The sequence below is a fragment of the Nicotiana tomentosiformis genome, chromosome 12 (assembly GCF_000390325.3).
Source record: "Nicotiana tomentosiformis chromosome 12, ASM39032v3, whole genome shotgun sequence".
NCBI lineage: Eukaryota > Viridiplantae > Streptophyta > Magnoliopsida > Solanales > Solanaceae > Nicotiana > Nicotiana tomentosiformis.
Genome location: NC_090823.1, coordinates 2,292,876 through 2,364,534, shown reverse-complemented (window position 1 = coordinate 2,364,534; position 71,659 = coordinate 2,292,876). Strand labels below are relative to the sequence as shown.

General features: G+C 38.4%; 5 protein-coding genes across 8 annotated transcripts; 1 reads left to right on the top strand and 4 right to left on the bottom strand.

The window, feature by feature from the left end:
* Positions 1–9,470: 9,470 nt before the first annotated feature.
* LOC138903658 (uncharacterized) lies at positions 9,471–9,938 on the bottom strand. The gene has a single exon (XM_070192098.1). The coding sequence runs from the start codon at positions 9,936–9,938 to the stop codon at positions 9,471–9,473; it is 468 nt and encodes a 155-aa protein (XP_070048199.1).
* A 15,129-nt stretch (positions 9,939–25,067) lies between these two features.
* On the bottom strand, positions 25,068–27,327 carry LOC104085240 (uncharacterized). Its single transcript, XM_009589234.2, has 2 exons — positions 26,334–27,327; positions 25,068–25,992 (listed from the first exon to the last, which is right to left on the bottom strand). The coding sequence occupies exons 1-2, from the start codon at positions 26,589–26,591 to the stop codon at positions 25,780–25,782; spliced, it is 471 nt and encodes a 156-aa protein (XP_009587529.1). The 5' UTR covers positions 26,592–27,327; the 3' UTR covers positions 25,068–25,779.
* A 6,511-nt stretch (positions 27,328–33,838) lies between these two features.
* On the bottom strand, positions 33,839–44,897 carry LOC104105686 (E4 SUMO-protein ligase PIAL2-like). 3 transcript variants are annotated; one of them, XM_009614053.4, is made up of 14 exons: positions 44,227–44,897; positions 41,508–41,573; positions 39,588–39,653; positions 39,403–39,485; positions 37,117–37,168; positions 36,948–37,019; positions 36,638–36,705; positions 36,477–36,525; positions 36,302–36,386; positions 36,118–36,219; positions 35,849–35,900; positions 34,546–34,597; positions 34,046–34,157; positions 33,839–33,975 (listed from the first exon to the last, which is right to left on the bottom strand). In XM_009614053.4, exons 2-13 carry the CDS (start codon positions 41,544–41,546, stop codon positions 34,095–34,097), a joined length of 783 nt encoding a protein of 260 aa, XP_009612348.1. In that variant the 5' UTR covers positions 41,547–41,573; positions 44,227–44,897; the 3' UTR covers positions 33,839–33,975; positions 34,046–34,094. The 3 variants fall into 3 exon arrangements, with proteins under 3 accessions (XP_009612348.1, XP_070048076.1, XP_070048077.1); XM_070191975.1 differs by lacking the exons at positions 39,403–39,485; positions 39,588–39,653 and adding an exon at positions 37,270–37,341 and having other exon boundaries at positions 37,117–37,194; XM_070191976.1 differs by lacking the exons at positions 33,839–33,975; positions 34,046–34,157; positions 34,546–34,597 and adding an exon at positions 35,163–35,495.
* Positions 44,898–45,004: 107 nt separating this feature from the next.
* On the bottom strand, positions 45,005–56,091 carry LOC104105687 (E4 SUMO-protein ligase PIAL2-like). Of its 2 annotated transcripts, none has more exons than XM_009614054.4 (16): positions 55,846–56,091; positions 54,306–54,378; positions 52,479–52,544; positions 51,352–51,417; positions 51,165–51,247; positions 50,292–50,343; positions 50,124–50,195; positions 49,814–49,881; positions 49,652–49,700; positions 49,472–49,556; positions 49,289–49,390; positions 48,935–48,986; positions 47,738–47,789; positions 47,162–47,278; positions 46,193–47,092; positions 45,005–45,862 (listed from the first exon to the last, which is right to left on the bottom strand). In XM_009614054.4, the coding sequence occupies exons 1-16, from the start codon at positions 56,046–56,048 to the stop codon at positions 45,218–45,220; spliced, it is 2,685 nt and encodes an 894-aa protein (XP_009612349.1). In that variant the 5' UTR covers positions 56,049–56,091; the 3' UTR covers positions 45,005–45,217. The 2 variants fall into 2 exon arrangements, with proteins under 2 accessions (XP_009612349.1, XP_009612350.1); XM_009614055.4 differs by having other exon boundaries at positions 46,205–47,092.
* A 4,679-nt stretch (positions 56,092–60,770) lies between these two features.
* Positions 60,771–61,487, top strand: LOC117279092 (late embryogenesis abundant protein At1g64065-like). The gene has a single exon (XM_033658538.1). It carries the CDS (start codon positions 60,771–60,773, stop codon positions 61,485–61,487), a length of 717 nt encoding a protein of 238 aa, XP_033514429.1.
* The last annotated feature ends 10,172 nt before the right edge of the window (positions 61,488–71,659 follow it).

The following is a 71,659-nucleotide window of genomic DNA, read 5'->3' as shown; positions in this document are numbered from 1 at the left end:
GAATTTCAGTTTTATGGCTCTAGAATGCCAAAAATGACAAATGGTCATGGTGAAGCGTTGACTATTATTCCTTAGGTCATTTTTGATGGGTTGACAACATTTTAGGCGAACCGGGTCCGATCACCCGGGCCCATGTAGAAGGCGTGGGTTATAGCACACGAAAATCTAGAAATCGGGCGGAATTTTAATTTTATGACCCTAAAAAGCAAAAAAATGAGTAACGGCCATGGTGACGCAATGACTATTGTTCCTTAGGTTGTTTTTGATGGGCTGACAAAATTTTAAACACTGCGGGTCTGGTCTCCTGGGCCCATGATGAAGGCGTGGGCTATAGCACATGAAAATCTGAGAATCGGGCAGAAGTCCTGTTTTACGGCCCTAAAACGCCAAAAACGTGTAACGGTCATAGGGAGATGGTGACTAATGTTCCTTAGGTCATTTTTGGGGGGCCGAAAATATCTTAGGCGATCCGAGTCCGGTCGCCCGGGCCCATGCAGAAGGCGTGGGCTATAGTACACAAAAATCTGGGAATCGGGCGGAATTTCAGTTTTATGGCCCTAAAACGCTGAAACACGAGTAACAGTCATGTCGCGCCGGTGACTATTATTCCTTAAGTCATTTTTTATGGGCCAAAATTTTTTTAGGAGATCCGGGTCCGGTCGCCCGGGCCCAAGTAGAAGGCGTGGCCTATAGCTCTCGAAGATTTGAGAATCGGGCGAAATTCCAGTTTTATGGCCCTAAAACACCAAGAAACAAGAAACGGCCTTGGCGAGGCTGTGACTATTGTTCCTTAGGTCATTTTTTATGGGCCGACAAAATTTTAGCCGATCCGGGTCTGGTCGCCTATGCCCATGCAGAAAGCATGGGCTATAGCATACAAAAATTTGAGAATCAGGCGAAATTTTAGTTTTATGGCCAATGTCAAAAAACAAGTAACGGTTTTGGCGAGGCAATGACTATTATTTCTTACGTAATTTTTGATGGGCCAGCAAAAGTTTAGGTGATCCGTGTCCGGTCGCCTGGGCCCATTCAGAAGGCGTGGTACACGAAATATGAGAATCGGGTGGAATTCTAATTTTATGACCCTAATACGCCAAAAAACGAGTAACAATCATGGTGAGGTGGTGACTATTGTTCCTTAGGTCATTGTTTATGGACCGGCAAAATTTTAGGTGATCCGGGTCCGGTCGCTCGGGCCCATGCAGAAGGCGTGGGCTACAGAACACGAAAATCTGGGAATCATACGGAATTCTAGATTTATAGGCCTAAAACACCAAAAATACGAGTAACGGTCATGGTGAGGCGGTCACTATTGATCCTTAGATCGTTTTTGATTGGCTGGTAAAATTTTAGGCAATCCGGGTCCGGTCGCCCGGACCCTAGCAGAAGGCGTAGGCTATATCACATGAAAATCTGGGAATCATACGGAATTCAAATTGTATGGCCCTAAATCGCCAAAAAATGAGGAACGGTCATACCGAAGCCATGACTATTGTTCATTAGGTCATTTTTATGGCCCCGCAAAATTTTGGGCGATTCGGATCTGGCAGCCCGGATTCATGCAGACTGCATAGACTATATAGCACACAAAAATTTAGAAATCGGCATGAAACGCTAAAAATGAGGAACAATTATGGAGAAGCAATGACTATTATTTATTTGTTCATTTATGATGAGCCCATAAAAGTTTAAGTGGTTATTATTCATTCGGTTATTACTGATGGGCTCATAAAATTTAAGGCGATTCAGAGCCGGTCGATCGCCCGAATTCATAAAGATGGCGTGGACATTAACACACAAAAATTCAAAAATCGTACTTAATTCCTATTTTATGGACCTAAAAGGCCAAAAAGCGAGGAACTGTCATGGAGAAGCAATGACTATGGTTCATTAGATCGTTTCTGATTGGCCTAGAAAATTTAAGGCGATTCAGGGCCGATCGCCTGGATTCATAAGGGTGGCGTGGACATTAGCGTATGAAAAATTGAAAATCATGCTGAATTCCAGTTTTATTACCCTAAAACGCCATAAAATAAAAACAAACATAGAGAAGCAATTACTATGGTTCATAATGTTGTTTCTGATGGGCCTCAAAATTTTAGGCGATTCGGGGCCGATCATCCGAATTCATGAAGATGGCGTGGAAATTGGCACATGAAAGATCGAAAATCGTGCTGAATTCCTGTTTTATTGCCCTAAAACATCAAAAAGGAGGAGCGGTCATGGAAAAGTAATGACTATTATTTATTACGTCGTTTCTGATGGGCCCATCAAATTTTAGGCTATTCCGGGCTGGTCGCTTGAATTCATGAAGATGGTGTGGATATTAGCACACGAAAAATAGGAAATCATGCTGAATTCCTGTTTTATAGCCCTAAAATGCCAAAAAATGAGGAACAATTATGGAGAAAAAATGACTATTATTCATTAGATCATTTCTGATGGGCCTAAAAGCTTTTAGGCGATTCGAGGCCAGTCGCCCGAATTCATGAAGATGGCGTAGATATTAGCACACAAAAAATCAAAATAATGATGAATTCCGGTTTTATGGCCCTAAAACCCCAAAAAATGAGGAATGATATGGAGAAGCAATGACTATTGTTCATTAGGTCATCTGAGATGGACCCATAAAAGTTTAGATGATTCGTGGCCGGTCGCCCAAATTCATGACGATGGCGTGGACATTACCACATGAAAAATTATAAATCATGCTAAATCCTGTTTTATATCCCTAAAACGCAAACAAACGAGGAACGGTCATAAATAAGCAATGACTATTGTTAATTAGGTAGTTTCTAATGGGCCCACAAAAGTTTAGGCGATTCAGGATCGGTCGGTCGAATTTATGAAGATGACGTGGACATTAGCACATAAAAAAAACAGAAATCATGCTGAATTCCTCTTTTAGACCCTAATACGCCAAAAAATGAGTAAGGGTCATGGATAATCAATGGCTATTGTTCATTAGGTCATTTTTGATGAGTCCGAAAAAAGTTTGGCGATTCGGGGTCGGTCTCCCAAATTCATGAAGATGACATGGACATTAGCACACAAAAAATTGGAAATCGTTTTGAATTCTTGTTTTATAGCTCTAAAGCACCAAAATTTTTAGGCGATTCGGGGCCAGTCACCCGAATTCAAGAAAATGGCATTGACATTAGCACACGAAAAATCAGAAATCATACAGAATTCCTGTTTTATGGCCTTAAAATGCCAAAAAATGAGGACCGGTCATGAAGAAGCAATGACTATTGTTCATTAGGTCGTTTCTTATGGGCCCATAAAATTTTAGGTGATTCGGAGTCGGTCTGCCTGAATTCATGAAGATAGGTGGACATTAGCACACGAAAAATTAAAAATCGTGCTGAATTCCTGTTTTATGGCCCTAAAATGCCAAAAACCAAGGAACGGTCTTGGAGAAGCAATAACTATTGTTCATTAGGTCATTTCTGATGGACTCACAAATTTTAGGCGATTCGAGGCAGGTCGCCCGAGTTCATATAATGGCGTGAATATTAGCACATAAAAAATCAAAAATCGCGCTGAATTCCTATTTTATGGCCCTAAAAGCGCCAAAAGTGAAGAACGGTTATGGAGAAGTAATGATTATTGTTCATTAGGTCATTTCTAATGAGTTCACAAAAGTTTAGGCAATTCAGGGCCGGTTGCCTGAATTCATGAAGATGGCGTGACATTAGCACACGAAAAAATAAAAATCTTGCTGAATTCCTATTATATAGCCCTAAAATGCCACAGAACGAAGAACGATCATGGAGAAGCAATGATTATATTTTGTTAGGTCGTTTTTTATGAGCCCACAAAAGTTTTGGCGATTCGGGGTCGCCCGAATTCATGAAGATGGCATGCATGTTAGCACACGAAAAATCAAAAATTGTGCTGAATTCCTATTTTACAGTCCTAAAATGCCAAAAAAGAGAAACGATCATGGAGAAGCAATGACTATTGTTCATAAGATCATTTTTTATGGGCTCACAAAATTTTAGGTTATTCGGGCCGATTGCCCAAATTCATGAAGTTGGCGTGAATATTAACACACGAAAAATCAGAAATCGTACAGAATTCCTGTTTTATAGCCCTAAAATGCTAAAAATAAGAAAATATCATCGAGAAGCAATGAATATTGTTCATTATGTTATTTCTGATAAGCTCGCTAAATTTTAGGCGATTCGGGGCAGGTCGCCTGAATACATGAAGATCGCGTGGCCATGCACATGAAAAATCAGAAGTCGTGCCAAATTCCTATTTTATGGCCTTTAAATACAAAAAAATGAGGAACGTTATTGGAGAAGCACTAACTAATGTTCATTAGGTCTTCTCTAATGGTCCCGTAAAATTTAAGGCAATTCGGGGCCGATTTCTCGAATTCATGAAGATGACATGGATATTAGCACATAAAAAATCGGAAATCATGCTAAATTTTAATTTTATGGCCCTAAAACGCCAATAAAGAGGAACGATCATAGAGAAGAAATTATTAATGTTTGTTAGGTCGTATTTTATGGGCCCACAAAATTTAAGGCGATACGAGGCCGGTCGCCCGAATTCATAAAGATGGCGTGGACATAAGAGCATGAAAAATTGGAAATCGTGAAGAATTCCTATTTTATGGCCTTAAAACGCCAAAAATGAAAAACGGTCATGGAAAAGCAATGACTATTGTTTATTAGGTCATTTCTGATGGGCCCACAAAAGTTTAGGCGATACGGGGCCAGTAGGTCGAATTCATAAAGATGGCATAGATATTAGCACACGAAAAATCAGAAATCTTGCTGAATTCTTGTTTTATGGCCCTAAAATACCACAAAATGAGAGAGTCATAGAAAAGCAATAACTATTGTTCATTAGGGCATTTATGATATTCCCACAAAATTTAAGGCGATTCGGGGCCGGTCGCCTGAATTCATGAAGATGGCGTGGACATTTGCATATGAAAAATCAGAAATCATGTTGAAATCCAGCTTTATGGCCCTAAACCACCAAAAAATGAGGAACGGTAATTGAGAAGTAATGACTATTGTTCATTAGATCGTTTATGATGGGCCCATAAAATATTAGGCGATCCGGGGCTGGTCTCTCGAATTCATGAAGATGGCATGGACATTAGCACACTAAAAATCGAAAATTGTGCTTAATTCCTGTTTTATGGCCCTAAAACTCCATACATGAGGAACGGTCATGGAGAAGCAATGACTATTATTTATTAGGTTGTTTCTGATAGATTCACAAAATTTTAGGCGATTTTGGGCCGGTAGCCCGAATTCATGAAGATATAGTGGACTAACGCACACAAAAAATCAGAAATCATGATGAAATCCTATTTTATGATCCTAAAATTCCAAAAATGAGAAACAATCATGGGGAAGCAATGATTATCGTTCATTAGGTTATTTCATATGGTCTACCAAATTTTAGGCGATTCGGGGCCGTTCACTTGAATTCATGAAGATGGCGTGGATATTAGCACATGAAAAATCAGAAATCGTGCTGAATTCCCTTTTTAGTGCCCTAAAACGCCAAAAATGAGGAGCAGTCATGGAGAAACAATGACTATTGTTCATTAGGTCATTTCTGATGGGCTTACAAAATTTTAGGCTATTCAGGGCCGGTCACCTAAATTCATGAAGATGGCGTGGACATTAGCACACGAAAAATTAGAAATCGTATTGAATTCTTGTTTTATGGCCTAAAACACAAAAAACGAGAATGGTCATAGAGAAGCACTTAGTATTGTTCATTATATAATTTCTGATGGGCCCACAAAAATTTAGGTGAGTCGGGGCCGGTCGCCCGAAGTCATGAAGATGGCGTGGACATTGGCACACAAAAAATCAAAAATAATGCTAAATTCCTGTTTATGGCCCTTAAATACTAAAAACAAGGAGAGTTAATGGAGAAGCACTCACTAATGCTCATTAGGTCATCTCTGATGGGCCCATAAAATATTAGGCCATTTGGGGCCAGTTGCATGAATTCATGATGATGGAAATTATGTTGAATTTCAATTTTAAGGCTCTAAAACACAAAAACAAAATGAGAAACGGTCATGGAGAAGAAATGACTATTGTTCATTAGGCCATTTTTATGGGCCAACAAAATTTAAGGTGATACTGGGCCGGTCGCCCAAATTCATGAAGATGGTGTGGATATTAGCACACGAAAAATTAAAAATCGTGTTGAATTCCTATTTTACGGCCCTAAACGCCAAAAAATAAGGAACGTTCATGGAGAAGCAATAACTATTGTTCATTAGTTCGTTTGTGATGGGCCCATTAAATTCACGAAAAAAATAAAAACCGTGTTGAACTCCTGTCTTATGACCCAAAACACCAAAAAATAATGAACAGTCATGGAGAAACAATGACTATTGTTCATTAGGTCATTTCTGATGGGCTCATAAAATTCTAGGCGATTCGGAACTGGTCGCCCGAATTCATGAAGATGGTGTGGACATTAGCACAAGAAAGATCGAAAATAGTGATGAATTCCTATTTTATGGCCCTAAAACGCCAAAAAATAAGGAACGGTCATGGAGAAGCAATGACTATTTTTCATTAGGTCGTTCCTGATGGGACCACAAAATTTAGGGAATTCGGCGTCGGTAGCCTGAATTCATGAAGATGGTGTGGACATTAGCACATGAAAAATCAAAAATCATGTTGAATTCCTATTTTATAGCCCTAAAACGCCAAAAAATGAGGAACTATCATGGAGAAGCAATGACTATTGTTCATTAGATCGTTTCTTATGGACCCACAAAAATTTAGGCGATTTTGGGCCAGTCGCCCGAATTCATGAACCTAGTGTGGACAATAGCACACGAAAAATAAGAAATCATGCTGAAATCTTGTTTTATGACCCTAAAACGCCAAGAAACGAGGAACTGTCACTGAGAAGCAATTATTATGCTTCATTAGGTCATTTCTGATGGGCCCACAAAATTTTAGATGATTCGGGGTCGGTCGCCCGAATTCATGAAGATAACGTGGACATTAGCAAAAGAAAAAATCAGAAATCATGCTGAATTCCTATTTTATGGCCCTAAAACGCCAAAAAAGGGGAACGATCATGGAGAATCAATTACTATGGTTTATTCAGTCATTTTTTATCGGATCACAAAATTTTAGGCGATTCAGGGTCGGTCGCCCGAATTCATGAAGATGGCGTGGACAATAGCACAAGAAAAATCGAAAATCATGTTGAATTCCTATTTAATGGCCCTAAAACACCAAAAAAGCAAAACGATCATGGAGAATAAATTACTATGGTTTATTCAATCATTTTTATGGGACCACATAATTTTAGGCGAGTTGGGGCCGGTCGCCCGAATTCATGAACATGGCGTGGACTAGCACACAAAAAATCAGAAATCATGCTGAATTCATGTTTTATGGCCCTAAAACGCCAAAAAATGAGAAACGATCATGGAGAAGCAATGACTATTGTTCATTAGGTTGTTTCTTTTGGGCCCACAAAATTTTAGGTAAGTGGGTTCCAGTCGCCCGAATTCTTGAAGATTCGTGGACATTAGCATACGAAAAATCAGAAATTGTGCTGAATTCCTGTTTTATGGCCCTAAAATGCCAAAAATAATTAGGAACACTCATGGAGAAGTAATGACTATTGTTCATTAAGCTATTTCTGATGGGCCCACAAAATGTTAGGTGATTCGGGGTCGGTCGACCGAATTCATGAAGATGGTATGTACAATAGAACACAAAAATAGAAAATACTGAATTCCTATTTTATGGATCTAAAATGCCAAAAAACGAGGAACTGCCATGGAGAAACAATGACAACTATTCATTAGGTTGTTTTCGATATGCCCACAAATATTAAGGCGATTCAGGGCCGGTCACCCCAATTCATGAAGATGGCATGGACATCGTGCTGAATTCTTGTTTTATGGCCCTAGACATAATTACATATTCATATTGCATGACACTAAAACACTAAAAAATGAACTCAAAAATCATGGCGAAGCGATGAGTATTGGTCACTAGGTCGTTTCCCATGGACCTATAAAATTTCAAGCCAATAAGAGTCCGTCAAAAAAATTTCAACAAAATTAACATGTACTAATACACACCAAAAAGTAGATATAATCACAAATTCGGATTGCATGACCCCAAAATACCAAAAAAATAAAATCGAAAATCATGGCGAAGCGATGATTATTTGTCACTAGGCCATTTCCTATGGACCTACAAAATTTCAAGCCAATATCCGTCAAAAAATTCTACAAAATCACTATGTACACACGAAAAAATGTATAATCACAAATCCGTATTGTATGACCACGAAACTTCATAAAATGAGCTCGAATGTAATGTGTGAAGCAATAAGTATTGTTCACTAGGCCGTTTCCTATGGACCTACGAAATTTCAGGCCAATCGGAGTGCATCAAACAAATTCTACAAAATTAGCATGTACTAATACACATGAAAAGTGAATATAATCATAAATTTGTATTACATGACCCTGAAATGTCATAAAATGAACCTGAAAGTCATGGCGAAGCAATGAGTATTGGTCACTAGGTTGTAACCTATGAACCTACGAAATTTCAGGCCAATCGGAGTCCGTCAAATATATTCTAGAAAATCAGCATATATACTGTTACGCGGCGCCTTCCTGAGATTCTTTGGAAGGGCGGCGTAAGGCTACGCAATCGATGTTAGTGCGACTGTTGTCCGCCAACTAAGGTCCCCTCTGTATGCTAGACTAGATTGTCAGTGTCGTACGGGAAAACCAATGTCATGAGAGAGAGAGAGCAGAAAAGAGAATTGAGAATGAAAGAAAGCTTGATTGCATTGAATGAAAGTTATTACAAAAAAATAACACGGTGTCGGGGGGGGGGGGGAGGGGGAGGGGAGACACCAGTACAGAGAATTATTTGCTTACTAGAAAATTTGATTGCTTGGTCCCCCTTAATAATGCTTAAAAAAAAACCAAAGTTACATAACTTGACCTAAATAAGTTGTATAAGCACACTTAAAGAAAATGCAGTAAAACTACTCTATATTTACAATGAAAAGGACTTAGTCTTCTACAAGGTAGAAACAGGTCCGTTGGAAGCAACTTTGTCTTTAGCATCAGGGTCTGCAATCGCGGCATTGTCTGCACGCGTGGTGCTGTTGGCATCTACCTGTGCCTAGGCGCTGGCGATGGCGAGCGGTGGGGCGACAAAGGCACATGCGCGCTTGTCACTTGGAGCTGCCGAGATCACGGGGCTGACCGTGGTGCTGGGCATTGGGAGGCTTGCCAGGACACCATGGGGCACATCCAACGGGTCATAGGGCATGGCTGGAAAGCCACCCATGACATTCTGCCCCATCTGAGTTAGCGACATCCTCGGCGCCTTATTTAGTAGGCTCTTATAGGCTTTGAGGTTTGTGCCCCTCTCCCAAGTATTCTCCTCTGCATCACATCCCTGCCATTTCACCAAGAACTATTGGTGATCTTTCCTTGAGGCGCGAATCACTCGATCATCAAGAATAGCTTTAACACGCCTTTTCCCGATTGAATTGGGACCTCGAATACCAGGTACTATGAGTTGGCTCCATGAAGGATCCTCCATATCTTCCCGAAAAGGTTTTAGGAGACTGACATGGAAAATGGGATGGATTTTCCACCAAGCTAGGGTATCCACCCAGTATGCAACTTTCTCAATGTGCCTTTCAATGGACAAGGGTCCAATATATTTTTGCAATAGGCGAGGGTCATGGACCCCTGCAAACAAGTACCGCTTTGGGATTTTGACCATCACTTTGTCTCCTACTTGGTATTCAAAAAAGCGACGATTTTGATCAGCATGCCTTTTCATCCGCTTTTGGGCTTTGACAAGATAGCTCTGCACTATCTCTAAATTTTGCTTGCATTCTTTTGAGAAGCTAGCAGCTCGAGGAGATTTTAACATGTTCGGTGCATTCATAGTGTGTGGGAGTAGCGGTTGATGTCCGGTAACTATTTCAAAAGCATTTTTGTTGGTACTAGAGCTCTTTTGTGAATTGAAACATAGTTGAGCAACATCCAGAAGCTTCACCCAGTTCTTCTACGATCCGGTTACAAAGTGGAGGAGATATTCCTCCAACATGCCATTGAATCGCTCTGTCTGGCCATCAGATTGCGGATGAAAACTTGAGCTATGACTAAATTTTGACGAGAAACACTTAAAGAGTTGGGTCCAAAAGTTGCTAGTGAAGCGTGAGTCGCGATCACTAACGATGTCTTTAGGCAGGCCCCAATATTTGACGACATGAGAGAAGAAGAGTCGAGTTGTTTCTTCTACTAATATATATTGTGGGGCTGCTATAAAGGTAGCATACTTGGAAAACCGATCCACCACAACCAGGATAGTTGTGAGATCTCCGACCTTGGGCAATCCGGTGATGAAATCCAGAGAAACGCTTTCCCAAGGTCTTTTTGGGATAGCTAGTGGTTCCAAGAATCCTGCTTGCGTCAAGCGATCCGACTTATCCTTCTGGCATACTAGACAAGTCTTCATATACTGAGCGACGTCATCTGTCATTTGAGGCCAATAATATGCACAGCGAAGTAATGCCATGGTGCATTCTTCACCGAGATGACCAGCCCACAAAGTATCGTGGCATTTCGCCAAAAGAGTCCTTCGCAGATCTCCTCCTTTAGGAACATAAAGTCGGTTCCCTTTCACTTTCAGGAAACCATCTTCTGTGTAGAACTGGAGAGTCTTGCCATGTCCTAACAAATCAACTAAATACTAAGCAGCAGGATCCTTGATGAGTAGATCCTGTATCTGGTCTTTTATGGCAGTGGTTACTTCGCCCCCCTTTAGGGTGGCGAGTAGGCACACTGATGCTAGATCAGCTCTCCGACTGAGCGCATCAGCAACATGATTAGTCTTCCCACTTCGGTACTCCGGGTTGAAGTGAAATTCCGCTAGGAGTTCCTGCCACCTAGCCTGTCGACCATTCAGCTTCAGCTGGGTCATGAAGTGGCTAACAACTGTGTTGTCTATATTGACCATGAACAGGGTTCCCAGTAGATAATGCCTCTAAAGGCGTAAGCAATGAACGACAACCAATAATTCTTTCTTGTAGCAAGACTCCACCAAGGGCATAGTCGGAGGCATCCGTTTGTACATCGAATAGCTTGGCAAAATCAGGGAGAGCCAAGACGAGGGTACTAGACATGGCTGCTTTCAATGCGTTGAAGGCCTCTACTCGCCTGGGTCCCCAATCCCAGGGTGTGACCTTCTTGAGAAGTTCTGTCAGTGGTACTGCAATGAGGAAGTAATTTTTCACAAATCGCCGATAGAAGTTTCATAGGCCAAGGAATGACCTCAAGGCATGTATATCCTTAGGTGGCAGCCAATTTGTGATGGCATGAATCTTCTGTTGGTCCATCTTGATCTTCCCTTCCTCGATGACATGTCCAAGGAAGTCGATTTGTTTCTGAGCAAAGGAGTACTTGGATAGCTTCACATATAATTCGTGCTCCCGTAATCGGGCTAGGACCTTCCGCAAGTGCTCGAGGTGTTCTTCCAATGTATGGCTATATACCACAATGTCATCCAAGTATACCACCACGAATTTATCAATGTATTCTCGGAAGACTTGGTTCATCAGGGTGCAAAATGTGGCTGGCGCATTAGTCAAGCCGAATGGCATAACCAGGAAGTCGTACGACCCATATCTTGTCACGTAGGTCGTCTTGTGTTCATCACCCTCTGCAATCCGAACTTGCCAATAACCTATCCTCGGGTCTATTTTGGTGAACATCGTCGCACCACCCAGTCTGTCGAACAAGTCTGCCATTAGCGGAATAGGGTACTTGTTCTTCACGGTGATTTTGTATAGAGCCCGGTAATCCACACAGAGTCGTAAACTGCCATCATGTTTCTTTTGGAATAGCACAGGGGAACCGTGTGGGGACTTGGAGGGTACGATGATCCCTGTGTCTAGCATTTTTGTCAATTGTCTCCGAATCTCGGTGAGTTTGGGTTGTGACATTTTGTACGGTGCCCGGGCAGGTGGCTTCGCACCCGGCACCAACTCAATATCATGGTCCACAGTGCGCCTAGGCAGGAGTCGCTCTGGCATGTCTTGTGGCATGATGTCTTCAAATTCCAGTAGCAGCTCCTTCACGGGTGCAGGAATGGGACCCGAGGAGAGTTCTATAGCTTCAATGCAAAGGGTAGCCAAGAACGTGGGTTCATGTCTTTTAACCCCCTTCTTCAACTGCAAGGCCGAGATGTTCTCGGCGGCCATCTTCATGGGCATGCACCGAATAATGCAGGGCTTGGCCCCATTTGTTCCCATCATCAGTAGCATGTCTGCATACGGTACGGTCATGGTGTTGGTTTGCCTCAGGAATTCCAATCCCACTATCAACTCGAAGTCATCTATGATCACCACGTGCAGGTTGAACTTTCCTTCATAAGTTCCAAGCTTCACTGGTACTTCTTTACTGGTTGAGGAGGTGAGTTGATAGCCTTGACACGACCTCTGCCCTTTCCTACAACTAGGCCAAGGCGCTCCACCTGAGTCGAGGCTAAGTAGTTGTGGGTAGCACCCATGTCTATCATCGCCCGAGTGGGCTTGCCATTTACCTTCATGTCGACAAACATTGAGGTTCTCTCTTGCTTAAGAGGATTCCTCTCATTTGCCTTCTTTTTCCCTTTCTTGTTGATTGGGCAGGGGTCCTTCTTCTTACGGATACCAGCACCGATTCCCGCTAAGGACTCAGAAATAGAGCCAACCATTGCATTGAATGCGCCTACTGGTTTAGTCTGGTCCGCATCATCAGCGTCGTCATCCGTCCCATCATCAATAGCTTGATGGGCGTTCATCTGTGCATGTGGACATTCATTATTCCAATGTGGTCCGCCGTAATAACGACATCCTGAGGGGGGTTTCCTCCCCCAATCGTTGTTGTTAGATGCAGTGCTAGTACTGCTTGAGGAGGGAGCCTTAGATTTGGTTGCACTCTGGTCTCCTTCACTTCTGCTAGGGCCACCAGTGTTCGGCTGGACCCCTTTGTATCCTCCTCGGACAGGCTGTTGAGGCCTATCCTTCCGGGCTTCAACTTGATAATCCCCAAGGCACTCTGCTGCTTGGATCGCCTTAGGTAACGTGTCTACCCTTTGTCTTTGCAGCTCCATGCAGGCATAAGGTTTCAACCCTTCCAGGAAGGTGAAGAGTTTGTCTTTGTCCCCCATGTCACGGATGTTCAGCATGAGCGCAGAGAATTCCCGCATGTAATCCCGCACTGATTTGGTCTGGCAGAGCTCCCGTAGCTTTCTCCTTGCATTGTACTCAACATTTTCGAGGAAGAACTATAGGCGTATGGATGCCTTCAGTTCCGCCCATGTCTCGAGGGCATATTCACCGGCCCTGATGGCTTCGTATTTCACCCGCCACCAGAGTTTGGCATCACCCTGAAGATACATGGCAGTAGTTGCTACCTTCTTAGCTTCTTCTAGGCCACCCATGGCATCAAAGTATTGTTCAATGTCGAAAATGAAGCTTTCCACTTCTTTGGCATTCCGAGCTCCACTGTATGTCTTTGGATCAAGAATTTTCAGTTTTTGTGCCACATGGGCGAGATTCACAATACCCCCGATTTGATTTCCGCCTCCTCGAAGCAGTCCTTGTAAAGTAGCATTGACAATGTTGAGCTGGCCTGTAAAGTTGTTTATAGTTTGTTGCATGGCAGTCACCCTGTCTGCCGCTTGTGCCTTGTGGGATAAATCCTCGGCACGCTCCTGTTAGAGGACCTCGAATTTACCAAAAATTTCGGTTGCCTCCATGGCTGCCGTTTGCCGATCTCCTTCAGAGTCGCGACTGATGTTTTCTATGTCAACTTCTGCTTGGAGCAGTTTGCGGTCTAGGTCATCCAACCTTTGCACTAGACTGGTCTTTAGATCAAACACCATTTACACGATGGGTCGTAATACGTCAACCATCTCCTCAAGGATCACGATGCGATCCCCATGATTCACCATGGTCAGAAATGGTGGTAATTGCAATGTAATCCATCGTCCGATGTCGAGCCTAGGCTCTGATACCAACTGTTACGTAGCGCCTTCCTGAGATTCTTTGGAAGGGCAACATAAGGCTAAGCAATTGATGTCAGTGCGATTGTTGTCCGCCAACTGAGGTCCTCTCCGTATGCTAGACTAGATTGTCAGTGTCGTACGGGAAAACCAATGTCATGAGCAATTGAAAGAGAGTATAAAAGAGAATTGAGAATGAAAGAAAGCTTGATTGCATTGAATGAAAGCTATTACAGAAAAATAACACGGTGTCGGGGGGAGAGACACCAGTACAGAGAATTATTTGCTTGCTAGAAAGTTTGATTGCTTTGTCCCCCTTAATAATGCTTTTAAAAAAAAAACCAAAGTTACATAACTTGACCTAAATAAGTTGTAACACTTAAAGAAAATGCAGTAAAACTACTCTATATTTACAATGAAAAGGACTTAGTCTTCTACAAGGTAGAAATAGGTCCGTTGGCAGCAACTTTGTCTTTAGCATCAGGGTCTGCGCGCATGACGTTGTTGGCGTCTGCCTGTGGCTGGGCGCTGGCGATGGCTAGCGGTGGGGCGAAAGAGGCACATGCGTTCTTGTCACTTGGAGTTGCCGAGACCACGGGGCCGACCATGGCACTGGGCGTCGGGAGGCTTGCTAGGACGCCACGGGGTGCGTCCAAGGGGTTATGGGGCATGGCTGGAAAGCTTCCATGACAATACACACAAAAAAGTGCATATAATCACAAATTTATGATGGATGATGTAACGCCCCGGCCAGTCATTTTGAGAATTTAAGCCCCGTTCAGCGGCATAAGACCTTGAGCAGCTTCATAATATATGTATTGACTTGCGTGCGTGGTTGAATTCAGTTACCGAATGATTTAGAGTGATTTGGGACACTTAGTCCCTAAAACGAAAGCTTAAGTCTTAGGATTTTGACCGTAGTCGAAACTGTGTGAAGACAACTCCGGAATGGAGTTCTGACGATTTCGTTAGCTCCATTGGGTGATTTTGGACTTAGGAGCGTGTACGTACTGTGAATCTGAGGTCTGTAGCTGATTTAGGCTTGAAATGACAAAAGTAAAATTTTTGGAGATTTGGACCGGAAGTGGACTTTTTGATATCGGGGTCGGAATGCGATTCCGAGAGTTGGAACAACTTCGTTATGTTATTTGGGACTTGCCTGCAAAATTTAACATCATTCAGGGGTTGATTTGATAGGTTTCGGCGCGAGTTGTAGAAGTTGGAAGATTTGAAAGTTCTTAAGTTCGATTCTTGGTTCAATTCGTAGTTTCGCTATTGTTTGATATGATTTGAGACCTCGAGCGAGTCCGTATTAGGTTATGGAACTTGGTTGTATGCTTGGACGGGGGGCCGAGGTGTGTTTCGGACGAGTTTCGGATGGTTTTTCGTGGTTGTGAAGAGGTCTGCATTCTAGTGTAATCGCACTTGCGGACCTTGGGCGCAGGTGCGATGGTTGCAGGTGCGAAGATGGAGGCGCAGGTGCCAAAAGAGCTGGATTTGGTAGTCTCCGCAAGTGCAAAGAATTTGTGCGCATCAGCGGCTCCGCAGAAGCGGATTTTGGGACGCAGAAGCGAGAGGAAGCGCAGGTGCGGTTGGACATGCGCACCTGCGATTGCGCAGATGCGGCTAATAATGTCGCAGGTGCGGTCACACCTGGGCAGAAAAGAGAAATTCGAGGGTTTGATTTCATTCTTCGTTTTTGGACTTGAGAGCTCGGAATTTGGCAATTTTTTGAGGGATTTTTAGAGGAAGCTTTGGGGTAATGATTCCTAACTCGTTTTTTATTTGTATTCCATTAATCTATAGTTGTTTTCTCCATTTAATTTCGGATTTGGGTTGAAAAGTTAGGAAAATGGGGAAAGGTTCCCTATTGATTGGGATTTAGACATCGGATTTGGATAATTTTGGTACGAGTGAACTCGTGAGTGAATGGGTGTTCGTATTTTGTGATTTTTACCTGATTCCGAGTTGTGGGCCCGGGTCGACTTTTTAGAATGGATTTCAGAATTTTTATTAAAATCTTGATTTTATTAATTAGATTAGCCTATTATATTTGTATTTATGATATGTAATTATTTTGTCTAGATTTGGGCCATTCAGAGTCGGATATTCGTGGAAAAGGCATTGTGACCGATTGATTGAGCTTGGTTCGAGGTAAGTATCTTGCCTAACCTTGTGGGGGGGATTTCCTCTTAGTATTTGAGTCTTCTATGTTGATTGTAGTCCATGTACGCGAGGTGACGAGTGCGTGCTCGAACTTATTTGTGAAAAGTTAGCCTTTTAGGATTCTTAGGTCCTTATATTTACCGAGTATGAAGGTTTTCTTGATATGATTAAGTTCCTATTTACTAGTTTCACCTCTAGATGCTTTAATTAGAATTAATTGCTTCAGGATTTACTCTTATTGCCTATTTGACTCTTATTTGACTTAACTGAAGATTTTACCTCCTCTATTGTCATGCTATCTTTTCATAACTGCTTATCTTTATTTGGAATTATTATTATCTTATCCTATAATTGTTCAGTCTTAATTGAGGTTATGATTATTTTTCTGCTGCTTATCCTTAATTGAATTGTTGAATATCCTTCGTAATTCCTCAACCTTAAAAGAAATTTTAGATATACTATATCTTAGTCGACTTGTTTTATTTGAAATTATTTGACTCATGTTAGATTCCTTGTTGTTGAAATGTATATTGTGGGATCATTGCTATATATTAGTTTTCCCTTGTTGAGCTATTCTCTTTACGCCTAGCATCCTTTACTGTGGTTATTCCTTGTGAATTGGTTCTACCGTTTCTTTGTGATTTAAAGTTCTTGAGTTGATTTACTTGTCATACTTTGTATTAATGTCATTGTTGTTGTTGTACTTGTTGTGGTAAAGCACGAGGTTTCTACCGTACGGTTGTTATTATTGTGATGCACGAGGTTTCTGCCGTGCGGTTGTTGTTATGGGGTTGCATGAGGTTTCTGTCGTGCTATTGTTACTATTGATATTTGCACATGCGGCGTGACAAGGCGGGATATATATATATATATATATATATATATATATATATATATATATATATATATATGTAGGTTGCACATGTGGCGAGACAAGGTGGAAACATTATTATGCACGTTTGGCGAGACAAGGCGAGCACTTACTTTATTATTGCACACGTGGCGAGACAAGGTGGGATGTGTCAGGGATTGAATTATGATGATTTGTGGCCTCAGGGCATTCTTGTTGTTGATATTTGTGTGGTGGTATATATACCTGTGTGAGCTTTATCTTGTGAAAGCTGTGAGAAAATATTCTACGTGTTGTCCGTTCTTTTTCCTTTGCTTATTTGCTGATATGGACTATGGTAGGACACTTGCACAAGCATACACATAGTTAAGCACTCTTATTGGATAAGAGGTATTCTTGATATTGTTAAGCATAGATGCTAACCCTTGTTTACTTGCCTTCTATGTGAGAATGGCTCTATTGGCACGTGAGTCGTCAGTGCGGTTATGAGGTGTTATGAGGGCACAAGATGCTAAGTGTTAGGGTTCAGGTATTGAGACCCGCGAGTTGTGATTTGTCCGAGGTTCGGTACCTCGTGGAGTTGTTGACTAAAACCTGATGTAAAAGCGGTTGTAGTTGTTGAGTTATTACTTGTCCTTGCTGTATTTGTGATTCCGGATTTAGGTTGTGTTCCATTCACTTTGTCTGTGTCATTTTCACGATATTCTGCTGATACTTGTTGTTTCCTTCCTTATTGCCATTACTGTATTGTGAGCCATATTGCATAGTCTTTATGTAGACATCAAACTTCTCTTGTTCATATACCTATACCTATTCAATTTATTAGACCAGTGGGTGTTTTGACTGTTCCTTATCACTACTCCACCGAGGTTAGTCTTGATACTTACTGGCACCGTTGTGGTGTGCTCATTCTACACTTCTGCACATTTTTATGCAGATCCAGGTACTTGTTCGTTAGCTAGCTGTGTGGATTGTTGCTGTGGAGACTCAAGGTAAACCTGTTGCTGCGTGCGCAAGCTTCGGAGTCACCTTCAAGTTTTCATTTTGCACTGCTTATTCCTATTTCTGGATAGTTGTATTTAGAGGCTTTCTAGCAAACACTCTGTAGAGCTCATGACTTGTACTAATGGTTTTGGGAATTTTAAGAGATTTCTATTTAAATAATGTTGTTATTTCAATTAGTGTTAGGCTTACCTAGTCCCTAAGACTATGTGCCATCACGATACCTAAACGGAGGGGAAATTTGGTCGTGACAAGTTGATATCAGAGCTCTAGGTTCATAGGTGCTACGAGTCATAAGCGAGTTTAGTAGAGTCTCGCGGATCGGTACAGAGATATCTGTACTTATCTTCTAGAGGCTACAAAACTATTATGACAATCTCACTTCCTTCATTCCTATCGTGCGAGTTCATTGATCTCGAAGTTTGAACTTTTATCATTCCATTCTCTCACAGATGGTGAGGACACGAGCTGCAGTTACTGATGATGCTGCTCCCGTAGCAGGTATCGCTAGAGGCAGAGGCAGAGGCCGACGAGGAGTAAGTGCCGCAGCCATAGCACCTACCAGAGTAGCAGTTGAGGAGCCGCCAGTAGTTCCAGTTGGGGAGCAGGTACCGGAGGCGCCTGCTATTACCTCCGGACTTTAGGAGACCTTAGCATAGTTTCTAAGCATGTTTGGTACATTGGCTCAGGTGGGATTGATTCCGGTTGCACCAGCTACTTCATAGACCGGGGGAGGAACCTAGACTATCGCTGCCCACACCCTAGAGCAGCGATTTTATGTTGGTCAGGTTCCAGGTGTCATGGCGACACAGACTGTGGTTCCAGTTCAGCTCGTGGTCAGGGCAGCAGCATCTGAGGAAGAGCAGCTTAGACTTGTAAGGTTCAAGAAATATGACCCTCCTACATTCAGTGGTTTGGCTTCAGAGAGTGCACAAGGTTTTCTGGAGGAATGTCACTGCATTCTCTGTACTATGGGTATTGTGGAGACAAGCGGGGTTGCTTTTACTACATTCTAGCTCAGGGGAGCAGCTTATCAGTGGTGGCGGGCGTATGAGTTGGGTAGCCCGGCCGAGTCAGCTTCACTTACATGGGCTCAGTTTTCAGAGATGTTCCTGAGAGAGTTTGTACCTCAAGCCCTTCGAGATGCATAGCGCGCTGAGTTTGAACAGCTGCGCCAGGGCACTATGTCAGTGTCAGAGTATGCCGTGAGATTCAGTGATTTGTCCAGGCATGCACCTGATTTGGTCGCCACAGTTAGAGAGCGTGTCCGTAGATTCATTGAGGGACTCATGCATAATATTTGGTTCAGCATGGCTCGGGATTTAGAGTTAGATGTTTTGTTTCAGCAGGTGGTAGGGATTGCTCACCATGTAGAGGGCATGTGGGATCAGGAGAGAGAGGATAGGCGGGGCCATGATAGAGAGTACAGGCGAGATCAGTAGAGAGAGGACAGGGAGGTGAGGAGGCCTCATAGACCGTAGAGATCTACTGGTCCTTATTTTGGAGTCAAGGTACGACATGGTAGAGGTTTAGTGGGTCAGCTAGTTCAGTTTGCACTTCAGGCTTCGCATAGTATTTCAGGTGCTCATGGGTCTCAGAGTACCCGTACCGCACAGTTCTCACAGCCACGTCGGCAGAGAGGTTGCTTCAAGTGTGGAGATACCAGCCAAAAGGTGAGAAATTGTCCTATATTTCGGACAGATGTGTCACAGCGGGGTATTCAGGCGAGTAGAGGGCACCCAAGAGGGAAAGGCCCATCCCGTTGATGTGTCTCATATAGTAGGCTGGAGGCCGTTGTGCCAGATGATGTTATACAGGTATTCTTTTGATTTGTTACAGAGGGGCACCATTCGTATTTTGATTCGGTTCTGCTTATCGGGGCGAGTTCCGCTATTTTTTGTCCCACATATGGGTGAGTTCATGACTTAGCATTATATTTATGTGTTCGCCCTGTTGGGAGATTCTTTGAGTGATAGCCGTGTCTATCATTGTTTTAATTCATTATTGAAAGTTACGAGACTAGAAGTGAATTCATGTTGTCCATTATTATAGATTTGATGTGATTCCTGAGTAATTGATTACGATTTGTGATTTGATACTCTACCAGGGTGAGAATTTAGTAAGAGTTGTGATTTTATTAGCAGAACTGAGTTAGTAGATGATTTCAATTGGTATGACATATATTCGGCTTATGATTCAGAGTTGAGGGTAAGACCTTCGCGATTCCATGTGATTTGATATGTTTGAGCCGGGATGCGTGCTGCAGTGGAAGTTATACCAGGATGAGATCCTTATGATTTGTTCATGTACTTTGATTTTTCCTTTTAAATTGATTCGTAGTATGGTACTGTTAGAGAGTTGTGCCTGTCGGGCTTGTTTGATATTTTGCTTATGTGTTCTCTTTACATATTCAGTCGTTTTCGTTATGTGCTTCTTGAGTTTTAGCTTGCGGGGTGTGTGCCCGGTGGTGTTAGTTGTGACTTGTTGATTCGGGTGTATAGTTAAGAGGTATTCATGTTTTGTGTATCGTTGTCAGTATTGTGGAGGTTTGAAACAGGGTTCTAAAGATATGAGGCTAATTGCCGGTGCTGGTTTTGATTATGGGCAGGTATTGTGATCAGAAATGTTGTTATGGGCCTATGTGTTGTATGTCCTGTTGTGTGGTCGTACCTTGTAGGTGTAGGCATGAGTTGTTACAGCTGGTTGATACTGATACCGGTTATGGATTTAGAATCGGGTCTTTTGAAGATAAATAGAAGGTGAGAATTTTGACTCTAAGGCTTATCGGAGTTGATAGAAAGGATAAATTACAGTTGGGATGGTGTCGTCAGGCTTATGTGGATTGGGGTGATGTGGGGTCTCCTCCCCGAGTGTATCTTGAATTTGTGCCTTCAGTGATTTGAAGACTTCGATGCGATTCTTGGCATGTTTGAGGACGAATGTTTGTTTAAGAGGGGAAGGATGTAACGACCCGGCCGGTCGTTTTGAGAATTTAAGCCTCGTTCGGCGGCATAAGACCTTGAGCAGCTTCGTATTATGTGTATTGACTTGCATGCATGGTTGAATTCAGTTACTGGATGATTTCGAGTGATTTGGGACACTTAGTCCCTAAAACGAAAGCTTAAGTCTTAGGATTTTGACCGTAGTCAGAACTATGTGAAGATGACTCCGGAATGGAGTTCTGTCGGTTCCTTAGCTCCGTTGGGTGATTTTGGACTTAGGAGCGTGTCCGAACTGTGAATCTGAGGTATGTAGCTGATTTAGGCTTGAAATAGCGAAAGTCAAATTTTTGGAGATTTGGACCGGAAGTGGACTTTTTGATGTCGGGGTCGGAATCTGATTCCGAGAGTTGGAACAGCTCCGTTATGTTATTTGGGACTTGCCTGCAAAATTTGACATCATTCCGGGTTGATTTGATAGGTTTCGACGCGAGTTGTAGAAGTTGGAAGATTTGAAAGTTCTTAAGTTCGATTCGTAGTTTCGCCGTTGTTTGATGTGATTTGAGACCTCGAACGAATTCGTATTAGGTTATGAAACTTTGTTGTATGCTTGGACGGGGTCCAGGGGGACCGATTCGGACGAGTTTCAGATGGTTTTTCGTGGTTGTGAAGAGGTCTGCGTTCTGGTGTAATCGCACCTGCGGACCTTGGACGCAGGTGCAATGGTCGCAGGTGCGAAGATGGAGGCGCAGGTGCCAGAAGAGCTGGACTTGGCAGTCTCCACAGGTGCGGAGAATTTGTGCGCATCAGCGGCTCCGCGGAAGCGGATTCTTGGATACAGAAGCGAGAGGAAGCGCAGGTGCGGTTGGACATGCGCACCTGCGGTTGCGCAGATGCGGCTAATTATGTCGCAGGTGTGGTTACGCCTGGGCAGAAAAGAGAAATTCGAGGGTATGATTCCATTCTTCGTTTTTGGACTTGAGAGCTCGGAATTTGGCGATTTTTTGAGGGATATTTAGAGGAAGCTTTGGGGTAATGATTCCTAACTCGTTTTTTGGTTGTATTCCATTAATCTATAGTTGTTTTCTCCATTTAATTTCAGATTTGGGTTAAAAAGTTAAAAAAAAATGGGGGAAAGGTTCCCTAACCAAATTTCTGAGTTTTGATTGGGATTTAGACATCGGATTTGGATAATTTTGGTACGAATGAACTCATGAGTGAATGGGTATTCGTATTTTGTGATTTTTACCCGATTCCGAGACGTGGGCTCGGGTCGACTTTTTAGGATGTATTTCGGAATTTTTATTAAAATCTTGATTTCATTAATTAGATTAGCCTATTATAGTTGTATTTATGATATGTAATTGTTTTGGCTAGATTTGGGCCATTCGGAGTCGGATATTTGTGGGAAAGGCATTGTGACCGATTGATTGAGATTGGTTCGGGGTAAGTATCTTGTCTAACCTTGTGGGGAGGATTTTTCCTTAGGATTTGAGTCTTCTATGTTGATTGTAGTCCATGTACGCGAGGTGACGAGCGCGTGCTCGGACTTATTTGTGAAAAGTTGGCCTTTTAAGATTTTTGGTCCTTATATTCACCGAGTATGAAGTTGTTCTTGATATGATTAAGTTCTTATTTACTAGCTTCACCTCTACATGAGAATTAATTGCTTCAGGTTTCACTCTTATTGCCTATTTGACTCTTATTTGACTTATCTGAAGATTTTACCTCCTCTATTGTCATGCTATCTTTTCATAACTGCTTATCTTTATTTGGAATTATTATTATCTCATCCTATAATTGTTCAGTCTTAATTGAGGTTATGATTATTTTTTCGCTGCTTATCCTTAATTGAATTGTTGAATATCCTTCGTAATTCCTCAACCTTAAAAGAAGTTTTAGATATCCTATATCTTAGTCGACTTATTTTATTTGAAACTATTTGACTCGTGTTAGATTCCCTGTTGTTGAAATGTATATTGTGGGATCGTTGCTACATATTAGTTTTCCCTTGTTAAGCTGTTCTCTTTACGCCTAGCATCCTTTACTGTGGTTATTCCTTATGAATTGGTTCTACCGTTTCTTTGTGATTTAAAGTTCTTGAGTTGATTTACTTGTCGTACTTTATATTATTGTCATTGTTGTTATTGTACTTGTTGTGGTAAAGCACGAGGTTTCTGTCGTGCGGTTGTTATTATTGTGATGCACGAGGTTTCTGTCGTGCGGTTATTGTTATGGGGTTGCACGAGGTTTCTGTCGTGCTATTGTTACTATTGATTTTTGCACATGCGGCATGACAAGGCGGGATATATATATATATATGGGTCGGGTTGCGCATGTGGCGAGACGAGGTGGGAACATTGTTATGCACGTGTGGCGAGATAAGGCGGGCACTTACTTTATTACTGCACACGTGGCAAGACAAGGTGGGTTGTGTCAGGGATTGAATTGTGATGATTTGTGTCCTGGGGGAATTCTTGTTGTTGATATTTGTGTAGTGGTATATGTACTTGTGTGAGCTTTATCTTGTGAAAGCTGTGAGAAAATATTTTACGTGATGTCCGTTTTTTTTTCTTATGCTTATTTGCTGATATGGACTATGGTAGGACACTTGCACAAGCATACACGTAGTTAAGCACTCTTATTGGATAAGAGGTGTTCTTGATATTGTTGAGCATAGATGCTCACCCTTATTTACTTGCCTTCTATGTGAGAATGGCTCTATTGGCACGTAAGTCGTCAGTGCAGTTATGAGGTGTTATGAGGGCACAGGATGCCAAGTGTTAGAGTTCAGGTATTGAGACCCGTGAGTTATGATTTGTCCGAGGTTCGGTACCTCGTGGAGTTGTTGACTAAAATCTAATGTAAAAGAAGTTGTAGTTGCTGAGTTATGACTTGTCCTTGCTGTATTTGTGATTCCGGATTTAGGTTGTGTTCCATTCACTTTGTCTGTGTCATTTTCATGATATTCCGTTGATACTTGTTGTTTCCTTCCTTATTGCCATTACTGTATTGTGAGCCATATTGCATAGTCTTTATGTAGACATCATACTTATGTTGTTCATATACCTATACCTGTTCAGTTTATTAGACCAGTGGGTGTCTTGATTGTTCCTCGTCACTACTCTACCGAGGTTAGTCTTGATACTTACTGGGCACCGCTGTGGTGTGCTCATTCTACACTTCTGCACATTTTTGTGCAGATCCAGGTACTTGTTCGTTAGCTAGTTGCGTGGACTGTTGCTGTGGAGACTCAAGGTAAACCTGCTGCTGCGTTCGCAAGCTTCGGAGTCACCTTCAAGTTTTCATTTTGCATTATTTATTCCTATTTCTGGACAGTTGTATTTAGAGGCATTCTAGCAAATACTCTGTAGAGCTCATGACTTGTACTACCAGTGTTGGAAATTGTAAGAGATTTCTATTTAAATAATGTTGTTGTTTCAATTAGTGTTAGGCTTACCTAGTCCCTAAGACTAGGTGCCATCACGATATCCAAACGGAGGGGAAATTGGGTCGCGACAGATGACCTCAAAACGTCATATAGCAAGTTAATTATAGTATTTTCCAAGTTATTATACTTCATAGATGATGCATGTTACTTATATACGGTTACGAGTTGTTACAATTAACTTAACATTATGGTATAAAATTGCGTTAAGTTGGCCATGCACAAAACTTGAACTCGTACGAAAGTGTAGTGTACAAAATAGCTAGTTTATCTGCACGTCTAAAATCGAAAAGAAACGCACTTGTTTATATTTCGTTGTGCTAATACCTAAAAAGTCTTCTTTTCTTTCTTTTGTACTTAACTAACAATTAAGTCAAATTGACAACTTTGTACAGAAATGAAAAGATACTATATAGTAGAGAAAGGGTATGTTTACTCTTTACTAATGCGATGCTGTTATGTTTGTATGAACAAAAAGCACTGCAACAATTCAACGCGCAGGATTTTTTGTATATTCTTCAATGGTTAATTGACAATCTATTGGTTCAGTAGAAATCTGAGATTTCATGATAGTATATGATATGCCAGACTTGGAGAATTACAGATCGAAAATAGGGTTATATTCACATATAGTCACTAAACTTTATAGACTATAACAGTAAAGTCATAAACTATTTTTTGTCCACATTAAAGCAAATAAACTTTACCTATTATAACATTAAGTCAAACTGTAGTATAAGAACTAGGAGTGGCACTTGGGCTAGGACTTCCCAAAATAAGTGCACAACGTTTTCCCTATAACCTGTACTATAGCACTGGTACCAAAGTGATTAGGGAAGCAAAATCAGCTATGTTATATACACCCTCAGCTACATACCTGCCCTAGTTCTACTGCATTCCTGAAGAAAGCTCAGGTAAAAGGCCCAAGATATCGGATGTATTGGCTGGTGTTGTGGATGGATGATTCACTGCCTGGGTATGGGCGATTCGATTAGCCAAAAGGACTTCCAGTTGGGGTGGCATATAAGGTGGAATAGATGGTCTTAGAGCCGGAGCTTGCTGTGTGGGCTTAAGTATGTACTGATTCAGTGCTTCAGAATAAGCTCATCCTGAAAGGCTTCCACGCATACGGCCTGTAGGGCGCCAGTTTGGATCTAGTAGGGAATCCCTGGAACTATCTGTCCTTGTGACTGGTGTTGTGCCTCCCATATTTCCCCTGTGGTCCCTGGCCAATGTTGTCCAAAACCCGTCAGCATTCCCTGGGAGTGGAGATGGAGTTCTAGGAGTCTGAACAGGCCTCACCACCTGTGTGGTTTCCTAAGTAGCGACAATCCGGGCTTGTTGTCTGCCAGCAAAACCTGTTGCCTGAGCAACACCAACTGGTGAACTTCTTCTCTTCAGTGCTTCCCATCTATCCCAAGTACATTGTTGGGTCAAGCCTTGAGACTGGCTCATCGAGTAGGGTGTTCTCAGGTTTGGAGTTTGATGGCCAACAACCTGTTGAGATGGTTGAAGAGGAGCAAGAGAATGCTAGCACACAGGAAAAGGGTAGTTAGAAGCCATAGACAACATACAGAACAGAATAATGACAAATACAGAGATATAGGAAGTTGGAGATATATTATAAGCAGCCTAAAAAGGAGAAATCTGCGACAGTAAGCAAAACAAGCTAATTTACAGGCGGTGAAGGAACTCCTAAAAAGTGAAAGCATGCACATTTTATAGAGACATGTGATGGTCTTCCGAACCATAGCAACAAGCAAAGTTTCAGCAATCACACATGAAGGTAAAAAAACTCAGAAACCAGAACCAGCAAAGAAAACTTAAATATAGTTTTATGACAAAGTGAAAATAGCTGATAAACTAATCACCTGTGCAGTCATCTGCTGTGGTAATGCTGACGATGTCATACGTGCCTGAAACAGATTCAAGCCAGAAAAGGAAAACTGTTGTCTCTCCAAGACACTTCTTACATTGGAACCATCCAATGATTCAGTAGGCAAATCCTGAGTAGCTGCTGAAGGGCCAGTGTGGAACAAGGGATTCATTGTGTTTTGTTGTCTCTGCTGACAAACAGGAGTCTGTGATGTTGGGCATATTTCGATATGTGTTGATGTTACTTTACCCATGTTTTAACCGCTTTTTGATGCTATTTGATCTTTAAAATGCCCAACATGGTTTAACTATTGGTTTTATGACTAATTGAGTTGTGTGTGATGATTTAGGGTGTTTGGAGTGCAAAAATATGAAGAAAAGGTGCTCTAGCTAGAGGAAGAGGGGTTGGATGCGTCGCATCCAATCTAGAAAAAAATCAGATTTCGTGCACCCTTAGCAGTGAAGTCGGCCCATAGCATCCGCCTTAGCATCCGCACATGGGCAAAGCTGAGATGGAGGAACAAAAGGTGGATGCGAAGCATCCACCCTAGCATGCGAAGCTGAGAAGTGGAGGACGAGGTTGATGCGACGCATCCACCCTAGCATCAATCCCTGAAGTTGATTTGGATTAGAAATAGGAGAACTTTGGCCCACGACTTTTGTACGCAATATATAAGCCAAAAACGCCTCTTTTAGGTCATCTAACATATTGGGAAGGGGGAAAAGGCCACGACAAAGCTATGGAGGCCGGAATTCATCAAGTTCCATCTTTCTCCCACCAAACTTAGTAATTTTTATGTTTCTTTGTATGATTTGTTGTTTGGCTTCCATGTCTATATGGAGCTAAACTTCACATTCTAGGGTTGTGGTTCTTTCATGACTATTGTTATTCGGATATTGATTTTGACTTCTTGATTTATCATATTAGTTTATTTATTCAATCTTGCACTTAATTATTTAATTGCTTGATCACCAATTGAATATTATCTACGAATCTAGAATTGAACTCGAATGTGGGAATTGAGTAGGGCAAGTTCTTGAACTCGGGCATCGGGGAACGGATTCATGGTTAGGATAGACATATACCTAATTGCCTTGCTTGGTTGATTTACAGGAATTATACATGCGTTCTTGTTGATTCTAACTCCATAGACATATAGGCGTTAGGTTAGCTTGAATAGGCGAGTAAGAACTCGACAGATTCTTATGAGCAATATTAACCCTGTCAACCAATAAGCTAAATAAATTAGTCGGTCAATTCAATTTAAGAATACAATATGATTGCTAGATAGCCCATAACCCTAGATCGTTTTCATTACATTGATATCATAAAAATCTGCTCTTTCTCTGTTCAAAGTTCATTATTTATATTTTTTTATTTAATTAGTTTAGAATAAAATATTTTTAGGTTTAATTCTTGTTTAGATAATTAGGATAGTCTAATTTAGTTAATAGTTAATCATAAGTCCTCGTGGGTTCGACATCCGACTTTTAGTCACTTTATTACTTGACGACCGCGTATACTTGCGTGAGTGTGTTTGGTCGCAACAAGTTTTTGGCGCCGTTGCCGGGGACTTAGAAATTTGCTATTTTTCTAGATTAGACATTTTTTTTATCTATTCATGTTTTTTAGTTTAGTTAGTATTTGTTATTTATTTTAACATGGCATCTTGGAATGAAAATTATTCGAATGATGATTATTCTTATTTTGATGATCCTTGTCCATATTGTGGAGGACCCCACTGGTGGAAAAATTGTCAGAATATTCCCGGGACCGATTTGTGCGCACAATCTCAATCCTTTGAGTGGAATATTTGTAATATGTGTGGTGGTCAAGATGGCCATTGGGATGGTTGTCCTAATCCTGTTCATCCTTCTCTGAGCCCTTATTATGATCTTTCTAATGATGTTTCTGAGTTTGATAGGGGCAATGAAGTGCAGGATATGGAACCTGATGCATATATTAGGGATATTCTGAGGCAAGTAGCAGAGCAACAGGATGAACTCAAAAAAGATATGAAAAGAATGAGGGCAGCAATCACAAGAATGAAGGCCAATATGGAAGAATTGAATGAAGAGAGCGAGTACCAGCAAGAAGATAATTTTGAAAAAGTGGAGATTTTGAGCCATATGTCGCTGGTGGAACAATCCGAAAGATTAGAAATATATGAGGCTCAACGTGAGGAAATTACAAATGAGATGAGATACTTTATAGAAGGAAGAGCCGAATTGGGACAAGATATCGATAAATTTGGCACTACTATTCACGACTTAGAGGCTCAATTGAATACAAAGGTTGATGCGTCTAACGCCCAACAAAACAGTAATGGGTTGTGTAAAGCTGAAAATGAGCTTATACGCCAAATTGAGGAGCTAAAAGTGGAGAGCCAATCACTCGAGCATATTTTTGTTGATGATGCCCATGTTGAGAAAAGTACACTAGAGCCATGTGAGGAAGTAGATAATGTTATATTTGAAGATTCTTGTGTATGTAAATATGAGGATGTAAAGAGTAATACAATTCTAGAGTTAGGGCGTATTGGTCCTCATTCCAATCATTTTTCCACATTGTGTTTAGATAGTAAGATAGTAATCAAGCCATCTGAGCCTATGGGGGAGTCAAAGGGTGAGGATGAGAGTGCTTGTATTCTTGAATTTGTCATGCCAAAAAGCAAAAAATACATTCCTCATCTAAAGGCCGAGAAGTGTAGAGTGAAAAATTTATTACTTGGCCTGGTTATCTTTGTAGCCCCACCACTGGAGCATAGCCGCAAACTGGATGTCATGTTAGGGGCTCAATTCATAAGTTCGAGGTGGAGGCAAAAAGTGGTTCACGTCGTACCGCTACGTTAAATCAGGCGCTTGTTGGGAGGCAACCCAGCTTTACTGCTTTCTTTTATTTTTGTTTACTTTTTATTTTATTTTATTTTTATTATTTTGTAGTATTTATTTTTGTTTTGTAGGATTATGAGCATAGGAAGCAAAGCCATTAGAAGAGTGCAAAAGCGATCTAGATAGTGAGGACTAAGTGTGGGGTGCCCACACAAAGGACGATGCCTGGGGGAAGTCTAAGTATCTCGTGAGCCGCTATTGCTTTGGCCTTTGGCCTACCAGGGAGTCTCGTTTACCCTCTTATTATTTATAGTGTGCATTGAGGACATTGCAAAATTTTAAGTGTGGGGTGAGGAGATCGTTTAGATGAGTTTCTGTGTTATTTTAGCTTAGTTGTAGTACTCATTCTTAAGTGTAGTAACTTTTGTGGAAAAAAAAACAAAAAAAGTAGAAAAATTGGACTTTTCCCGACGATTGATCTCCTAGACAGTTTTCTTGAGGGATAAAAGTCTAAACAAAAATCCAAAATATATCTTTTAGCTTTCTTTAGGTAGTAATAATCCCCTGTGATTTTTCTTTGTGTCTCGGTTCTTTTCATGGGATGTAGTTTGAACCGGGTAGTTTTTTTCTTTCCGAGTAGATTAGGAATTTAGGAAATAAAAGGAGGAAGAATGATGAACCTAAGCGCCCTTGACTTGTTTCATAGTAGCATATTTATGCTTTGGCATGTGTAGTATCTCCCCTATATTTTGATATTAATCTTGATGCCTTTATATATTGGATAGCATGTTTTGTGACGACTATTTTTCGTTTTCTTGACTTGTGCTCATTTTGCGCTTAATACTTAATATCTCGTGGCTCCGTGAATACTTGCATTATTTGAGAGTCGGAATGGGACCGTCCTTAGTGAGTCATGTGCCATGTGTGGTGAGGTTTTTGTGTAGTCCATGTATTGTACTTGTGTCTAGAACTTGCCCGGTATGTGAGTTGAAGCGAAATTTGAGGTGATGCTCGGTTTGAAAAATGATTTTAGGCTTTCTTTGATCTTTTTGAGCTTATTGCTTATCACAAATAAAATTTATCCCTAGTTAACCATTTTGAGCCTATTGACTTTTATTTGGTACCCACATTACAAGCCTATACCCTTTTTATTCTTAATTGACATTGTTTTGATCCTTTTACCTCTTAAATCACTTTAATTGTTAGATGAGCGCTAAAAGAAGTAAGAAGGGACTAAGTATGGGGTGACTTTTGAGTGGAACCAATGAAAGGAAGAAAGGTGCACTTATTTTTTAAAAAACTACACCACTAGCGGAAATTGAAAAAAAAAAAGAAAAAAAAAGGAAAAATAGAAATGAATAAATTGTTGTCTTGTTCTTGCTAGTGGGTATGAACTAAAGTAGTGCTTAAAGAAGAAGGGACTGTTTTTAGGGGTGATATTATTTGTGAAATTGAAGTGGTGTTGAAGAAAATACGCTTAAAGTAATTTTGTGATGTATTAAAGTGCTTAGGAGGGTGAGTCACTATTCCTTAAATATATCCTACCCGTCCCTTAGCCCACATTACAACCATAAAAAAGTCCTAATTGATTTTAGATCGAGCGAGCTTACATTAGTAGAGATTTACATTAAGGGCAAGTCTATGGTACCAATTGCATGCATGTGACTTCTTTGTGAGAGTGAGCGATTTTCTTTGATATATGTGAATCATTAAAATATATTTGATCATGAGATTCGAATGTGTGGATTGAACTCGCTCTCTTGTTCTTGTTGTGAGGGCACATAGTTTCACGAGGGATAGGTAACGTTATTAGACTTCTCTATGATGTTGGGTGTTCACGCCATGAGTGCATTGTGACATTGAGTCGGTTTTTGAGGTTAGGGTTGTTGTGAGCATGTTGTCTTTGTTTGAATATTTTTAAAGAATGACACAAGTAAAGGGAAGTGTATGTGATGCATATTCTAGAGCCTAATTGTAGCAAATAACCATGGTCATATGTGTAGTGTGCTTTGAATGATAAGAGCTTAATTTTGTTTCGTCTACTATATTGATGGTTTGTTCGAGGACGAACAAAGGTTTAAGTGTGGGGTGGTGATGTTGGGCATATTTCGATATGTGTTGATGTTACTTTACCCATGTTTTAACCGCTTTTTGATGCTATTTGATCTTTAAAATGCCCAACATGGTTTAACTATTGGTTTTATGACTAATTGAGTTGTGTGTGATGATTTAGGGTGTTTGGAGTGCAAAAATATGAAGAAAAGGTGCTCTAGCTAGAGGAAGAGGGGTTGGATGCGTCGCATCCAATCTAGAAAAAAATCAGATTTCGTGCACCCTTAGCAGTGAAGTCGGCCCATAGCATCCGCCTTAGCATCTGCACATGGGCAAAGCTGAGATGGAGGAACAAAGGGTGGATGCGAAGCATCCACCCTAGCATGCGAAGCTGAGAAGTGGAGGACGAGGTTGATGCGACGCATCCACCCTAGCATCAATCCCTGAAGCTGATTTGGATTAGAAATAGGAGAACTTTGGCCCACGACTTTTGTACGCAATATATAAGCCAAAAACGCCTCTTTTAGGTCATCTAACATATTGGGAAGGGGGAAAAGGCCACGACAAAGCTATGGCGGCCGGAATTCATCAAGTTCCATCTTTCTCCCACCAAACTTAGTAATTTTTATGTTTCTTTGTATGATTTGTTGTTTGGCTTCCATGTCTATATGGAGCTAAACTTCACATTCTAGGGTTGTGGTTCTTTCATGACTATTGTTATTCGGATATTGATTTTGACTTCTTGATTTATCATATTAGTTTATTTATTCAATCTTGCACTTAATTATTTAATTGCTTGATCACCAATTGAATATTATCTACGAATCTAGAATTGAACTCGAAAGTGGGAATTCTATATTGCATATAGGATTGAGTAGGGCAAGTTCTTGAACTCGGGCATCGGGGAACGGATTCGTGGTTAGGATAGACATATACCTAATTGCCTTGCTTGGTTGATTTACAGGAATTATAAATGCGTTCTTGTTGATTCTAACTCCATAGACATATAGGCGTTAGGTTAGCTTGAATAGGCGAGTAAGAACTCGACAGATTCTTATGAGCAATATTAACCCTGTCAACCAATAAGCTAAATAAATTAGATGGTCAATTCAATTTAAGAATACAATATGATTGCTAGATAGCCCATAACCCTAGATCGTTTTCATTACATTGATATCATAAAAAATCTGCTCTTTCTCTGTTCAAAGTTCATTATTTATATTTTTTTATTTAATTAGTTTAGAATAAAATATTTTTAGGTTTAATTCTTGTTTAGATAATTAGGATAGTCTAATTTAGTTAATAGTTAATCATAAGTCCTCGTGGGTTCGACATCCGACTTTTAGTCACTTTATTACTTGACGACCGCGTATACTTGCGTGAGTGTGTTTGGTCGCAACAAGTTTTTTGTGCTTGAGCAACACCAACTGGTGAACTTCTTCTCTTCAGTGCTTCCCATCTATCCCAAGTACATTGTTGGGTCAAGCCTTGAGACTGGCTCATCGAGTAGGGTGTTCTCAGGTTTGGAGTTTGATGGCCAACAACCTGTTGAGATGGTTGAAGAGGAGCAAGAGAATGCTAGCACACAGGAAAAGGGTAGTTAGAAGCCATAGACAACATACAGAACAGAATAATGACAAATACAGAGACATAGGAAGTTGGAGATATATTATAAGCAGCCTAAAAAGGAGAAATCTGCGACAGTAAGCAAAACAAGCTAATTTACAGGCGGTGAAGGAACTCCTAAAAAGTGAAAGCATGCACATTTTATAGAGACATGTGATGGTCTTCCGAACCATAGCAACAAGCAATGTTTCAGCAATCACACATGAAGGTAAAAAAACTCAGAAACCAGAACCAGCAAAGAAGACTTAAATATAGTTTTATGACAGTGAAAATAGCTGATAAACTAATCACCTGTGCAGTCATCTGCTGTGGTAATGCTGACGATGTCATACGTGCCTGAAGCAGATTCAAGCCAGAAAAGGAAAACTGTTGTCTCTCCAAGACACTTCTTACATTGGAACCATCCAATGATTCAGTAGGCAAATCCTGAGTAGCTGCTGAAGGGCCAGTGTGGAACAAGGGATTCATTGTGTTTTGTTGTCTCTGCTGACAAACAGGAGTCTGCATATGGGCTGTAACTGCAACTGGAGTTCTATATACATCCCTGGACGCAGATGGAAACATTCCATATTCATTGCTAATTGAAGAGTTTCCGAATTGGAACTGTTGTAACTGCAGTATATTGGGAGAAGATAGTCCACTCTGAAGTACAAAGGTTGGAATAAGACCATTTCCTTCTGGATTGAGAGCGGGAGATATTGCATCTGTTAAGACAGGCGGTTGCAACAAATTGGTTCTAGCAGGCTCAGAAGCACCGCCAGTCTGCAAACTTGCCAAATATATTCCTGGCCAGAAATCATCCGCCAAATAAGAAGCACCTGTTTGAGAGATTTCACATGGATTAATCACTGCTGTCGTGTTCTGTACATTGATTGATGCAAGATTTTTTCTGTCTTCAGTTTCAGCAGTAATCATTGGATTCATTTCATCATCTATCTCAGTAAGATCTAGAACATCACTGTGGGCATTTGAAAGCCCATCAGAACCTCGCTGTGAACTATCTTGAGCAAAGTCAGGGGTTTTATCCTTGGGCTTCTCAGTATGGTCATTACTTTCCATAATCGCCTTCCATGAACCAACTGAGGATATCATGACATCTATGACATCATCACCCACCTCTTTCAAAACCTTTAAAAGAAAAAGAATATTACTTCTAGACAGGTAATTTGTGTAAAGCATAATACAGCATTCCACTTGCCTTGAACATATCTTGATCAATATGAATATCAGTGAAACACACATGCTGATTACAATGAGCGCCACGATGGTCTCCTTGAATTTATGTCGACATAGTTTTCAAAGTCAAAACACTGCCAAGAAAAGCACAAAGAGTGCAAACCCGTAGTAAGATCAGGTGAAATGGTGAAGAAATAATGACTAAAATAAGATATCACATATAGTCCGCATAATCTGCGCCCTTGAAGCTTCTCGCTGGGATTTTCATAATTCAGAACATCTGTCAATGCTGATACGAATCTATAAGATTCTTCAAGATTTGCCGAGGAACCTATACATTAGATGTCTGTCTTATGGAGGATCAGCCACGTCCATATTTCTAACAGATTAAAGACCTCAAATAAAAAACTAATGACAGACGAAAAGTAGAGGCAAGTTTCCAACATGCATGCCAGCTATAAAATACTCTAGCATAAGAGATCGGATAATAATTTATTTTTAATCACACAAAAGGGCATGCACCTGAAGATGTTTGCAGGAATTTCCTTTCACTGGAGTTTTAAAACGTCTGAAGCTGTAAAAGCGAAGAAACAGTAATCAGTAAATTTAACACACTGCAGCCAGCATCAGAAGAAGTTGAAAGGAAACGAAAGAAGCGTATCTTTTTGGGCAAGGGCTAGTAAAAGAGGTAAATACACTTGGACTCCCCACAGTTAATTACAACTACAATGGCTCACTGTTTCGAAATTTAGGCTCTTTAATTGATGACCAACTATCTGTTTGAAATGACCAATGCACCCTTATTGAAAACAAATTATGTTGATGCAAAACAAATATGCTTATAAATATGCAAGGAAGTACCTTATCTCAACCATTTCTTTGCCCTCATTCCTAATTCACAGACCAAAATTTTCATAAACCAAGTAGTCCTTATTCATTTAGAAAGTCTAGAGTTCAGACTAATGGAGACAATTGTCCTGAAACCCTAAAACCTTAAGGTGTATATATTAAAGTAACTCAGATCAAAATTTCACACAATTAAGATGATTCTCTCTTTCTACATGAGAGCTGACGTTTTATCTTTGATATGTTATGATCAAAATAAGTTTAAAAAACATAACATAGCCCATCAACTTAACTAGAATGGCAGAATAAGGTCCAGTAGGTTCCGTTTTCTTCATTACTATTTTTTGGACACTTTTTCTGATGATAATTGAATGGTACTGTATGTCAATCATGAGAAAAATTTATCTGATGACCTTGTTGGATACCAGAGTCAAATGTGCGATAGATGATCCTCACGTGCCCATCTTCTCAGATAATTTTCTGATTTAGGTTCTTTTTCCTTGTTTCAGTTGGCATTGACAGCTTTGCATAGGGCTAATGCAGTGCATGGCATATTCGAGGTGCGTGGGGCATCTTAGAAACACAACTTGTGTCATCAACTTACTAAAATGGCAGATTCCTTCTTCCTCCTTTTATTTGGGGGGGGGGGGGGGGGGGGGGTTCTTACCAACCTCTAATAACCGAGGATACCAAGATGGCAGCCATGTCATCACAGAAGAAAGCACAAATAGCAGTGTCATTTTGACTTTTGCGATAATGAGGGGGTGGAAAGAAACATAAACAGGAGCACAGAAATTTTTGTCTTTTACTATGACGATAAAAAAAATGAAGCTAATCATGCATATCAACTTCTTTTATTAATCATCATCAAACAGAAGTGGACAGAGGGGAAAAGAAAAAGTTACACACACTTCAAGATAATGCCATTTCATATAGACAGCCTTATCAATTTCCGAAGTAACAAAGATTAGAAGCATACCTTATGGGGCAATTCAGAGAAATTCTTGATGGCCCCTCAATAATCTCAGAATCTGCATAAACAAAGTAGTATATTAATCATTTCTCCTTAAAAGGATTTCTCTTCAGACTTTCAGTTGGGGGATGATGGGAATGGTGAACTTGAACAATACATCTAGTCAAGCGAGCTAAGAAGAACATGTAAAAGTCAGTGTAAAAATGCCAAAAACTTTGACAAAAAGATCTCAGCAGTAATTTTTCTTCCTGTGAAAAAATACAATAAGAGCAAACCTGGATCAACGGAAGAAACAGGAGGCTGCTCATAATCAGGGAGTGTGGCCTCGACAGAGGTAGAGATCTCACTCATGTAGGCAACAGCTATGATATAATTTCCTTCACAATGAACACAGAGAAGAGTCAGTATTATACAGTTTTTTTAAATAATAAAAATGCCGGAACGTATTTTCAAACATACCGTTAAATTGGCCCACAGCTTGAAGAAGATTCATTCCAAATTTAAGCATTTGAGATACAGGAGTTGGAAGCTGAGGTCCAAGGTCCTACCAAAACAACATAAAAGTAATTTGAGCCCCAATAAGACATAAGACATCCCTATAGAAACACATCTCCAAAGTTTTAGCAGTAACAACCATTAACTCAATATTCCTCTTTCCCACTGCCGTCCCATTTAGGAGAAAGCTGCACAAGTGAAATGAACGGCAATCAGAATTGTCAGAGGAATTAACCTGTCAAATATGAAGTCAATAAGCGGACATCATTTCACTCAGTAAAAGCTAAAAGATTTTCATACTTCACTTGAGGAGGCGTTATAAGACATAGTGAGGTCTCCAGATTATCTATTTGTGCAACAAATAATCTCTGCAGATAAAAGGAAACATAAAAATGAGCCATATTTTCCTGAGCTAATCAAGGTTTCCAACTTTGAGGAGTTGCTGGAACGAAAAATAAGAAGTCAAGAGCAATGAACTGATGAATAACAAAATACAGGTAATGAAAGCACACGTAATGTCCTCAATCAATACTGAGACTCTTGTGTACTTGCTGCAAAGGGAAAAAGATACAAAGGTGTAATTTATGATAATATGTAGAAGTGTTCTTACTGCTTTCTCTCCTTTAGAAAGATTTGTATTCTTCGTTATTTGGAAATCATTCACGAAGGCACCAAATCCAGGCTACAAGATTGACAAAAAATATGGCATCAGTATCACCAGCAATACAGTTACACTAGCTCACTGGCCACCCGTAAGGGGCTGTGTTTTAAGTTACTACCTTGGCTTCGAGGAAACAAATTATCTGACCCATTTTCAGCCGTGGATAAAATCTGCAAATTTGCACACAAGCAAGTGACTGAAATGTAGTTAAGCACATATTCCAAGGAAAAAATTGAACTAACCAAGTAGACTCAACTATGGAAAAATTAACCTCTAATCGAACAGTGGAAGAAAGCCATGAGATATACATGTCACAACACCAAATAACAGCTAGCAGCAAATGCTGAATATGAGTAAACTATAACTTAGTGGCTGTAACATCAGACAATTCCTGAAATGCATACAGAAATATAGGACCCAGCATTTTGTATTAATTTAACTATTTATTGAGTATCACTAATAAACCAATGACCGCAATACAGTATGAGTAGGCACACTTTGACCACTCAATCATTGTACCGATCTCTCCACTTTGACTCCTCTGTAGTTATTTAAATAAGTAAACTGATAATGTAGCCAGCATAGGTACATCAATGATATTCTCTACCATCGTCGAGGACCTCAACAGAGGCAGAAATCCAAAACTAAGGGCTATACCATAAACGGCACATGACATTTTGTATTAGTAGAATGAGTTTTTGAATTAGCATACTCTTTTTAGCTGCTTGTTAATATTATAAAATTACTTTAAGCACCTTTAGGTCTCTCCTCTTTTTCTATTTTCCTACCCTTCTGAGATGGATATATCGTCAGAACTAATTCCATAGAATTTCTTAAGTCCTGTTTAAAGCCCAATCACTCTAATTCATTACAAGGTCAGCTAGCCAATAGGATATTTGACATAAGTAGGGAGCCTTATCACCTCTCTCCTATGCAGTCTGGTACCATAAGTGCAACTACAGTATTTTAACACCCAAGGTGAGCTTGGAGATTTTGTCCAAATAGTATAAGATCAGTGGGCAAATAAATGAAGAAGGAACCAAGTTCATCGTAGTTAAGATATAAGAAATAAAGTTTTTGATAAAGGATGTAAGAAATAAGGTTATGCAAGAGAGTTGCTGAAAGTGAAAACAATCTAAAATTTTGATGAAGTACCTCGTAACCAAAAATTTTCCCTTTAGTATTAATAAATCCTCCATGATTGAAAAGGAAAGGATACTCCCTTCCATGTTTTTTATAAGTGGTAGCCCTTTCATGTAATTCAAACAAACTAGACTCCAAGACCTCTTCCAGGCTCAGGAACAAAATGATTCCTTAAAAGGAAATAGAAACCTTTTTTAATAAGGGAGGGAAACAGAAATAATCAACCAACATAAAACACTATGTCCCTACATCTTTAGGATAATCCCTCTTGCATGAACTTTTAAGTTAGAGAAGTGTAGCATAAAAATGCAACCTCTATGGTCAAGCTTCAAACTAGACCTTTTTCTTGTAAGGGAAAAATGGGATTTGTTACTTTCACATGTTAGGCATTAGCCTTCAGTGTTGCAATATCACTTACTCCCTCCGTTTCAATTTAGATGAGGTACTTTGACTCCGCACGGAGTTTAAGAAAAGAAAAAAAAAAGACTTTTGAAACTTGTGGTCTTAAAAGCTTAAGGGGTAAAAGCTTTGTGGGGCATGACATTTGTGTGGTTATAAAAGCTTCTCAATTCTCATTAAGGATAAAATGGGTAAAATAAAGAGTTTAAAGTTGAATTATTTCCAAATTTAGAAATGTGCCATTTATTTTGGAACAGACTAAAAAGGAAAGTACATCATCTAATTTTATAAGTGGTAGTAGCCCTTTCATGTAATTCAAACAAACTAGACTCCAAGACCTCTTCCAGGCTCAGGAACAAAATGATTCCAAAAAAGGAAATAGAAACCTTTTTTAATAAGGGAGGGAAACAGAAATAATCAACCAACATAAAACACTATGTCCCTACATCTTTAGGATAATCCCTCTTGCATGAACTTTTAAGTTAGAGAAGTGTAGCATAAAAAATGCAACCTCTATGGTCAAGCTTCAAACTAGACCTTTTTCTTGTAAGGAAAGAATGGGATTTGTTACTTTCACATGTTAGGCATTAGCCTTCAGTGTTGCAATATCACTTAGTAAAAGAATTGCCAAAATGGTAATGTGAGTAGAAGTAATAATAACGAAAAATAAATGGATGATATACAAGATTCTTCAACCGTAAGAATTTAAACACCAGCTAAATTAAACCCTCAAGTAAAACCACAAATATTCTTATGAAAATTAATCTTTGATATATAAGGCAAATTATTAATGTGAGATAATTTGACCAAAGCATAAAAAAGATTCATAAATTCAGATGCCATTCAAGGACAAGATGCTTACCTTGACATTATTGTCGAAATAATTGTCAGAGAACTGCTTGGTTCAGTTTTAAAATCTAATGTACTGCAGAAGCTGCTAGAAATCTAAACATGCGAACAGGAAAAGGAAAAGAAAATCAATATAAAACTAATTTCAAGAAGCAGAGATAGGTAAGCAAACATAGCAAACCAGGAAGCTTTATCAACCTCATTTGCAAGATTACAAAGTTCTTCGGTATCTTTCTCTGTAAACCACCCGCTCTGACAAGCATTCTATCATATAAAGAACCAGGTCAATGGAGAACTGCAGGAAGTGCCAATAACGAGCATTTTTATGGCAGTCAAAGTGGTAATCAACAAGCTCAAGTATGTCTTGAAAAATACCATATAGTTTAATAAACAAACAAACCACCAACCTAGGCATAGAAGTTTACAGGGTATTGCATTCACAATAGTGAACGATAGAGCTCGAACAATGCACAGGAGAATTTCATTGGAGGGGGAAATATTTATCCGACCAATCAATTAACTGAGTCTCAATCCTAAACTAGTTGGGTTCGGCAATACGAATCAGAGCTTCTTAGCACTTGGGCCACCACATAAAAGCTTCTATCCCTCCTCTATCATTTCTCAATTTGGAATTTTGGACCCATTTCCAATATATGTAAGTAATTTGTCTTCTATGACAGATGAATATTCTCTAAAATAGAGGTTCTCTGCACCTACACTTATCCCTAAATAAACTTAAGGCTTAATCCAAGAAAAAAACAAATAAGTCTTAATCCCATAGGTTAGTGTCGCATATATGGATCCTTTTAACTCCACTGTATTCTATTTTTAGCTATATCCACATTAAAACCTCATAGAGATTGCAGCTTGAACCAAATTGATGACTTTGGACCAAATGGAGAAAGAAGATGGGGATAACAGAACGGAGATTCCCTTTGGTTAGTTGGAGGAAATTGCCACCGCAGAAGAATTTCGTGGAGACAAAAGTCAAAGGTTCTGTGGCTTCATAATGGACATAAAAATACGAGTTTCTTTCATAAGATGATGAATGCTCACAAAAGGTACTACAACATAGATAAAATGGAGATTAAAGGAGAACTGGTTGATAATCACGCTAGGGTTGAAAATCATATACTGGATGTTTATGGAAACTTGTTTAAGGAGGAGGAATTGAGGAGACCTGATTGGTGTGATAAAAATCTGGTCACACTGGTATGAAAGAGAATGGCTCCAGAGCCCCTCTGCTGAGGAAGAAGTGCTTAAAGTCACTAAAGGTGTTGACGATAAAGCACCCAGGCAGGATGGAATTACTATAGAACTACTAATTCATCAGCTAATATATTCCCAGAAGTCGAAAACTAAGTGATAAAAATTTTGTGAAATCTTCTAAAACCCTTCCCAAACTATACAAGCTTCTTCCAAAGCATACGGCATTCTGGATGTAGATGATAATACATACACAGATAGATCTTATATATATCGTAGAATGAAGTACCACATGGGTGAATATATATATATATATATATATATATATATATGAATCCAAATCTGCCGAATCACTCATGTTATGATCTTCTACATCATGGGTCTTCCCGTTCCACCACTGGCTTATGCTCTTAGCCATTTTCCAAAAATGATGTGCATCTTGAAGAATGATATTATGGATACATTCGAACATTTCTTCTTGAGAGGATGCACGGAGAAAAGCTCTTACGCAACCTTTATTGCACCCGTACCTAAGAAGCTGGATGCAAAGGATGTTAGATATTTTAGGCCAACTTGTTTACCGGGAAGCATTTATGAAATCCTCTCTAAATGTATAATGTGGAGCATTTTGCTCGAAAGGAACCAAAAGATGCTTTTATGGAAAGAAGAAAACACTTATTTAGTTACCAGCAGTATTCAATATCTAAAAAGGTGACGTATGCTGTTTATAAAAACGATTACAATGTAAGTTTAGACATTCTGGACTCCTCGGAGGTTCATAGGATTCTCTGCTTTGTAATGGTTGTTCACATTCAGTACTAGCTTGGCACTGAATGTTACCAGTAAAATTTCCCTGTAACACACATTCTTTCAAAATTTATCACATAAAAGTTGACTAGTTTCCAAAATTACCTTGACAGAAATCATAAGGACCATGACATGTGCTAGCATTGAGGAATCACAATGGCGTCTGCATATCTAACATCATGAGATGAATTTAGCAAAAGAAGAACTTAAACTTCGGTTATTTATCTGATAAATAGGTGAACTGTTACAGATAGGAAACTATGGCCTAAATAAGAAAATTTGCGCACTTGGGATTGAAGAGTACATAATCTTTGCAACCTGGATTATACAGATCACATGGTTTGCAATCAGTCAACGGATTGCAGCAATTCACAGCTCAATCAGAACAACATCAATAGATTTAGAGCAAAAACATGATTGGAAGGGCGATACTGCATGTAAATTAACTTTCTCAAACGAACTTACAAGTCTTCTATAGTAGATGAAAAACAATGTGACTGATCAACACAAAGGAAAATACAATGTGATTAACAAAAGAGCAATATACAAGTCTTTTATAGTTCTATAGTAAATGAAAACAATGTGATTAACAAAAGAGAAGCATAATTTGGGGTACCAACACCGAAAACGCATGAAGGTTTCATAATATATTAGGATATAACCAAAAATGGCACACCAGAGCCAGCAAATATGAAGGTGTTTTTAAGAACCAAGTTTTTTTTATCTCTAACTCCTATGGGATAAAGATGTCACACCGTCATCGCCAAGACATCAATAAGGAAATAAAATATTTACAAAAAAATCATCACTACCACTTTCCTAGCTGATTTGACACCACATAGAAGAAAGAGACTCATATTCCTAATTTAACCGCAGGATTCTGAAAGAGATGGAGGAAATAAAACTATTTTGCATGATGAAATACCAATGTGTCACTCTTGCGGACAACGAGCTAATGAGAATTAAAAGAGATATCACACGACCTTTAGCCTTTCATTCCAATTGGCAACATACTGAAATATTACATGAGAGCATAGCAAATGCGACATTTAATACCATAATAGATTGGTCAAGAATTTCCATTCAGAACGAAGTTTCAAATACTACATAGAAAGTCCTCTGAACAAGCCATATATCTGATAAGCTCTTCCTCAAAAATAAGGAAAATATTAGGAAGTAATTGCCTACTTCTTTGTTTATATGTTTACTTGTGTTTTGGTTAATGCGTTTAGTAGTTAAAAGGTAGTTTTATATCACTAGGGAGCATCTTCAACTTAGAAAGGTGGATTCAAGATTTAAGCCAGTTAGGTGCAAAATACATGCACTCATTACTCTTGTGTGACAGTGGAAGCGCCCACGCCTACCATCAATAGCCTACATCAACCACTAGTAATGAAGTCTTAGAAAACCATCAGGAAATAAAACTGCTTTAAAATTCATCTATCTGCTTCGAAACAACTAAAACTCTCAAGCTGAATAAGTAGCCGCACATTAGACACCACATCCACATTCTTCTAGGAATAAATTGTAATCATAATTAAGCACAAATGCACAATACACTATGTAAAATGCATCAATATCCCCGTATCAAAAAAAACATAAAAATTTAAATTGTCATACTTTTAACATGCAATGGCTAAAAACTCGAAGAAAAATTAGTAAGCACCTATATAAATTTTTGAGAGAAAGTAAGCACAAAATATATATTTTCTGAACGTGAGCGCGAAATACTCAAATACATTTGAGCAAAAGAACCTAGATATAATGCAGAGTACAGAAAAGATGTGCTAATATGCCCAAAAACCAATTTATGCATGAAGGCTAAAACTAGATAGAAAACTGAGTAAAAACCCAGATATTAAGCACAAAAAGTATTTTTCCTGAAAGCCCAACTAAAATTCAAAAAAAGAAAGCAAAAAAACTAGATAACAGTACACTAAAAATGCAATAATATCGAGGGCTAAATATCTTTTTTTTATAAAACTAGAGATTAAGCAGAGTATGCGTTAAATGCAATTATTTGCTCAAACAATAAACGTGAAAGCTAAAATTCAAAATAAAAAAATCACCAAAAACGTAGATATTAAGCACACATTTGAGTGCACGAGCGCTATAAAGTAGCATATTACATGTAGTAAAAATTATAAGGGCATGCACGGACAGAGGCGGTGCAAGAATTTGAAGCTTATGAGTTCGGAATTATAGTCCTTTTAAGTGACTGGGTCCTAAATTAATAATTTGTACATATTCAATGGAACAAAGCAACTAGGTTCGGTCGAACACGTACTTTTTAATAGCAATCACTACAAAAGTAGCGTATTTATGTGTTTCCGTCTTAGAAGATTAAAGAGCAGCCCGGTGCACTAAGCTTGGGTAAGGGCCTGACCACCAGTGGCGGAGAATTACACTATTTTGCTAGATAATTTTTTTTATTTTATATATATTTAATATACGTTGACTCCCCTTAAATTTTCGATGTATCTAATTATTTATATTTTGACACCCCTCGATAAAAATTCTGGATCCGCCACTGCTGACCACACTGTTTACACGGCTCGAACCCTTAACCTCGTGGTCACATGACAGCAACTTTACCAGTTGCGCCAAGTCTCTCCTTCTTCCGTCTTAGAAGATTCAAGAAGAAAAATGAGAAAAAATCTATTAACGCGCGAGAGCTAAAATTCAAAATAAAAATCAGCAAAAACCTAGATATTAAGCAAAAAAAAAAATCACCATTTTTGAACGCGCGATGGCTAAAAACCTATAGTATATTATACCAAACAACTGTAGCAACTACAAAGAAGGTTCGAGAAGGAAAATGGACCTAGCAAGTGAGAGGCAAAGCTGAATGAACTGCTGAGGGTCGATTTTAGGCTGAGAAAACGCGTGCATTGCTAATCGATCAACTCCGACGTCGACGTCGACGCCGGCCGCCGGTACGGAGTTCACCGTCATTATAGTTTTTGGTGGTACAGTCGTTCAGATATTGGCAATGAAGAGTATATATGAGAAGGTGGTACGAAGGAAAAGGGCGGGATTTAGCGAGATATTTTAGCAGGAAATTTTAAATAGTACATTATTCTTTTCTCACTATCCTACGTGACACTTTATTTGTGAATATCTTTTATAACTTGGGTCGGTTAATAGTGAAATTGTTTTTACTTTTATATGTTTCTTTTGTTTTTATTTTTTGTTTTTATTTTCTTGACGAGGTACCATTAGTGGATTTGAGGAGGAAAAACTGCCCACCAAATAGTTAATTGGATTTATGATGTCATTTATGTAATAGCTTTAATTGGATTTATGATATCACCTATGTAATGACACGATTAATATTAGGAGAGATGGGATGTTTTTATTTATAAGAAGGTGACGTTCTATTTTTGTTACGGTAAGCCATCACTATTTGGAATTTTACTTTTTTTTTTATAAGGTTATTTGGAATTTTTCATCTTTCTTAGATTTTCTTAATTAAATCGCTTTGAGGGGAGATAGAGCGTAGTTATTTATACAAATTGAAAATCGGGTTAATTTCACATATGACCACTAAGCTTTATCCACTATAATAGTAAAGTCATAAAACTAATTTTTGCCACATCAAATTAACCGAACTATACTAGCCATAACATTAAAGTCAGAATGTAGTGCATGAACTAGGAGAGCAGTATTTGGGCTTCAATTTACAAATTAAACACAACACATTTTCCCCAATAACTGAATGATAACACTGAAACTAGGTGTCTGTACTTTAAGGTGACCACGGAAGCAAAATCAGTCACGCTATATACATCCTCACCTACATGCTTGCCCTAGTTCTACTGCATTCCCGAAGAACGATCAGGTAAAACGCCTGAGATATCTGGTGCATTGGCTGGTGTTGTGGATGGATGATTTACAGGCTGGGTACTATGAGCGCCTCTATTAGCCAAAAAGACTTGCAGTTGAGGCGAAAGATTAGGTGGGACAGATGGTCTGGGAGATTGAGCTTGTTGTGTTGGCTGAAGTATGTACTGATTCAGTGCTTCAGAATAAGCTCGTCCTGAGAGGCTTCCACGCATACGGCCTGTAGGGCGCCAGTTAGGATCTAGCTGGGAATCCCCGGAACTATCTGTCCTTGTGACTGGTGTTGTGCCTCCTGTACTCCCCCTCTGGTCCTGGGCCAATGGTGTCCTAAACCCGTCAGAATTCCCAGGGAGTACTGGAGATGCAGCTCTAGGAGTCTGGACAGGCCTCACCACCTGTGTGGTTTGCTGAGTAGCGACAACTCGGGTGTGTTGTCCGCCAGCAAGACCTGTTGTCCGAGTAACACCTTGTGAACTTCCTTTCTTCAGTGCTTCCCATCTATCCAAAGTAGCTTGTCGGGTCAAACCTTGAGACTGGCTCATCGGGTAGGGTGTTCTCAAGTTCGGAGTTTGATGGCCAACAACCTGTTGAGATGGTTGAAGAGGAGCAAGAGAACGCTAGCACAAGGAAAAAGGATAATTAGAAGCCATAGACAGTAGACAGAATAAAGATATATGCAGAGACAAAAGGAAGTTGGATATATTATAAGCAGCCTCAAAAGAAGAAAATCTGTGATAGTAAGCAAAACAAGCAAATTTAGGCGGTCAAGGAACTCCTAGAAAGTTCAAGCAAACACGCCCTATACAGACAGGTGATGATCTTCTCAACCAGAGCACACGCAATGTTTCAGCAATCACACCTGAAGGAAAATCTAAGAGACCAATACCAGCCAAGAAAGACTTACAGTTTAATCACAACTTAAAAGATATAGCTGAAAAATTATTCACCTGTGCACTCACCTTCTGTGGTAGTGCTGACGAAGTCATGCGTGCCTGAAGCAGATCCAAGTCAGGAACGAAACACCGCTGTCTCTCCAAGTCACTTCTTACATTGGAACCATCTAATGAAACAGTAGGCAAACCCTGAGTAGCTACTGAAGGACCAGTATGGAGCAAGGGATTCATTGCGCTTTGTTGTCTCTGAGGAACAAGAGTCTGCATCTGGGCTGGAAGCGCTGGAAGAGCCTGAACTGCAACAGGAGTTCTGTTTGCATGCCTCACTGCAGATGGAAACCTTCCATATTCGTTGCTGATTGCAGAATTTCCAAATTGAAACTGTTGTAACTGCATCAAATCAGAAGAAGATAGTCCACACTCAAGTATAGAGGTTGGAATAAGAGCATTTCCTTCTGGATTGAGAGCGGGAGATATTGCATCTGTCAAAACAGGTGGTTGCAACAAGTTGGTTCTAGAAGGTTCAGAAGCACTGCCATTCTGCAAACTGGACAAAGAACCTGATGTCCCTATTCCACACGAGGACATATACATTCTTGACCAGAAATCGTCTGCCATATCAGAACCACCTGTATGATTGATTTCACTTGGATTATTCACAACAGTTGTGTTCTGACCATTAGAGTGAATATTAGGGATCGATGGGAAATTTTTACTGTCTTCAGTTTCAGAGGTAGCCATTGGATTTATTTCATCATCTATATCAGTAAGATCCATAACATCAGCGGGGGTATTTGAAAAGCCATCAGAACCTCGCTGTGGGCTATCTTGAGTAAAGTCAGGAATTTTATCCCTGGATTTCTCAGTATGGTCATCACTTTCCATGATTGCCTTCCATGAACCATCTGAGCTGATCATGACGTCGGTGACATCCTCGCCGACCTCTTTCAAAACCTTTAAAACAAAATCAATGTTACTTCAACAGGTAATTTGTGTAAAGCATAATACAGAATACTAACTTGCCTTGTCCATATCTTGATCGATACGAATATCAGTGAAACACACATGCTGATTACAATGAGGACAACGCCACGATGGTCTCCTTGAATTTATGTCGACATAGTTGTCAAAATCAAAGCACTGCCAAGAAAAACACGAAGAGAGCAAACCAGTAAGAGTAGGAGAAGTGGGGAAGAAATAATGACCAAAACAAATATCACATAAATTCCGCACAAGCTACGCCCATGAAGCTTCTCGCTAGGATATTCTTAATTTAAAACATCCGTCAATGCTAATATGAATCCATAATCTTCGTGAACAGTTTTTGAGAAACCTATATATCAGATGTCTTTTGGAGGATCAGCCATGTTGCTAATATGAATCCATAATCTTCGTGAACATTTTTTGAGAAACCTATATATCAGATGTCTTTTGGAGGATCAGCCATGTCCATAATTTTAACAGATTAAAGAACTTAAATAAAAGCTAATGAAAGACGAAAAGCAGAGGCGACCTTTCAACATGCATGCCAGCTATAAATTACTCTAGCATGGGAGATTGAATAATTATTTATTTTGGATCACACAAAAGGACATGCACCTGAAGATGTTTGCAAGAATGTCCTTTAACTGGAGTTTTAATACGTTTGAAGCTGTAAAGGCAAAGAAAAAGTAATCAGTAAATTTAACGCACCACAGCCAACATCAGGAAAAGTTGAAAGGTAAAGAAAGAAGCTAAGGGGCTAGTAAAAGAGGTAATTGCACTTGGACTGCCCAAGGTTAATTACAACTATAAGGGCTCTCTGTTTTGAAAAATTAGAGTTATACCACCTCTTAAGTTGACGGCCAACAATCTTATGAAATGACCAATGCACCCTTATTTATCAAAAGTAAATTATGTTGATGCAAAACAATACACTCTCTTTTATGACAATGGTGTTCGGGCCAGCTTTCGCACACCTCGGCTATTCTACCGGGTATCTGCTACCCCCCACCGGTAAGGATAAGAAATATGCTTATAAATTATGCAAGGAAGTACTTTATCTCAATCATTTCTTTGCCATCAACCCCAATTCACACACCAAAACTTTCACAAATGTAAGCATGTTCCTAAATGGATGAGGAAGAGGATTATGATAACTCCAGGAGTCCTTATTTGTTTAGAAAGTCTAAAGATCAGATAAATGAAGACAATCATCCTGAAACAATAAAAATCTTAAGGTACATATATTAAAGTAACTCTAATGAAAATTTCACAGCTAAGGTGATTCTCTCTCTCTTTCTAGATGAGAGCTAACTTTTTATCATTGATATTTTATGATCAAAATAGGTTTAGAAATACATAACATAGGCCATCAACTTACTAGAATGGCAGAATAAGACCCACTAGGTTTCTTTTTCTTGCATACATTTTTTTTGGGAGGGGAGGGGGGGTCTTACCAACCTCTAATAACTGAGGGTACCAAGATGGCAGCCATGTCGTCGTAGAAGAAAGCACAAAGAGCAGTGTCATTTCGAGTTTGAGGTAATAAAGGAAAGCACAAAGAGCAGTGTCATTTCGAGTTTGAGGTAATAAAGGGGTAGAAAGAGAGAAACGGGAACACGGAGATTTGCGTCTTTTACTATTACCATCAACAATGAAGCTAATCATGCATATCAAATTTCTTTTATTAATCATCATCACATAGCAAAGAAGGACAGAGGGGAAAAGAAAAGTTACACACATGTCAAGAGAATGTAAGCCACTTCATAATGACAGCCATATCAATTTCCAAAGTAACAAAGATTAGAAGCATACCTTATGGGGCAATTCAAAGAAATTCTTGATGGCCCCTCAATAATCTCAGAATCTGCATCAACAAAGTAGTGTATTAATCATTTCTCCTTATAAGGTAGGGGTAAGGTCTGCGTACACACTACCCTCCCCAGACCCCACGGTGTGGGATAATACTTGGTATGTTGTTGTTGTCCTTATAAGGAGTTCTCTTCAGACTTCCCATTTGGGGATGGTGGGAATATAGAACTTGAACAATACATCTAGCCAAATGGGCTAACAAGAACATGTAACAAACTCAATACAGAAACACCAAAAACTTTGACAAAAAAGATCTCAGTAATATTTCTTCTTGTGAAAAATAGAATAAGAGCAAACCTGGATCAATGGAAGAAACAGGAGGCTGCTCATAATCAGGGAGTGTGGCCTCAACAGGGGTAGAGATCTCACTCATGAAGGCAACAGCTATGATATAATTTCCTGCACAATGAACACAGAGAAGAGTTAGTACTATACAGTTTTGGAAAAAAAAAAAAAAGCGGAATGTATCTTCAAACATACCATTAAATTGGCCCACAGCTTGAAGAAGATTTGTTCCAAATTTAAGCATTTGGGGTACAGGAGTTGGAAGCTGAGGTCCAGAGCCCTAGCAAAAGAAACATAATTTAAGTAATTTGAGCCCCAGTAAAACATTAGACATCCCTATACAAACACATCCCTAAAGTTTTAGCAGTAACAAACCATTAACACATTACTCCTCCACCCCACTGCCATCCCATTTAGGAGAAAGCTGCACAAGTGAGATGAATGGCAATCAGAATTGTCAGAAGAATTTAACATGTCAAATATGGAGTCAATAAGCCTACGTCATTACACTCAGTAAAAGATAAAAGATTTTCATACTTCACTTGAGGAGGCGTTATAAGACATAGTGAGTTCTCCAGATTATCTATTTGTGCAACAAATAATCTCTGCAGAATAAAGTAAACATAAAAATGAGCAATATTTTCCAGAGCTAACCAGGGTCTCCAACTTTGACGAGTTGCTGGAATGCAAAATAAGAAGTCAAGAGCAATGAACATATGAATAACAAAATGCAGGTAATGAAAGCACACACAATGTCCTCAATAAAAACTGAGACTCTTATGTGCCTGCTGCAAAGGAAAAAAGATACCCAAATGTAATTTATTGTAATATATAGAAGTTTTCTTACTACTTTCTCTCCTTTAGAAAGGTTCGTATTCTTCGTTATTTGGAAATCATTCACGAAGGCACCAAATCCAGGCTACAAGATGACAAAAAATATGGCATCAGTATCACCAGCAATACAATTACACTAGTTCACTGGACACCTCCAAGAGATGTGTTTTTAAGTTACTACCTTGGCTTCCAGGAAACAAATTATCTGACCCATTTTCATCCGTGGATAAAATCTGCCAATTTGCAGAAGCAAGTGATTTTGTAAGAAAAAGAAACCCAAAATTAAGGGCTAAACCATAAGGCACATGACATTTTGTAAGTTGAATGCGTTTTTGAATTTGCACACACTATTCAGGAACTTAGTAATATGATAAAATTGATTTAAACATCTCTAGGTCTCTCCTCTCCTCTTTCTGTTTTCCTACCCTTCCGACATGGATATACTGTCACAACTAATTCCTGAAAAAAAATTATGTCCTATTTCAAACCCAAGCTTTCTAGTTCATTACACTGTCAGTAGCTCATAGGATATTTGACATGAGCAGGCAGCCTTATCATCACTCTCCTATGCATTCTGGTACCATAACAGCAACTGGAGTATTTTAACAACGAAGACTTGGAGATTATCCAAAAAGTAGAAGATTTTTAGGATAATCCCTCTTACATTAACTTTTAAGTTAGAGAAGTGTAGCATCAAAAATACAACCTCTAAGGTCAAGCTTAACACAACACCCTTTTCCTTTGAGGGAAGAATGGGATTTGTTTCTTTCACATGTTAAGCATTAGCATTCAGTGATACAGTATAACTTAAAAGAACTTATGCAAAAATAGTAATGTGAGTAGCAATAATAATCAACCAAAAAGAAAGGGAAAAAATACAATATTCTTTGCCCGTAAGAGTTTAAAACACCAGTACAATTAAACCCCCAAGTAAAACCACAAATATTTGTTATGAAAATTAAACTTTGATCTATAAGGAAGATTATTCATGTGAGATAAGTTGAGCATAGCATGAAAAGATTCAGAAGATGTCGTTCAAGGACAAGATGCCTACCTTGACATTATCGTTGAGATAATTGTCAGAGAACTGCTTGGTTCAGTTTTAAAATCTAATGTACTGCAGAAGCTGCTAGAAAGCTAAACATGCAAACATAAAAAGAAAACAAAATCAATGTAACATCAATTTCAAGTAGCAGAGATAGGTGCACTAAGCACATAGCAAATCAGGAAGCTTTATCAACCTCGTTTGCAAGATTACGAAGTTCTTCAGAATCTTTCTCCGTAAACCACCCGCTGTGACAAGCATTCTATCAAATAAAGAACCTGGTCAATTAAGAAATTGCAGAAAATGCCAAGAACATGCATTTTTAAGGCAGTTAAACGTTGTTATCAACAAGCTAAAGTATGTCCTGGAAAATACCATATTACTTTCATAAACAAACAAAGCACCAACCTAGGCTTAGAGCTTTGCAGGGTATGTCATTCACAATAGTGGAAGATAGAACCACTCGACCCAATTCACAGGAGAATTTCATAGGAGGAAATCTTTATCCGTCCAATAAATCTACTAAGCCTCAACCCTACACTAGTTGGGTTCGGCAATATGAATCGAAGCTTCTTGGCACTTGGGCCACCACAATAAGCTTATATCCCTCCTCTATAATTCTTCTATTTGGACCCACTTCCTTCCAACATAATAAGTAATTTGTTTTTTATGGCAGATTAGGGTTCTCTAGAACTATAGGTTCTCTGCCTGGACATCGCCGTTGTTAAGAAGAAAAAAAAGGTTCTCTACATGTACACTTATCCCTACCCGGACATAATATAAATGTAAGAACAACAAATAAACCTTAATCCAAGAAAAACAAATAAGCCTTAATCCCATAGGTTAGTATGGCTGATATGATCTTTTACCTCCATTGTTTTCTATGTTTAGTTAAATCAACGTTGAATCCTCGTAGAGATTGCAGTCTTTTGGTACGAATTTCTTTCATGAAATTTTAGGTGTACTTCATCCCTTTTTAGCCATTCAATCCTCATGGTATCGTACCAATGGATTTATGTATTTGGAAATCACATAGGACATGATCAAACCATCTCAAGCGACTTCTCATTTTACCTCTATGTGTGCTACTTCCACCCTTTGTCTCTAATGTGGTCATTTCTAGTCGAATCTTTTAACTAAATTAAGCTTAATTTGACATCAATTGCATATAATACCAGTAGAACAACCAAATAACTTGACGGTAGTCTATTTTGAAGAAATGAAAGCTGAACCATCACTTGCAATGTAGGTGATTGAGGAAGCTAGCAAAACACACATTCTTTCAAAATTATCCCATAAAAGTTGACTAGTTTCCAAAATTACCTTAACAGAGATCACAAGGACCATGACATGTGCTAGCATTGAGGAATCACAATGGCGTCTGCATACCTACATCATGCGATGAATTTAGTAAAAGAAGAACATAAACTTCGGTTATTTATCTGATAAATAGGTAAACTGTTACTGCATAAAAAAAAAAGATAAATAGGTAAACAGTTACAGATAGGAAACTATGGCTATAAGAAAATTTATACATTTTGATTGAAGAGTACATAATCTTTGCAAACTGGATTATACAGATCACGTGGTTTGCAATCAGCCAACGGATTGCAGCAATTCACAGCTCAATTAGAGCAACATCAATAGATTTAGGGCTAAAACATGATGGGAAGGGCGATATTGCATGTAAATTAACTTACTCTAAACGATTTTACAAGTCTTCTATAGTTCTATAGTAAATTGAAAACAATGTGATTAACAAAAGAGTAACATACTTTGGGTACCCACAACAAAAGCACAAGAAGAAGGTTTCATACTACCCTAGCATATAACCATATATGTCACACCATAGCCAGCAACTCCCAGCATCATAAATCCTCCTTGGCCAAAACCCAAGTGTTTGACAGCCAAGAAGACTGGGATTTTCACTGAAGTCATAATCTGCCAACCAATGAACTCACTTCACTTTTGGTGTTAACTATTCTATTTTTGTTTGGCAGCCTACCAGTCTCGAACTCTTGACCTAGTGGCATGAAGAGGACTCTTTCAACATTTATGAACAAGAATGGCCGGTCTTTTGGTGTTAACTATTCTAGTTGTTGTACAATCAGCAGAATTAAGAAAACATCATTTACAGATTACCCATGAACTAATCTTTAGAAAATTACTGCTCCATAACCCAAGTTAACATTATAAGAACTAAGAATGAAAAATGCTTTTTCGATCAAAGAGAACCAGGTTAGATGAGGTGATCATGAGCTAGTTGATTGGCACTTGAAGGTATATTATCGAAACCAATACTCTAACCCCCCCTACCCCGCCCCTCTTCCCACCCACCCACATCCCACCCTGGGACCTAGGTATGGAGCTTAAGGAATGAATAGAGTTATTCCAACAAAGTCACAATAAAGTTAACATCAGAACAAACATTAACAGGTTAGAACCCTCTAAAGTAATTGAGGGCAGCGCTCCAAAAGTTCCATTTTGTTCTCAACTTCTCATAGTTATAGTATCATAAATAGCAGGATCCAGAGGAAATTATATTGGCAATCTCATATCTAGATTTAAAATTAGTTTAATTTCTCCACTGATAACAATGCAGAGAAGCTTCCAGTTATTATCAAGTGTCGCTATCTGACTAAAGTTTAATTGGAGAATGTTACTGGAATGCAAGGATAAATGGCATATAATATGATGAATTAAGAATAATAAGAAGAGGACTTTCATTGTCCTCTTTCTAAATTATTGGTAAATTTGAAGCCTATATACGTGAAAGTTTGAACTTGTTTAAAATATGCTAAATCATACTTCATGACAAAGAATTTTTTTATAGTGGGCGAGAATGAATGAAAGGCATACAGACTCTAGAAGGTTATACAAACACAAAGGTTGTATAGACTTCAAAGGAAGCCAAAGGACTAAGCCACAAGAAAGTTAACCACCATCATAATCAGGAAGTGGCAACTAGAGAACTGACTGTTTTCTCAGTTTCAGAAGTATTTTCAAAATTTGAAACTGGTAATTATTAGGTTTTAAAAAAAGCACAACATGTATCCTGATTTAACATTAGCGCTTTATGCTACACAACTCATAATCAGATCAATGAAGTTATTGCAATATGATGAAATCAGCATCATGTTACAAGAGTACCTGTTTCACCAGTAGAGGTAAATCTTGAGCTTTATTTGGAACCTCCTGGTTTGCAATGGCAAAATCAATGCCTCTGCATTCATCAAAGATCAGTCACTCACTACTATAAACAGCTTACATCAACCACTACTATTGAAGTCTTAGAAAACCATCTAGGCAAATAAAACAGCTTTATAATTTCATCTATCTGCTTCTAAACAACTAAAACTCTCAAACTGAATAAGTAGCCACAGATTAGACTCCACATTCTTCTCGGAATAATCGTGTTTTATTAATCACAATTAAGCACAATACACTCCATAAAATGCATCAACATCCAAATTTACATACTTTTAACACGCAATGGCAAAAAATTCAAAGAAAAAATGAGTAAGCACCTACATATTAAGCACAACAGAAAAATTAACGTGAGAGCTAAATATTCAAATATATATGAGCAAAAGAATCTAGATATAATCCAAAAATCGAAAAGATGCGCTAATATCCCCAAAAAACAATTTATGCACGAGCTCTAAAGATATAAGGAAAATTGATTAAACCCCCAAATATATTCTTTGGGTACATGATAATTGGCATTAGGTAAGCAACATAAGAAACCGACCCGCGAACGAGCCTAACTTGAACTTGTGCCATGACTGATGGCATGCGGGATAGGACGTCGCTGCCCAAGCAGGGATCTAACCTAACACATGCCACTCACATAGCATATGTTCCCTAAAAGCATGACTAAAATTCAAAAAGTTCAAATTTTAAGCACTAAAAGCATTTTCCCTGAGAGCGCGACTAAAATTCAAAAAAGAAAGAAGCAGAAAACCTAGATATTAAACAGAGTACACTAAAAATGCATTAAATCCCCAAAAAACTACACACGGAGGCTAAAATTTCAATGAAAAATGAGAAAAAACTAGAGATTAAGCAGAGTACCATAAAATGCAACTATTTGCCCAAAATAATTAAGGCACGAGAGTTAAAAATTCCAAAAACAAAAAAATATATGATATTAAGCAGAAGATTCATTTTTGAATGCCCGAACAATTATAAGTAAAGATACAAAATAACAGAAAAATTTTACAATAGTAGCGTACTTATATTTCCGGCAAAGAAGGTTCAAGAAGAAAAATGAGGGGGGGAAAACCTATATTTTAACCACAGTTAAAAATGCAATAATTTGCACAAAATATCAAAGCGCGACAGCTAAACATTCAAAACAAAAATCAGTAAGAACCTAGATATTAAGCACACACAAAAAAAGCACTTTCTTAAACAATTTGACGTAGCAATTACAAATGTAGCCCATTTATGTTTACAGCGTAGAAGGTTCGAGAAGAAACATGAGAAAAAACCTAGATATTAACCACAATACACTAAAAATGCAATAATTTCCACATAATAGCAAACACGCGAGAGCTAAAAATTCAAAAAAAAAATCAGCAAAAACCTAGATATAAAGCACAAAAAACACTTTCTTAAACAATTTGAAGTAGTAATTACAAATGTAGCCTATTTATGTTTACAGCATACAAGGTTCGAGAAGAAGTACCTAGCAAGTGAGAGGCAAAGGTGAACGAACTCCTGAGGGTCAATTTTAGGCTGAGCACAAACGTGCATAGCTAATCGATCAACAACGGCGGAGATGCGGAACGAGTTTACGTACGATGCGCTGCTTGCCCTATTATTAGCTCCGCCATCAACTCCAACGTTGACGCCAGCCGTCGGTACGGAGTTCACCGTCGTTCCGGCCATGGCAGTTCCTCACTATCCCTCTGTCCTAATGGGTCAACCCGTTTTCAAGTATAGATACACTATAAAAATATACAGGAATATAATGATTTAGTTACAAATACACCCCTTATTTTTAAAATCAAACATGTACACCCTTCCTATTTTTAAAATCAAACATGTACCCCCTTTATAATCTATATTATGAAAATCTACACAAATATAATTATTTAGTTACAGATATACTTAATATATTCTAAAATCAAACACTTACGCTCCTATATGAAGTAAGTTCTACATAAATATTAACTTGAGTGGTATTTTCATTTCTCAAAGGTGTTAAAGGTGTAATTTTAAAAACATAAGATATATTCATAATTATGTGTATTAAAATACATTATTAAAACAATGTATTAAGTTTAATAAAATTTAAGAAAGATGATTAATATTTTTTATTGAAATATGTTGTTCACATATTTGATAAATAGAGATGATAAACATTTTTTGAAATATGTATCTTTCAAAACTCTTAACTTGGAAATGACTCATAAAGTACTTAGTAATAGTAAGATACAATGTATTATTTTCGTGCACGTTAAACGCAATCTATTATATTTTAAAATTATAATATTTATTTATGTATAAATTTCTTTTTTTTATTTATTATCTCGCTTCATATTATCATGAATTTACTTAAGATTGCAATTATAACTCAAACGCCAAAACATTGACTTCGTTTTTGAAAGTATAGTGTAATTATGGCCAATATTTTGGTTAGTGGAGTCCATCTCACATAAGTATAAGCTTATTTGCAAAGTGGACTTTGTTGGCAATATTCTTTGAGGTCAAAAAATATTACATTGTGTGGTGGATATCATTTGCACAAGTTGTATCTTTTCTTTTACAACTAAGAGGCCGAGGCATTTTTGCCTGTAAAAAGGAAAGGTCATTAGTTCATTTTAAACACACCAACAAGATTTAGTCTTCATTTCTTGTTTCGTCTCCTCCTTTAGTAATTGAGAGTATTTTGTAAAAGAGTTGAGTGTTGGAAAACACTTGTGTGATCCCATTTCTTGGGAGTGATCTTGTGAAGTTCTTTCACTTGCTTCCAAATCCATCCATCTTACTTACTCAAAAGCTTTGAATATTCTACTCGAAATCTTGCTTCTAGCTTTGGGCACCTCTGACATAAACAGAAATAGCGTATATACAAGGCTAGCCTTTTCTCTCAAGCGTCTTGGTATTGGATCCGCTCTTCTGTTAACATGAACATGAATTAGATTCTATTCTAATTCTTTATTCTTAAGAGAATCCCCCACCCGAACCATTCTTAAGACCACCAAGCTCTCTCGAATGAATTCGACTCTTTCTGCTTTCGAGCTACACCGGGGGCAAAATCTTTTCCCCACTAAGACGTGCATCTTTATGGCTATATCGTCCTGAAGACGGATGCGACGGGAAGAAGTGGCATTTGGAAGTGTTGCTGACTTAACATTTAGGTTTCGGCATAACAAAGCTTGCACTGTCTTTTCGCACTTAGGCGCACAGCGTGCCATTGGTAATGATTCTACTACGGTGCCACAAATTCGCAAGCTGATCCTAAGTAATCGTTGTTGTTCATTGGATTCCGGAGGAACTACTTCGTTAGGATTGGGGAATTGCTGCGATTCTTCCTGAATAGCCTGGATTCTCCCGTCGAGAGTCACTTTGAAAGTATTACCTAAACTCTTCCGACTGAATATGATAAAGCCTATAAAACATAGAGCTACTATCATTTCTTCATTATAAATTGAGATCTTCTTCGAACTTGATGCACAAATAGATAGAATAGCAGCAAATAGCATCTTTCTAGCCTGCATATTCGTGGAACTCAATCTCATTTAGAAAGCCTGATCTCTATCTTTCAGCAACTGAACGGGAAGTGGTTTAAGAATAAGAAAGGACTTTAGAATCGGATGCGCTCGCCCAGCGAGAAAGGCCCTGACCCAGCTGGTTTTGGGATTTGGGATTTGGGATTTTGCCAAAATATAGGCAAAATCTATGGCCAAACATGTATTTGCCAAATAAAACCCAAATTTATTTTGGCAAAATTTATGACCAAACGGGTCCTTAGTTTATAAGTTATGGGTTCACATAAATTCAGTTATTATATATATATATATATATATATATATATATATATATATATATATATATATATATATATATAATAAAAAGTCCACTAAATATCTATAAATCTTTGACAATGAATCTCATTAACTTCAAATTGTGGACTAGTGTTTAAATGCTTTTCATTGAAGTTGTCTACAATCAGGGGCGGAGCTAGCCCTTGGCCCAAAACCAGCTATTGAGCTGGTTTTGGGATTTGGGATTTGGAATTTTGCCAAAATATAGGCAAAATCTATGGCCAAACATGTATTTGCCAAATAAAACCTAAATTTATTTTGGCAAAATTTATGACCAAACGGGTCCTTAGTTTATAAGTTATGGGTTCACGTAAATTCAGTTATTTTATATATATATATATATATATATATATATATATATATATATATATATATATATATATATTAAAAAGTCCACTGAATATCTATAAATCTTTGACAATGAATCTCATTAACTTCAAATTGTGGACTAGTGTTTAAATGCTTTTCATTGAAGTTGTCTAGGGGCGGAGCTAGCCCTTTGCTTACGGGTTCGGCCGAACCCAATAAATTTTGTGAAGACTATATATTTGTCTTGAAAAATTCATGCAATATGTACAAATTACTATTTTAGAACTTAATAACTCAAAAGAACTAAAACTCTGAACCCATAAAATTTAAATTCTGGTTCCGCCTCTGCCTACCATCATAGGTGGTGAAGTGAGAAAAATTCTCGATGCATGTAAATGCGTAAGCGACTTCTTTTGTGGAAATAATCCGCCCAAAGCCAAATTATTTGCTAAAGTGATGTTTATAGCAAACGTAAGAATCCTAGCTACATTTGAAGAGAAGGACCAATTACAGTTGCTTCCTATGTTCTTTTATGGTCCAAATGATCGGCTATACCAAGTCTAATACTTAGAAGCATTAATAATCTTTCTATATATTTCCTCCGTTCACTTTTACTTGTTCACTATTAACTTTTCACGCCCCTTAAGAAATAATAAATAAGTATATAATTTACCATGATACTCATAGTAATTGATGCATATTTTTAATGAATTTAAAAAAATTATTTGAAATAAGTAATTAATATTGTGGGTATAACAAAAAAAAAGAAATTATTTTCTCTTGATACGTTAAAAGTGAAAGTAAAAATAAAAATTTATTTTTAGAATACTGGACAAATAAAAGTAACAGAGGAAGTATATTTTTCTCTTAGTTCTTTTATGTTGCCACATTTCATCTGTTTGTGGGGTATAAGTTGGAATCATAGCATGGCAATTTTGACAATTAAGCGATTAAATTGATGTTATTTAATATAGCACACCACTTAGCTAAGATATTTCAATCTCGAAAGTCCTACTATTATACCTCAACCTTTTAATAAGTTTTTTTGTTTCATCACAAGCCTATTATTCTTTTATCACAAAACTTTTGACAATATAATAAATTTTGCTTCAGAAAACTTTGTTTATAGGATTTTGAGAAATAATACTCCTTCTGATCCACTTTAATTAATTTTTTAAATATTTTTACGCATATCAAGGAATCCACTTTTTAACATTACCTAATAATGAAATTGAACATATTAACCTTAATTTCTTCATTGGAACTCTAAGGGGTCGATTGGTTGAAAAGAAGTTATCCCAAGATTAATTATCCTGGGATTAGTTATTCCATCTTTTCACGAGGATAAAAAAACAGTACAATCCCGGGATAACTAATCCCGTGATTAATTATACCGCGATATTCTACCAACCAAACATGAGATAAATTCTTCTTAAATTTAGTCCAGGGATTAATTATTCATTGTCACTCGTACCAAACGAGCCCTAAGTTGATCAATTTATGAGAAAGAGTCATACTTCTTCCAGAAGTCTTTTTTGTTGCTTCCAAACATAGTTGTGACGACTTGGAGATAAATCTATTATATTTTTGTGCAATAATCCCCCAATAGCTAACAATTATAACGGGTTGTTTGGTTTATCACATTAACAAAATTAATTCCAACATAAATTTTTGCGTAAGTACTACAATGTTTAGTTTATTATATAAGAAAAAATAGTTGCTTCATAACTTATTAAAGCATTAGATTTGCCGTATTAAACTCTACTGCTAATATATGCATAAATTATACGAGAGTTTATGTATTATTTTATGTTGGATAAAATATGAGGGGAAAATACCTATATTAGCAATAACAATATATGAATTAGAGCAGCTAAAGACAAAAAAAACCTTTTAAATTAAGCAATTTTCACGTACATACATTATTATTCACCGCATAACAATTTCTTTATAATTAAGTTAGCACGCCCAGTCATAATAATGCTAATCTCCAATATAATTGCTGAAATAACCATTCATGAGCAGAAGCTTCTATGACTATAATATTATCATATTCATAAAAGAAGAAGACAATAATTTTCAATTAAACCACCAAGTCAATATTCAAATCCGTGCTAACGCGGTTAGTACACTATATATATAGTCTTGTACCTTTTTTCTTTCTATATAGTCATAAACCAAGACTTACTGCTTTTATATACTCTCATCTCATAGCAAAATTATCATAATCAATATTCCAAATTTCCCAAAAATGTCTCCACCTCAATCTCCAAATTCCACCATGTCTGAGTCTAGAGATCAAGTTCGCCCTTTGGCACCTGCATCCCACCGTATACACGTAGAAAACGAAGAAGGCATTAATTCCACGTTCATGTCCAATATGGAGTTAGCCAAAAAACGACGTCGTAAAAGATGCATTAAATGTTGCGGTTGTTGTGGAGTTACAACAATAATCGTAGTTGTAATCATCATAATTCTTGCATTCACCGTTTTTAAAGCGAAAGATCCTACGATAAGGATGGATTCAATCAGATTCACAGGCTTGAGTTCTCTCACTAGTAGTTCAAACCTTCAAACCAATGTCAACATAACAGTCTCTGCAGATCTCTCTATTAAAAATCCTAATGCGGTCTCGTTGAAGTTTAGCAGCGCAACTACTAGTTTGATGTACGATAATAGAGTCATCGCAGAAGCGTTTACGCCACCGGGGAATGCTAAGGCCCGACGGACTTTTCAAATGACCGTAAATGTCACGGTCATGACTGAGAAATTAGTGGGAATTCCGCGACTAGCGAGTGATTTGGTGGCAAGAGAATTGCCTTTGAGTATGTCAACAAGTATTAAGGGAAGAGTCAAGATTGTGGTGATTAAGAAGAGTGTTGGCATAAGAATGAATTGTAGTATGGTAGTTGATTTACAAACGCAGGAAGTTAAGAATATGGATTGCAAAAGGAAAGTTTCTCTCTAGTTTTGAAGTTGTCAACCATTTGGAATTTAATGGAGTGATCTTGATTTGATTCCTAAGGGTTAAAATGAATGAGATGTGATCTTTTCCCCTTCTAAATATACAGTATTTTAGTAGAAAGAGTTACTAGGAGTCAAATTTGTGGTGTTACCGTTTGAATTGCTACATTTTGACCATTGAACAATTTCAGAGATTCAAGTTTAATAGCTAGCTAGTTATAAGTTATATGGTAGTATACCAGTTGAGATTTTAGTCGAGTGATGTGTAAAGATTTTAATGACATTGTTCAATATTTCATTAATTTATTTGGAATTTGTGTGTGATTAATGAGTATAGTTTGAAATATGATTGAGCATTTAGCATCATATATTAGCTGAATTTTGATGCTTCTTTTTGCAAACATTATTTTTAATCTTATTCTAGGATACTTAAAGAGATATAGAAATGGAAATCCTTTGATTATTTGCTTTTCTCTTAGTTAACTGGCAATTGAGAAGGCCTGATATGGGCAACATAGCATATCAACTTGTTATATTGCAGTTAAAATTTGAGGTAAAAGAATGAATACATGATGATATAGGTGGAGCTAGGATTTTATGTCTATGGTTTTTAATTTCTTTAGAAGAATTTTTTTGCTAGTAATCTGTATTCGAAAACATATTCAAAATCAGTAGCAACGTAAAAACAAAAAAATAGAAGAAACAGAAAATTAATCTGAGCCCACTGAATTCACGGTGTTTCCTTAAGGAACTTAATCTCCTCCTAGTACCCGAGGTTTATGATTATTTTCTTCCAGGATAGAACGGAATTACCCTCACTAGTGTTGTTGTACTTCAAACCCGAGTGACCAACGAACTCAAAGATTAGTAGCAAATCACACTTACTACTTTCTTTCTGGTTAAAAATAATGCAGAAGGAAGAAGGAGAAATCAGAATTTGCGTAAGAAAAATCTGTAGAAAAATTCATGTATTTATAGCCAAAAGATTGAGTATACCGAAGAGTCAACTCTTCATTTTAAGGCTGCAACTCAAAGTGGTTGTCTATGCAAATCGCCAGATTTAAATTATAACGGAAAAATTAAAACGGAGGAAAAATTACATCAGATCAATTGACCAAATCTGAAGCCGAAGCCGAGTGAGCGACAACGGCACGAGGCTTGCCTTCTTCTCAACTCTTTAAGAGCTAGAAGAAGTGCAATTGTATATATATATATATATATATATATATATATATATATATATATATATCCATCAAAATTCTTTTCCTCGCTCATTCACTCTATTTTAAACTACTAGCTTTAGGGTACACACTTTGCACGCGTACCCATGTTAATAAAAATAATAATTAAAAATTACATAAATATTACTAAACAATATGTTTGAGTGATCAAATAAAAAACAAATATAAGTTCCTAAAAATGATAAATGTTAACCCTATTTAGCTAGCTCAATAAAAAAAGATGTCTTAATGTGATTTTGGCATTGTCTTTAATTATTAAAGATAACTCTCTCTCTCTTTAGGTTTTTAATTATATTATTATTATTATTATTATTTTGTTATAATTGTTGAGTATAACTTTCAAATATTATGCAAAAAACCTGAAGAAGAGGAAAATATTAGTATTTGAGTAGAAAATTAAAATTGTTCAAATATAATATCGAATAATTTATAATTAAATAAGATTAAATGATAATTCTATTTAACGTAAAATAACTTTTAAAGAAAAAATGGATCATTATACAAATATAGATATATCAGTACTAATCGACATGGTTGCGACATAAATTGCATATAAATTTTGTGTCATGAGAATTATCCTTCTCAAAAGAATTATAATTACAAAGGCATATGACGAAGTCACGGTCATGTTGTGAGTTAAGTGTAAAATGAACGTGTTTTAAGCATGTTTTTTCCTCTCTCTTTTTGTTTATTTTTCTGATTATATTTTAGAAAATCATAGCTCCACTTTCACTCTATTACATCGTGTACTATCTCCGAATGATTGAGTTAATAGTGCTTTTGAATAAAATATTTAATAGTATATTTACGATGGTGGGAACTTCGACTCCCCAAAACTAATAGATATTGATGGGAGTTAGTTTCAATATTAAAAAAATAGTTATCAACTTTTTAAAAAGTGTGAATATATATTTGTACGTTTCTTGTTTATGCAATGAACTAAAATTAATTTTAGTTGTTTTCAAATAAGGAAAATATTTATATAAGGTGAAACTTAATTAATTTTAAATTCCTAAATATAGGAGTTTTAACATAGTTCAAATAAGAAAAAAAATTTAATAATTGAAATTTTAGATGATTTCAAATTCCTAAATATTAGGAACATAACTATTAAATTACAATTTTGTTCAATATGAAATCTAGTTTTAAGGGACAAAAAAGACGAACGATATTTCGTTAAGGGCTTTTATGTTTTTAATATAGTATAGATAACAAGATTAAACCCAACAAATTTATATTTTTCGTTGTTTCATTTTAAATTGTATCAACTTGGATTGGGCTTTTGGGGTGTCAATAAAGGGCAGCGGTAGAGGGTACTTCTTCGTCGAAAAATTATAATACAAGGTCAAAATTATTTTTATGTATATCTAATAGACGACGTTGAATAAGAATCCCCTTAACACTACCAAGAAGTCATTTGTTTCTTTATATTTTATACCTCTTTAGTGAAAATCCTGGCTCCGCAACTGCTTGCAAATGTAAAGCTACAACAGATCAAACAAAATACAGGGTAAATCTGTTTAATTATTTATGTTCCATTTTTATTGGCATTCTCATATTATCCACAACAATGGTTTACTTTTATTTGGCTAATAACTCTTGTGTGTGATTCTTTTATATATGATTTTTAACTTCACTACCACAAGTTCAACTTTTATGTTATCCGTACATATTAACGAGAACGATTATTTCTAGAATGAACTTTGACATTTCATGAGGGAAGTAAACGCCCACATGGGCAAGATCCCGGGTGCTCTACCAGTGCTGAAAGGCTCGGACTAAAAGAAATATACTCAATTGTCGTATAAGCCAAGTGCGACATAGAGTTAATTTCGAAGCGATTCAAAATGCCTGAAATTTCAAAGTATGATGGAACTTCAGACCCCCAGGAGCATATTACCACCTGCACAACATCGATAAAAGGGAATGATTTAGCTCATCACGAAATTGAATATATGCTGCTGAAGAAATTTGGAGAAACCCTCACGAGTGGGGCCTTGACGTGGTATTCGCTGTTACCCGAGCATTCCATAGATTCCTTTGAAATGCTTGCAGATTATTTCATCAAGGCTCATGCCGGGGAAAGAAAAATACAACCCCAAAAGGCCTACATATTCAGGATAGCGCAAGGAGAGTCCGAGCTGCTACGAGAGTTCGTTACCCGATTCCAGAAGGAGAGAATGTTGCTCCCGGCTTTCCCGGATGAATGGGCGGCTGAGGCGTTCACCAAATGATTGAATCCGAGGAGTTCAGACGCTTCCCGGAAATTGAAAGAGAGCCTACTCGAGTTTCAAGCAACGACATGGGCGGACGTCCACAATCGGTATGAATAAAAAATAAGGATTGAAGATGATCATGTTAGTTTTCTATCGTTGACCAAAGGATGGGAAAAGAATAAGGAAAAATCAAATGATGATTATGACATGTACATGCGGACTTCAAGGGGCTGTTTTTTCCTTTATGAACAAACCAAAGGCCACAACAGAGGTTTCCGGACAGCGGACAGGTTCACGATCGACAAGAGGGCCGATCGCGGTCGGAATAATTGATCACTGTAGGATAAAAGAAGTGGCAGGATCACGTGATCCTTCCTACCCTAAATTATCCGAATACAACTTCAACGTCAATATAATGGAATTGATATCGGCCATGAGAAACATCAAAGAAGCACGGTTCCCAAGACCGATGAGATCTGATTCTAACCAGAGGGATCCCAACTTGTGGTGTGAATACCATGGGACGAATGGTCACTGGACAAGGGACCGTCGACATCTCTAGGAAGAAGCGGCAACGTTACTAAAGAATGGCCACCTCATAGAATTCTTGAGTGGCCGAGCTAAGAACAATTACGATCGTAACTGAGACAACGCGAAACCCTTGAAAGCGGGAGAAGATACCCCGTGTCAAACAATTAACATGATCTTCAGAGGGAACGAGATTAACGGGTCAAATTTTCAGAAGAAAAGAAGATGAAAGTATCGATAACACATAGCAAAAGGCTTCAGGAAGACGATATCACTTTTATGGAGGTGGACACAGACGAATTGTTGCTACCATACAACGACACATTGGTAATTTCTTTAAATGTGTTAGATTTTAAGATTAAACGTGTTTTAGTGGATCAAGGGAGTTCGTCTAATATCATACAATAGAGAGTATTGGAGCAAGCTAAACTCACCTGAAGCATTATTCCGACCACAACGCTTCTCGTCGGATTCAACCTCGCAAGTATGACAACTCGGGGATAAATTTTGTTACTCTTAAACGCTGAAGGAGTAATGAAAACAACTCTTTTCAAAGTAGTAGATGGTGATATGGGATACAACATCATTCTGGGAAGGCCATGGTTGCAAGAGATGAAAGTTGTACCATCAATTGCTGAAGTTTCCAATACCCAAGGGAATTAAGCAGATAAAGGGTGAACAATCGATGGCAAGGGAGATGAATGCAATTTTGGTGTCCAACAACAAAGGAAAGAAACATGTGGCATAGCAATTACAGGGCCCAACACCTACTCCTGGACTAGATAAAATTAGTCGGGCATCGGAAGAAAATCAGGTGCCGAGATATTTCTAAGTTCCAGAAGAGACTGATGCAATAAAGTCCACAACGTAAGACCTGGAGAAAGTGTCATTGTTCTAGGAATTCCTAGAACGGAAATTCCACCTGGGATAGGACTGCACCCGAAACTCAGGTCCGACTTCACTAAATCCCTTAAATCTAACACTGATTGTTTTGCATGATCACATGAGGATATGATAAGTATCCCGACAGAGTTAGCCATACACAAGTTAAGCTTAAATCCTAACATAACCTCTGGTAAGACAAAAGAAGCGCCCGATCACTGAAGCCAGGAATAGATTCGTCAAAGAAGAGGTAACCCACTTACTTAATATCGATTCGATCTGGGAGGTAAGATATCTAGATCGGTTAGATAATGTAGTAGTAGTTCCTAAAAAGAACAATAAGTTTTGCATATGCGTAGATTATAAAGATCTTAATAAGGCGTTCCCAAAAGACCCGTTCCCACTGCCAAACATCGACCAAATGATTGATGCCACAGCCGGACACGAGTTAATAAGTTTCCTCGATGCTTATTTCGGGTACAACCAAATTAATATGACCCCGGAAGATCAGGAAAAAACTTCATTTATAATGAGTTTCGATATAAATTGTTACAATGTGATGCCCTTCGGGTTGAAAAACGTCGGAGCCACTCATCAACAGCTCGTGAACAAGATGTTAGAAAATTAAATAGGAAAAATTATGGAAGTTTATATAGAAGATATGCTCGTTAAGTCTTCAAATGCATATGATCATCTTAAATATCTCAAGAGAATTTCGACATCCTAAGGAAGCATAATATGGAGCTTAATCCCGAGAAATGCGCGTTCGGAGTCAGTTCTGGTAAGTTTCTAGGATTTCTGGTATCACAAAGGGGGATTGAAGTAAATTAAACCCGATAAGATCAAGGACATAGAGGATATCCCATACCAACTAATAAGCGTGAAGGAAATCCAAAGGCTTACGGGGAGATTGACAGCTTTGAGTAGATTCATTTCCCGATCATTAGAAAAGTGTCATCGTTTCTTCACACTGCTCAAAAAGAAAAATAATTTTGAATGGACCTCGGAATGCCAACAGGCTTTGAGGGATTTAATGAAATACTTGTTAAGCCCTCAATTGCGTTCAAAACCAAAAGAAGGGGAAACGTTGCTGGTTTACCTCGCGGTCTCGGAAGTTGCGGTAAGTGCAGTTTTAGTACGAAAAGACGAAGGTACGCAATCTCCCATTTATTATGTTAGTAAAGTTTTAACGGGAGCAGAAACTCGTTACCCACATTTGGAAAAACTGGCCTTAGCTCTCGTAGTCGCCGCTCGAAAACTGAGGCCATATTTCCAATGCCACCTGATAGCCGTGGTGTCTACTTTCCCTTTGCGGAACATCCCCCATAAACCCAAGATCTCGAGTAGATTGGACAAATGGGCCGTCGGAATGAGTTCGACATAGAATATAAGTCGAGGACTGCAATTAAATCGCAAGTCTTGGGTGACTTCGTGGCATATTTCAGTTCAGGATTATTGCCTTAGGTAACCAAGGAACCAATGATGATGTCAAAATCGACATCAGGGGTTGGACCTTATTTACAGACGGAGATTCCAATGTGCAAGGGTCCGGGCTCGGTATAGTCTTAATCACGCCTTCGGGGGAAACCCTGAGGTAAGCCATCAGGACGGTCCACTTAACTAATAATGAAGCAGAGTATGAAGCTTTGATTGCAGGACTCGAGTTGGCCCGGGGACTTGATTCTGTGGTCAGCAAAATCAAATGTGACTCACAGCTAGTGGTAAATCAGGTTTATGGGATCTTTGAGACCAAAGAAGAGTGTATGGAACAATACGTGGTAAAGGTTCAAGCTCTGCTGGTGCGATTTCGTGAGTGTTCAATTACTCATATCCTGTCATGACCCGAAATTCCCTCTTTCGGACCGTGATGGCGTCTAACATTTCACTTGCTAGGAAAGCTAGCGTTAGAATAATATTAACAAATTTTAAACAATTTTAAAATTATTAATAATCAAGGAAACAAAAGCGGAAGCAAAGTTTGTAGCATAGTGAAATAATCCATAAAAATAACTGTGCCTAAATACCATCCCAGAATTGGTGTCACAAGTGCACGAGCTTCAAGAATAATTACAAATAAGGGTCTGAATAAAATAAAGTTGTCTGAAAATAAACACACAGCTAAAGTAAAATAGACAGGGATTTCACCATGCAGTTATACCTCAAGTCTCCTCTGAATAGCTGAAATCCGAGCAAATCTATGGCACGCCACTGGGACCAACTCCGAAATCTGCACAAGAAGTGCAGAGTGTAGTATCAGTACAACCGACTACATGTACTGGTAAGTGCTGAGCCTAACCTCGACGAAGTAGTGACGAGGCTAAGGCGGGTCACTTACATTATCTGTACGCAATATTAGTAACAACAATAATAATATAAATAAATCAGGTGACTCATTTATAATAATTGAAGCCAACTCAGCAGTCATAATCAATTATCATTTCCATCAATTCTGTTGCAGCGTGCAACCCGCTCTCACAATATATTCACATTCAATTCTGTTGCAGCGTGCAACCTGCTCTCACAATATATTCCTTTAATCAAATCTGTTGTGGCATACAACCTGATCCCCCAATATATATGTATGTCGACTATTTAATAAATCTGTTGCGGCGTACAACCCGATCCTCCAATATGGACATTTCATAAGTTTGTTGCGACGTGCAACCCGATCCTCCAATATAAACATTAAAAAGTCTGTTGCACCGTGCAACCCGATCCTCCAATATGGACTTTTCATAAGTCTGTTGCGGCGTGCAACCCGATCCTCCAATATATTCATTATAATTAATTCTGTTGCGGCGCGCAATCCGCTCCTCCAACATATTCATTTACCAATTCTTATGGAAGAAATTTCCCCAATAAATACAATAATTGGTCGAGGAAATGTATAATCTCTCCACCACATCTTGGTGGAACCCGTCATCTGGAATATAGCAAAATCAACCCCATTGGTCTCAACTATACCCATGTTCCGCAGCACCTCGTGGCAGCGTTCAAGATAATCATGTGGGTCCTCAGAAGGTGTACAACTGAAGTGAACTGGAAAGAGCTTAGTGAACTTATTCAGTCTCAATAAGGCCTCAAAAGACATGGCGGGCCTATCACCGGTCTGTACCGCAACAACCAGTTGAACTATCCCAACTGGCAGGGCTGCTGGAGCCTGATTCTGGGGAGCCATCTGCTCCGGAGCGGGAGTAGTGGGAGTTTGTGCTCCCCCCAGCCTATGAGACGGCTGGTGCCACTGGAAAGGTACCATTCTGGGCCACACCCTCCATAAGACTCACTAATCGGACTAGAGTGTCTTGAAGCACTAGAGTGGCTATGAATCCTTTCGGGACCTGAACTGGTCCAACTGGTACATTCTGAACTGGACCTCCTCCTGAAGGTCTACCTGAGGTTCTAAAACAGGTGTCGCTGATCGAGCTCTGGACTGAGCTCTACCTCGGCCTCAACCTTTAGCATGACCTCGGTCTCGACCTCTACCCCCGGCCATAGTTGCCACTGGGGGTTCTGGTCCCTGTCCATCGGTAGAGGTATTACCTGTTCTCACCATCTGCGAGACAATAAGAGTATAATGGTTCAATCATCGATGAAAGAATAAAATCGCACGACAAAATAAGAAAGAAGTGATATTGTTCCTAAACTTCATAGCCTCTGAGAGATAAGTACAGACGTCTCCGTACTGATCCTTCATACTCTACTAAGCTTGGTCGTGACTCGTGAGACCTATGTAACCTAGGGTCTGATACCAACTGTCACGACCCGAAATTCCCTCCTTCGGACTGTGATGACGCCTAACATTTCATTTGCTAGGCAAGCCAACATTAGAATAATATTAACAAATTTTAAACTATTTTTAAATTATTAATAATTGAGGAAACAAAAGCGGAAGCAAAGTTTGTAGCATAGTGAAATAATCCATAAAAATAACTATGTCTAAATACCATCCCAGAATTGGTATCACAAGTGCACGAGCTTCTAGAATAATTACAAATAAGGGTTTGAATAAAATAAAGCTGTCTGAAAATAAACACACAGCTGAAGTAAAATAGACGGGGACTTCAGAACTGGGGATGCCATGTAGTTATACCTCAAGTCTCCTCTGAATAGCTGAAATCCGAGCAAATCTATGGCATGCCACTAGGACCAACTCTGAAATCTGCACAAGAAGTGCATAGTGTAGTATCAGTACAACCGACCCCATGTACTGGTAAGTGCTGAGTCTAACATCGACGAAATAGTGACGAGGCTAAGGCGGGTCACTTACATTACCTGTACGCAATATAAGTAACAACAACAATAATAGAAATAAATCAGGTGACTCATTTATAATAATTGAAGCCAACTCAGCAGTCATAACCAATTATCATTTCCATCAATTCTGTTGCAGCGTGCAACCCGCTCTCACAATATATTCACATTCAATTCTGTCGCAGTGTGCAACCCGCTCTCACAATATATTCCTTTAATCAAATCTGTTGCGGCGTGCAACCCGATCCCCCAATATATATATATGTATGTCAACTTTTTAATAAGTCTGTTGCGACGTGCAACTCGATCCTCCAATATGGACTTTTCATAAGTCTGTTGCGGCGTGCAACCCAATCCTCTAATATGAACTTTTCATAAGTCTATTGCGGCGTGCAACCCGATCCTCTAATATGGACTTTTCATAAGTCTGTTGCGGCGTGCAACCCGATCCTCCAATATATTCATTATAATTAATTCTGTTGCGGCGTGCAACCCGCTCCTCCAACATATTCATTTACCAATTCTTATAGAAGAAATTTCCCCAATAAATACAATAATTAATATAAAATTATAAGACAACAAGCATACAATAATTATAATTTAATTATGAAACAAACAATGATAAATAACAGATTATTATGGAAATCAGGGAGAAAATAGGCAGTTTAATATTTAATATGCTAAATGTCAAATAACAATTAAAACACATAATTCAAGTAGCATGTAACAATTAATACAGGAATTCAAGAATTAATATTTGACAAAGAATAAGAGAGAAAATATTATTATAATAATTAATTTATGATTTAAAATAATTTATGATTTTTCAAGTAAGTAGGCAAACAATTAATTTGATGACGTATAGACACTCGTCACCTCACCTATACGTCGTTCACATGCAATTCACATAACAAATAATTTAAGGGTTCTATTCCCTCAAGTCAGGGTTAACCCCGACACTTATCTCGCTTTGCAAATTCCAAATCAATTATTCAACCATAGCTTTTCCTTTTAAATTTGCCTCTGAAAACTTCAAATCTATTCACAACAATCCAATA

What these genes read in the sequence shown, in the direction of transcription:
- LOC138903658 (XM_070192098.1), bottom strand. Translation starts at nt 9,938, where the DNA reads ATGTTAAAATCTCCTCGAGCTGCTAGCTTCTCAAAAGAATGCAAGCAA.
- LOC104085240 (XM_009589234.2), bottom strand. Translation starts at nt 26,591, where the DNA reads ATGGGTAAAGTAACATCAACACATATCGAAATATGCCCAACATCACAG. An exon ending in CACAGCAGATGACTGCACAG is followed by an intron (nt 25,993 to 26,333) that starts GTGATTAGTTTA and finishes CCTGTGTGCTAG; the next exon opens with CATTCTCTTGCTCCTCTTCA.
- LOC117279092 (XM_033658538.1), top strand. Translation starts at nt 60,771, where the DNA reads ATGTCTCCACCTCAATCTCCAAATTCCACCATGTCTGAGTCTAGAGAT.
- LOC104105686 (XM_009614053.4), bottom strand. Translation starts at nt 41,546, where the DNA reads ATGCTAGCACATGTCATGGTCCTTATGATTTCTGTCAAG. An exon ending in TTTGTTTCCTCGAAGCCAAG is followed by an intron (nt 37,020 to 37,116) that starts GTAGTAACTTAA and finishes TCAATCTTGTAG; the next exon opens with CCTGGATTTGGTGCCTTCGT. An exon ending in AGAGGAATATTGAGTTAATG is followed by an intron (nt 36,387 to 36,476) that starts GTTGTTACTGCT and finishes TTGTTTTGGTAG; the next exon opens with GACCTTGGACCTCAGCTTCC.
- LOC104105687 (XM_009614054.4), bottom strand. Translation starts at nt 56,048, where the DNA reads ATGGCCGGAACGACGGTGAACTCCGTACCGACGGCTGGCGTCAACGTT. An exon ending in TTTGTTTCCTGGAAGCCAAG is followed by an intron (nt 50,196 to 50,291) that starts GTAGTAACTTAA and finishes GTCATCTTGTAG; the next exon opens with CCTGGATTTGGTGCCTTCGT. An exon ending in CACAGAAGGTGAGTGCACAG is followed by an intron (nt 45,863 to 46,192) that starts GTGAATAATTTT and finishes TCCTTGTGCTAG; the next exon opens with CGTTCTCTTGCTCCTCTTCA.